Raw genomic sequence first — 60948 nt, forward strand, 5'->3', positions numbered from 1 at the left:
GCAGATTAATATTAAAAAGTAACCCAAAAGTAACTTGCCTTCCTTGTCATCGGAAATGGTAAAGGTAATGCGTTCCTTTTATTTTGATGTAACGTAGGTCTGTAACGCGTTCCTTTTATTTGCAAGTAACGAGTAATGAATTTCGTTACTTCATTTCGGTAACGCCTACAACACTGGCCACGTGGGGCCCATGTGGCACCTCTCCATGTGCCAGCTACGTTGTTTCTTATCGCGAGGCTTTGATTAGTTTCACCACAATGATTACCCCAAAGTTGGGCTTTGCTTCTCACAAAAGGCCACAAGAGGAAGACGGAAGCACCTTGGTTGGCCTTTTGTAAACTTTCTCCTTGAGTCAATGTTGCCTCGTTGCGATCGCCACATTGCTGACTACGCTTGCAAGTTTTTACTGCGATAGCAGCTAGTGGGACACTTCGCGGGTTTGCCACCGTCGACCGCGCTTCATATTTACGTGTGCCATTTTCGGCACTCCGCCAAAAGATTCTACATTGGCGTCACGCCGCGCGTCACGTCACCTCTTACCTAGTGTCAACTAACACCATGACGTGCTATTGTCATGTGAAGTCACGTTGCACAGTGAGGCCACACGACTTAATGGCGTCAGGTGACACCGTGAGTCACGCGATGTCATCACGTCACGTCACAATGTGACGTCACGTGACATTCAGACGCCACGTGACACCATAACAAAACGTAGAAGCATAAACATGATACTGCTGATAATGGAAACAGTAAAAACAAAGCGCTTTTGCTAATTACGCCAGAATGGTTCTCGGGTGATAAAACGAATAAAGTTATAAGTGGGTGTTAAGCCGGCAAAACCACGGGCGTGAAATTTAGTACAGCTACACGCTTGAAACTTGAGCGCGCGATTTTAGAAGTGTTCTTTTCTTTTTAAGTGTTCTTCAGTGACCACAAGGCGGTGATAGTTTGTGCCCAATAACATTGTATAAGACGTTCAGGCAGCCACATTAACGACAGGGAACGGTTCATGCATAGACATGCAATTGCATCGCTTCCCGTATTTCAAATTTAGGCGCCCGATTTTCGAAGTATTTTCAATTACCACAACAATTACCACAAAGCCGCTCTAGTTTCTGTCCAATAAAATAGTATGACAGGTTCACGAAGTACTCTCTACTTAATACACCATCATCGGTTCTAAAACGCTATGGAATTTTCGTCCGGTGTGTTTCTCAGTTTAATATGAAACACCTATGCGGGCTCTATGGTGCGCGCTCGCACCTTTACCGTTCATGTAGTCCATTTGTTCCGAAATGAGAGTTTGGCGGCTCCGACGTGACACCTTAGCTGTCGCATTGTTTCACCTTAAGGGTAACATCAGTGTTCATTAATTTTTAGTCCTAGGTGATGAGGGAACTGAGGCTCCCGATAAAAACAAACTGGGGAGAGTGTAAAACATAGTAACGTTACTCTTTAATATATTACTCTTATGACTATACTATGAACGTCGAAGAGCAACCAAACGTAGATGTTTGAGCGTGTTGGTTATTAATTCACGATAAGGAAAGAGGGACATTTAAGACGAACAGACAAGACAGGCTTTCGACTTTCAACAAAACGTTTACTGGCTCAACTTCGCCTCCTGAAGCTCGACGGGGGCGTCGGGGAGGTAGAGAGGGAGAATGGTGGGTGAGAGAAGCGTTATTTTTTCCTTATCGTGAAGTAACCAAACGATTACGAAACTACTCTAAGAAGTAATTAATTCGACATAATTTGAATCAGTCTCGTATAATCCGAAGACCACCGTGAACGCGAACTGGAAACTCATTTACGCATTAATCATCGACTTCCTCCAATCCTTCCGGGTCGGAATGTTCATCTAACCACCAACACACATCACCTCCCCTCTCGCCCCTCCCTCCCCAGCCAGAAGGCAGGTGTCTAATAAACGTATTATTACGATGCCTCTGTTAACACGCGGTGATGCCGTCGTTTCTCACTGCAGGCTGACAACATGCCTACCGCAGTAGTGATTACATGACAGCACGCCGGTACAATACTCATTTAAGCGCTCTAATCTGGACACTTGGTGAAAGAGTTGGCGAGAAATTGGGCGGCCGTGATTGGCCGGCGCCGCGCTGGACCTTGGCGCCGATCAATCATGGCAGTAAAATTCCTCGCCGACTTATTCGCCAAGTGTCCAGATTGGAGCCCCGGATCGGAAGGGCAAATGGTGTGGATTGAAACCGGGATCTCTGGGTTCTGCAGCACGGGCTTTCGTACCACGTGTGCCAAGCTGTAGTGCGCTAACAACAGTTCCATCCGCCCTGGAGATGCGGCGGCTCTCGTTTACGGTGTACATGATAAATTTAGTCAGTGCAGTACGACTGATAGCCTGATGTGTTTAACGTGCACCACCTAGCAGCTATACTACAGACGACAGCCACGGGAGCCGGTACGAGCGCACGGCAGCCGGTAAGATGCTCAACGTAATCGAAGGAGGTAGGCGTTGGGATTAAACTCAGGATCCTGGGATTCTTCAGCGGGAACTTGCGCTCCACGAGCTCCGAGCTGCCGTGCGCTAACACATTCGGCCACCGATCCCCCGAACTCATCACGGAAAACAATATCCCTGCGAAGACACGCAACTACGGAGTTGTGCGGGAGGAAATTCTTCGAAGGTACATTCACGTTAGAGTTCGCAGACACCAGCTGTCAGAGACGATACCAGTCGCTCCGGAGAGGGCTACGAACCTGGTTCAAGAACCAGAAGCTGTCATTAAGCGATACGTTGCTTACTTAATCCAGGCAGAAGAACAGACTGAGAGTGTAGCAATGCTCTGCGCTTAGCGAGACCATTAATCTATTGTAGCATATACTAATAACCGAGGGCAATTATCTGAACTCGCTAATCTATATTATCCAGGAACTAATGCTATACAGACAAAAAACCCAACTGAAGACAGCGCGGAGGGGAGGCGAAATAGAAATGTCGCGTCTTTTACTTCTCTGGATTTTGTTTTCGAAGACATCATAGGTCCGGCAAAAACTGACGCATTTTAGGTGAAACCGTTTTGTTACTATTTTAGGTATCAGTTCAATGTACTAACATTGAAACTGCTTAATTCGAGAAAAAAGCCGAATAGTTTCACGAGGCTACATTACACCCTCATAATTTGTCTGCAATAAATTAGATTACATAAAAAACTTTTATTTTCACTATCATTTAGCATAGAGCATAAATAAAACGTTTGATGCGGTGTTTTAGTAGACATGCAAAAAATTTATATTTTCTAATAGGTCCTTTAGGCACATTGTTGATGTGATATAAAGTCAAGAAACCTGTTTCTTGATAAAAAAAAAAGAGCATTTACCTGACCAGCGTAATATTTCGCGTCCTATGCCATGGCGCCATTCCGTGATCGCGCTCACTCGCTAGAATCCACGTAGAAGTTAAAGGGGCGGTGCCACAATAATCAGCGTGAATGTTTTTCACTTTACACGAGCTTACTGGCAGTAGTGAAACCTATAATTATACACCCACGCAACGCCTTTGACCAATAAACCTTTTTGTTTCGGCGCGATATCAAGAATAAAAGCGAGCGTTTTCTTTCAATCTCTCCTTCGTAAAACTCGATTACGTTAGCTTGGATGTCGCAGTGTCCACCAGTGATGATATTATAAAATGGCTTGTAGACTGGATCCGAGCATTTCGTGAGCACTCGATTTGGGCTCCTGATAATCAAAAGCTCGACAAGCGTTCGGGATGTGGCTCCCTAATCGTTTCAATGACGACAGCCGAACCCTAACAAAGTCTGGAGCTTAGCGCGTGTCCTGTGCTTTGCAAACGCCAGCGCGTGGTTGTGATAAAGATTGGCCGCATATAATCGACTCCAAATCACATGGCCGCTTGTTCTATAATAGGAAGTATTCACTGGCGGCCATAGCTGTGTGCACGACTGCTGTGCGCGTGCTGGTGGCTAGCTTCCACAGTTCTTTTGTAACGTGCATTTAGCACCCTCAAGGTTGCCGGTCTTAGCAGCCTATTAATGTGGGCTCGTTCTGAGCGTGCGCTCTAGACATCACCCACAAATATGGCGCCCAGTGAATACTCCTTATAGTTGCGAATTTAAAAAAACAAAAACAAAAAGAAAACACGTTGCTTAGTTTTTTCTTCTTTTTTACGATTATTGCAAAGGAGAAAAACTAACATGTGTTTCTACCGCGGCACGGGGATGTAAATTTCACCAGATTCACAAGAGGCGCTCGGAGAATTACATTGGACGGACACGTGCAACCCCATCGTCACAAATATTTAAACACTGGTGCGCCAGGCGAGGTCACATCAAGCCATTCGCGTACGTGGCTCCCAAGTCACAAAGGCATCCTGGTGAACAAGCGGGGAACGGCCGGGGCCACGAGGGCAGCGCTATAAGCAAAATTCTCCTCACAAGACCCGGTTCACTTGCCCGTTCAACGGAAGGTGCCCCAGGCCGACAATGACTTCGATCTCTCCGAGGTGAATCGAACGTAGAAAGCCACAAGCAAGGAGCGCACTGTCTACAGACCATAGGCCGGATTCACGAAACGCGACAAGAAAGTTCGTAAATATAACTTACGCAAACGTTACGAACTTTTTGGCATTCTCAAAGCAAAATAATTCCAGTTTTTGCGTTAGTTACGACAAACTCCTACGGCAGGGGTTCATTTCTTCTTACGAACGTTTTCGTATAGTGTGTTCAAAAGGACTGCCTCGTCGCCTTCGTACTCGGTCAGCAGCGCAATGCCGGAAGAAGTCAGCAGTCGCAGCGTGTCTTTCGAACTCGTCGGACATTGGAGACGATCGCGGATCACCACCTCGGGTACTTCTACCACTTGCCGAGGCCAGCCGTGCAGGGGCTCTGCGATGCGCTACCACCGACGCTTCGACGCCCGACAGCTCGTTCATGTTTGCGCCCCGTCGACGCTCAAGTGCTGCTTGCGCTCCGCTTCTATGCGAGCGGGAGCTTACAGTCGGTGGTGGGCGACGTAGCGAACATGAGCGAGTCGAACTCCTCACGAATCATCAACGGGGTGAGCAGTGCACTGACCGACTTCGCCAACAGTGGGATCAAATTTTCCCTGACATCGCGGGCAGCGTTGCTCACTGCACGCGTTAGGTGTTTTCCCAATGTCGTCACCGTCCATTTATTGCCATTAAAAGTTAGCCAGAGCTACGTTAGCACGTTTACTCAGACTGATCCTTGTTTTTGGATCTGCGGGCAAAAATTCTGCCATCGGCGTCCGCTTTCCGCGCGCGACGCTAATTTTTGCTACTGATTGCTATGGTATGAGGAACCTATCTCACACACAACACGAGTGCGTAGGCTGTTCTCTTCCGCAGATGCAAACTGAAAGATGGAGGATTTGTCAACATACAAAGTGGCAAATGGAAATCACTGGTCCCCCCCCCCCCCCTCCATTCCTGTTTAATTAATCGTGTTAAACGATTGTGATCTTACTTCTTTCGAAACATGCCTCATCTAGAAGTGTTCTCTCGGATAGGCAAAGTATCTGCATGACGTGTTTCAGCGCTATAAACAAAATGCGCCAAAACAGGATGTTTGCTGTTTAACCTCTAGGCTTCCTGCAGATCAACGGCTTCCCCAAGGTGTTGGGCTGCATTGAAGGGACGCACATAGCCCTGAAGATAGCAAAAAAAGGAGCAGGCCTTGCACCGCAACCGGAAAGGCTATGACTCGTTGAATGTGCAGGCCATCTGCAACGCCAGAAACGACATCACGCAGTTGACAGTAAAGTAGCCAGCAAGTACCCATGACAGCTTTCTGTGGAGAAATTGCGACCTGGCCGACAGGTTTGAGGCAGGCGATATGCCCGACGGCTGCATGGTTGCTTGGTATGCTTTGTTCTCAATTTATAGAAGTATTCAATATTTAGTAGTCAGAATGACAATGCCTTATCACATTTAGATTCAGACATGTATGTAATGTATTACTAGCAACCAGTTACTTCTACCTAGTTACTTTTTTTATTATGAGTAACATATTTAGTTACTTTCTAAGAAAAGGAACGAATAACGTACTTAGCTACTTTTAAAGCCAAGTAACGAGTAAGGGTATTTCGTTACTTTTGAGGAGTGAAGTGTACAACACTGTTTAAACTGCCTTGTTTAAATTTTAACCTGAGTATGTGTCTATTGCCAGAAAGGCAGATGAGCAACCCAAAAAACAACTAAACAGTATGACAGTATAGCAACATTTATCGCTGTACACGTCAGTAGAACTCTTTAGGTGGGAATGTCCTTCACCCAGCGATCACAATAAGGTTAGTTGGTTCTGTACCTTCCAGAATCATGTACAGACCGAATGTAAACCTGGGGGTTGCAAACACGGGAAGGTACAGAACCCATTGTCACATTCGAACTCTAGAAGCAGGAAGAAGAAAAGACAGGGGACTCCCAGTCTAGGGCGTACTCCAGTGGACGAATCGCAAGAACAAGACAACTGTTTGTTATATCTGGGATGAAACGTCTTTCCTCCCAATTACGCATCCATATTGAAGGCTGAAAAATACGGGTGTGGGACGTTCTCAACAGAATGAATCACAGTTCGTACGAACGTGTGCAATCTTGAAACAATAAACCGTAGAGCAAAAACGGTTGTGTATTTGGTAATTAAAGTAACAAGTTACTTTTGAGGTAAAGTAACGCGGTCTTGCTGACAATCGGTAACGGGTATCATATTTAGTTACTTTTTGAGCGAGTAATGAGTAACGGTATTTAGTTAATTATTTTGGTGACGTTTACATGCTTGCTTAGAATCGTATTACATAGCATCTTTCGGGGCTGACCGATCTCACCAACTACTCCGTGCATACGTGTCGCTGCCATGACCGCAGTTCACAGAGAGCAGGCAGCAGTGCGCGGGATAATAGTACTGTTTATGCTCTGCACGCACAGGCTCGCAAATCGGTTCTCACGCCTGCAGCAAAAGGACTGTAGCTCACAGAATGAATCGCAGCACAGCACAACCAAACTGTCTGGTGAAATGGGTTGATTGGATCTCAGCGAAACTGATCACGACGCAGTTTACGAGTTGTTTTAGTGTGCACCTCATTATAGCAATTTATGAAAGCACACCAGCACAATGCCGATTGACATAGAAAGTGATGGCGAATTCCACTGGTCGTTTTGGAGCGCGCCGGGATCGACTTTTCTGGAGCGAGCCGATTTCACTGGGCAATCGGGATCGAGACCGATGTGTTTCACTGGTCGTTTTGGATTAGCTCCCGCTCCAGATCTCGATCTGGATCCGAGAAAAGTCGCTCCGACGACTTCAGGGGATTCAACCGGAAGCCAGCCGGGCCAGCCCTCGGCGCACACACGTGACTTCCTTTCTCGTGGGGCATCTCGCCTGATCTCGCCCATCTCGCCCATCTCTTCTCAGAAGAAGAAGCACGTCGCGGGCTGGGCTCCTAGATTGTCTCGACATCAGAAGAATTCGTAATGGCCGCTTGCTTACCCCTTGGTTCGACAGCCAGTTCGTTTTCTAGGAAGGAGAACAGAAGATATTTGCCGCGCTACGGGCATTCCGGCAATCTTTGCTAGAAGCGCCTGAGCCATTCCTGCCGCTCATGCGTCGAACACCTGTTAGCGCCGCGATTGCGAAAACGTCTTCGAAACGACCGCGGCGGCCGCGGAAAGGGGATTCCCGGGCATTTGAATGACGGGAAGGCATCCGCCGATCCCGGAGCAGTGGTCATGTTCCACTGGGGATCCGTAGGCGGCGCGACCCCGTTCGGATCGTGTGCTCCAGTCCGGATCTGCTCAACTGATCCCGGCGCGCTCCAAAATGCCCAGTGGAATTCGCAATGAGAGAGAGTGGGAATCAAACCTGCGACCCTTTGCCTGTGCGAGCGTTGTTCGAGTGAATTGTTGAGTGTTGCCCCACATAAGCACGTTCGCAGCTGACATGGCTTTCAGAATGGGGAACGATGGAAAAAATAAATTTGCAACAGACGCGGGAATCTTAGCAGATCTCTGTTTTCGTACAGCGCGCTCAAATTATTATGGGCCTACACTCGCAGGATATGATAGCCAGCGACATTTGGATGAAATTTATATTTACAGATCCCAACAACCACATAAGTTGGAAGGGCAGCAGGGGTGAGTGCCGATACCAGGAAGCTTTAGTAAATCGTTTTTAGCTCTGAGATAACCATACTTCACAACAATATATAAGCTGTAGACTTACTGTGACCATTCTTTGTCGAGCACGGCTATCATAGCGGAAAACGCATTATTATACCAATATTGGGGAGTTTAGTGTGTCGTGTTATCGTTCAACGTTGCTTGCATTGGTGCTATAGTACGGTATGCCACTTCAAATAATTATTTCGAGTGTTAAAAATCCAGAGCAAAAGCAGCTCATTTTCTTTAAAATGACACACGATTGTAATTTGACATTTTAAAAGCATAGGTACACTGCGCCACGAAGTTAGCACGAACCAACTATCGGCGATTTTTCTCGTTCTTTTTGTTGTTAAAAGTGAATGATATTTAGAAAACAGTTAATGCAAGTATCCAACCTAAGTGTTAGATCTTAGAACTCAACAATACATAACTGGAAAAAAATAGCAAAAAGCGCCGATGTCGTGTTCGCGCTAACAGTGCCGCGTTATGTGCGCATACCTCTACGCGATCAGTGCAAGCGGAGTAAGTAAATAAATTTATTAAACGAACACAGTTTTTTTTTTTTTTTATAACTGAAAATTTGTGATTTCTATACAAGCTATTCGGCAAGGAGTGCTGCTATTGGGCACCAACTTATGTGGCATCAATTTGTTCTTGTACACTAAAATCTGCATGACCCTTAGGTTAAAATGACAATGTTGTGTTTGCTCGATTATACTGCTGGTTTAGAGTATTTTCTACTTCAAGCAATTTGATACTCTTTGCCAAAGAGCTTGTATAAAATAACTTACCAGCTATCAAAAAACATTTTTTGTAGAATAAACTAATTGATATACTTTTATTATGTAGAGGTATGAGTACATTACGCGATGTGGTGACGACACGAACACGACATCGGCACTTTTTGCTCTTTTTCCCCACCGATGTATTGCTTAGCACTAAGATCTACCACTTAAATTGGATACTCGCATATAACAGTTTTCTAAAGGTTTTTAACTTGTTAGAGAAAAAAAAACAGGTACGGGAAAAACCGGCGCTAGTTTGTTCGTGCTAACTGCGTGGCGGAGTGTACCTGTAATGCTTATGCAAGGTCAAATTACAGTCCCGTGACATATAAAAAAAGGGGCTACTTTTGCTTTACTTTTTCTAGTCCAATAAATACTTTGAAGTAGCAGCCCGTGCTATAATACCGATACAAGAAAGGTTGAACGATAACACGACACGCTGAACTCCCCAATATGAAACTTAATAGGTAGCCTTCATAGACCGTTTTTCCACTTCCGCTGCGTTCTCCGGAACAAAGTCGCCACTACTGAGCATGCGCGGCGCTAACCTTGCATGCCGAGCCCGGGATCTCGTAGTGAGTTGCAGAAAACGTTGCGGGACAGCGGAAACGATCTACGAAACCTTTCTCATATTGTGTTTTCAACACCGATATACGTGCTCGATAGAGAATGCTCACAGCGTGGCTAGCTTATATATCGTTGTGGTGTACGGTTATCGGAAAGCTGAAAACGATCCCCTAAAGCTTAGTAATAGTAAAACCCACACCTGCCACCCTTTGAACTCATGAGGTCGTTAGGATCTGTAGATGTAAGTCTGAACCATATTTCGTTGGCCATCATATCCTGCGAGCTGAGCATACAATAATTTGTGCGCGCTGTACGGAAACAGAAACCCGCTAGATGCCTGCACCTGGTACACATTTATCTTTTCCATCATTCCCCATTTCATGCAGATTTGAGCGTGATAGGCTGGATTTCTGAGGATGCTGAATATTTCGGAAACGTGTAAATCATGCTCATATATTAAAACCACCACATCTAGTGCATGCGTTTTGCATTCGTATGTGATAAACCAAGAATAAGTATGAAAAGTACGTTCAAGGGTGTGGGGATGTATCGCAGCTCTTCAGCAAGCGTTTACTTTGCCACAAGCTACAGCCAAAAAACTTCGACAGCTCAAATGGGTGACTACCAGGGCCCAGCTTTCCAGCTTCGAAAAATATTCACCCTGAGGGCTAGCCTTAGCGAGGAGCCAAAAAGCCTGCTGCTCATTATGGGCTTTTCTAGCCTTAAGCTCTCAGAAGAAGCGGCTACAAAAGAGTACCTCTCCCCATACTCGACATGCAGCTAGACAAGAAGGAAAGGGCAAAAGGGGAGGAGGACTTTCCGCTAGGCGGAAGCATATTTCTGCAGGTCCCCCTTTAAAGTTGTTCTAAAGGTCGTCCCAGAAGTCGTTCTAGACGTTGTTCTAGGCGTCATCTTTGAGTGACTTTCGTCTTCCTACATGTAAGCAGCGTTAAATGCCCTCAAGTATTTTTTTTTTTTGGGGGGGGGGGGGAGGGGGGGGGGAGGGGGGGGGGGGAGGGGTGGGGCGTCACAAGTCAAAACAAAAACAACTTTTTAATACAAAATTATTGCAGGATTATGGTGCCCAGGGTTGAATCGCAAAATCTAATCTCGCCAAACTTTGTTTTCGAGGACAACATTGCTCGAGCATTGACTGCCCGAGCTACGTTGTTCTCAAAAACAAAATACAAAAACGAGTAAAACACCTGACCATTTCTAGTTCCCCTCCCACTCTGCGCTGTTTTCAGCTGCGTTTTTAGTCGTTTTTGTATCAGCTCCCGATGAATGCATATTGGCGACTTCAGACAATTCACCTCGGAGATTCGTATACGTTGTTTCCAGATTAATGCTCTCGACAAGATCAGAGCGTTGCTATACCCTGTCAGTTTATTATTTTACCCGGGTTCACAAAGAAATGTACGGTTTAATGACTGCTGCTGGTTCTTGAACCAGGTTCGTAGTCCTCCCTCAGGCGACTGCTGTCATCTCCGATAGCTGGTTCGCTAAACTCGTCAAACACAAAGTTGGGGTCGTAGTTCGCAGAGCGTGCTGAGTGAACTCTCGCGTCGATGGCGTCACGCGGGACGAGATGTCATTCATCTAAACTCTCTCGCTGCTCAAATTCTAACGATATTGTGAAACACAATGTTGTAGCGAGCTTCACCGGAGAGCGCGTGAGCAACACCGTGGAGTCAGGCGATTGAACAGCTGCACTGATGACGTCGCGCCCACGTCTCCCTACATGGCCACGCTGCGTTAGACTCATTGCTCTCTAGATTGTCCCTAGGCAGGCTGTGAAGACTCTGAACCTTCTCGTCGCGAGATCGTCGTTTGTGGAAGTTATTGGTGACAGACAAAGTGACGTTTCACAACTTTGGGAAGGAGTTTTTCTGGGGCCAAAATCTTCGCTTTGGATTCGAGGCGAAGATTGAAATTTCTGAAATTGTGGAACCATACGCGGTGTACGCGGCTATAAAGCTAATATTCGGGCACTGTCAGCAAAGCTACCGGGGTCACCCAGAGGCGGTTTATGTAGTGGCGTCAGTAGAACACTGTATCAGTAGTGTGTGAGGGAAGGGGAATAAAAAGGGGTACGACCAACACACGCACACACACATATAGGGGTCAGGAGGTGCCGTAGAAAATGTTTGGCAAAAAAAGGGGTGTGCGGGATGGTTTCTGAAATGCATGGGAACTATATAGGAATGATCTGGTGCTGGTGCAATCGCCTGCCCTCCTTCCACGTTTATGCCTCTTGCCCCCTCTTTCAATGCCACTGGAGGGGGCGGGGGGGGGGGGGGGGGGGGGTTCCAGGTTTACGCCCCTCCTCAAAGGCGTTCGAACTGAGCGTCAACGAGGAACAGCACAGCGTGCCATTTTAGGAAATTAATGGTTCTAGAGGTTCTGGAATTCAAATGGTTCGCCTTCCATGAACTCACGGGCGGCCATGACAGATTTTTAAGAAAGAAGCTCGTGCTAGGGCTTGTACTGTGCAGGCCCGTTCGGTGGCGTCCTTTTAGAGTTTTTGTGCCCTCGACGTCAGGATCAGGACAAAATCAATGCTGCGTGTTTGAATCGACGGGGACAAGCTGATTGCGTACGATGGAAGCTTGTAGTCATCGCATTCTTAGGAAATCACCGTCAATATTGACAACCTGACATTACCCTTATTTTCGTTCATGAAAGCAGAATTAATCCTAGTATGGCTCATTTTGAAAAGCCGACCATATCGACGCTTTTGCTAGCCTACGCGGCCAATAGTCGTTGATAGACCGATCTCACCAGCCTGTTTGACTACACCACCGCTGCCGCAATGCGTCGAGGTAACTTCAGTCGCTGTGCACGTGCGAGAACCTCGTTAGAGCTCTGGGCGTGTAGAGCACGAGACAGCCAGAGCCCTCTCGTGCACTGCAGTCTGCCTTCTGTGAACTAAAGTTACGGCGGCGTTACGCATGCGCCGAACGTTCAGTGAGATCAGTCTATTAGGAAAAAGCAGTGAAAGTATTTTATCCCACCGATTGGGAGACCACTGCCCAGGGGCGAAATCAGCCCGAAAGTGGACAACGCTACTCGGCTGGTTCCGACCTAGCCACGTCGGGCTACACTTTGATCATATTCAAAAGGCCGAGGGAACTAAAACGAACGGCAGGGGCGTTTTTCAGAAAATTATGCTTTATCGGCGGAAATAAAAACGATATCAGCCTGTCAATTTGGACGGTGTTGATTTTAATATTCAATTATCCAACCCTCCGCCGTGGTTTTTAGAGACTATCAAACCTGTTAGTCGCAGCTGATAATCTTTCTCGTGGCTTTACACCTATGAACCACGGTCGTCTCCGCACGCTCTCTCGTACTGCGTCTAGGGAGTAGTAGGAATTTTTCTACCCTTCAATGAAAAACGTTAAGACGATAAACGGATCTGCGGGGTTTTTGAGAAAAGAAAACTTCGTGGAAATCTTTTGGCTCCACCCCCCACTATTTCATAACACAAGGAATCTTTGTGTTTGACGAGTTTAGCGACCCTGGTCTCTGTGAGCTCCAGCGACAATGTACCTTCAAAGGAGTGCCTCGCGCACAACTGCGTAGTTGCATGTCTTCGCAAGGCTGTTGCCCTTAAGAAAAACGAAAGGAGTTTCAAGTGAAAGTGTAAAGTATTCACCCAATACACCGCGTTAAACCTCAAATAAAACCGAACAGGTTTTTTTTTTTCTTTTGAGTCTTATTGAACTTTCACAGAGCCACTGCGTTTAATTGCATTTTAGCAATTACATTTTAATTAAATTTTTGGCAATAGTGTTTCAAATTGAATTTTTGCAAATCAGTTTTAGCCGAATATTTGCAACTATGTTTCAATCGAGTGTCGTGCAACTTTGTTTCAATAGAATTTTTTGCAACAGTGTTTAAAAAATCCTGCAACGTGTGGCGAATTTTCATCTTACACTCTTAAAAATACTTGCATGTCTACTTACCCGCAAAACACTCCAAGAGCCAATCAGTGCGATCTATGGAATCAGCTCAGCGAATGATGAGGCGGAACATCCGTTTAGACCTAAAAATGAAGTCTGCGCTGTGGCATTACGCAATGCAAAACGTCATGCTTGCATTGCGTAATGCCACAGCGCAGACCTTATTTTTAGGTTTAAACAGATGCTCCGCCTCATCACTCGCTGAGCTGATTCCGTAGATCGCACTGATTGGCTCTTGGAGTGTTTTGCGGGTAAGTAGATAAGCAGTCATTTTTAAGAGTGTATAATTCCTTAAAGCATGGAACATGGAAAAACCGAGGCACGTTAAGGAAACGAAAACAAACACCATAAAGCATTCACAACACACTAATCACACTCCCCTTGACTACTCCACCGCCTTATATACCCTACAGATGGAATGTATTCATGATGTCTGTGACCACCTCAGCATTTGTTAAGGTTCTCAGTGTACACTTTAAAAAAGCCCTGTGCGTCTACTTACCCGCAAAACACTCAAAGGGCCAATCTCTACGATCTACGAAATCAACTCAGCGAATGATGGGGCGGAACATACGTTTAGACCTAAAATGAAGTCTGCGCTGTGGAATTACGTATTGCAAAGCGTCATGCTGGCATTGCGTACTGTTCCACCTCATCATTGGCTGAGGTGATTTCGTAGATCGCAGGGATTGGCTTTTTGAGCGTTTTACGGGTAAGTAAACGCGCAGGCATTTTTTAGAGTGTGTGCTATCCCCTCCTCTGAAGTCTGATAAATAATAAGCAGTGTTTTGACGTCATTAGAACCTATTCCTTAGTGAAAAAAACAAAAAACATTGGTACAAGGAATGATCGTTTAGTGCAGTCACTAGAATAACACTCGTTTGCATATCTTCTGAGTAAATTCAAATGAACGTCTACTCGGTTCTAAATGAGCAAATGCAATCGCATTCCCTAAAGAATATATATTGAGTTCATAATGGAGCAAACTCAATCGCATTCTCGATGAGTAAATTTAAAAGAATATATATTGCATTCTTATGATCAAACTCAATTGCATTACTAATGAGTGCATTCAATAAAATCGATATTGGGTTTCTTATGACCGAACTAAATTGCATTCCTAAGGAGTAAATTCAAAATAATATGTATTGAGTTCTTAAGGAGCCTAATCAATTATATTCCTAATGAACAAATTCAATACAATCGATATTGAGTTACTTATGGCCAAACTCAATTGCATTCCTAATGAGTAAATTCAACAGAATCGATAGTAGGTTTCTTATTTCAAACTCCTTAAACGTTGAGTTTATATAGAGTTTCAATTGACTCTATAAGAATACCTCAGAAACTCAATCGAAACTCATTGATCATTTTTGTAAGGGTTTACTCCGTACCCCTGCCCGTTTCGATCTGGGTGGACATCATACCGACGTAAGGTCGGGCACAGTATCAGGACTACGTGATGCACGTTAGAGACCCCAAGCTAGCTGTCGTACTGCACTGGTTGAATTTCTCATCTACAGCGTAAGCCAGTGTCTCCGCGATGGAAGAACTGAGGCACGATAAAAACAAACTGGGTAGAGTGCAAAACACAATTAAGTTACTCGTAATTATATTATTCCTGCGATTACTATGCAAGTCAAAGAGTAATCAAACGATTACAAAATTACTCAAGTACGTATTTGATTAGACGTAATTTAAATCAGTTCCGAATAATCCGAACACTAACGTGAACGCGGAACATTAACTTATTTTCGCATCACTCAATGACTCCCTCCAATCCTCCGGCGTCTAAATGTTCATCTCATCATCAACACCCATCAGCTCCCCCTCCCTCCTGTTTTATCCCCTGAATCCCCCCAGCCAGGAGACAGGTGCGTGTCTAATTAACGTAATATTATGATACATCTAAATAACAGGCGGTGAGGCCGTCGTATATCATTGTAGGCTCACAACATGCAGACCGCAGTAGTGATTACATGAGAGCACGCGGGTACAATGCTTATTCAAGGACTCTAATCTGGACACTTGGTGAAAAAGTTGACGAGGAATTTGGCGGCCGCTAAGTGCCCTATGAGAACTCCCCATCAAAGACCCAAGGCAATAGGATTGGGCAAAGCGAGTACTCGATCAAGCAGAAGGCACTTGTCAAGAGAGCCATGGCAGCACTCAAGACAACTGGAGCCTCGTACTAGAGGCACCCATTCAACTCCTCTAATTATTTCTACCCTCATCCCCCCCCCCCCCCAATCCTATCCTTTTCCTTCAATAAAGATGTTTACAACAACAACCACCCCGGATAGAACGGGCAAGTGGAGCGGATTTAACCAGGATACCTGGGTTCTGCAGCACGACCCGTCACCCCACGTGCACGAAGCTGCAGTGTGCTAACACTCTCGGTCAACGTCCTCCAGACCGAACCAAATTTGAGGTTAGTGTTTATACAGCGTAGCAAACGCGGCGTGGTGCTGCGCGCACAGATGCTGATTGGTGTCAGATATCGAGTTGCTGCTCGCAGACCAATGAAAGGCGCACGTTCTGCGCTACCCGCGTTCGCTGCGCTCAATGTCGTAGTATAGAGCATTTAGGACCAAAAGTGAGTGATGTGGGACGGGACAACGTTGACTCAACAAGAAATTTTACAAGAACAACCAAGTTACTTTCATCTTCCTCTTGTTGCCTTTTGTCACAAGCAAAGCTCGACTTTAGTGGTTATCACTGTGGGGAAACTAATCAGAACCTCGCGAAAAGAAGACATGTAGCCGGTACCTGAAGGGGTGCCCTCGTGGGCTTCACGTGGTTAAAGTAGGCTGGGACAAGCCCCCGACCTCCAATAAGCCCTTGGTTTCCACTAAAGTAAGTTGGTACTTTTGAGCACTTTCTTTCAATCGTATTGGCCCAATGAAACCGCAGCAACTACGTGATCTTAGATGTACCGGAAATGTAAAGCTTACTTTTAAAAGCAAAGTCAATTTTATTACCGGGCCGAGTAATGAAGTCATAGGGTGTTTTCATGACAGTTCATACAATGATGGTTCAAGTCATATTTTTGTGCATGTGTAAGACATATACGTTAAAACCGTGTTCTTGGGAGGAGCATTCAGCTTTATGGGAATGCCGCAGCTAATTTGTTCCAAGAGGTATAAAGGAGAAACAAAATTGAGGCTTGCACGTTGCCGAGATTTCGGTACATCGCAAACCCGTCAATTAATTGTCTTTACCGGAGCCGTCACCGAAGTATGCCCGTGGTTATATTTTGTTTAAGTGGTTTTATGAAAAGTTTACAGCATGTGCAAAACATGTTCACAATTACAATAAAAAATTGTATAAAAAACCCAAGAATCACATTAAGCAAACACTTTTGTGAGACATATTCAGAAATTATTTACCAATGAACTCGATATCAGAGTTGGGCAGAAATACTCAAAAATGTATTTGGAAATACAAATACTGGGCTGGCCCAGGGAGCACCACAAAGATAAAAAAACATAAAATAAGCTAAGCTGCGCAGAACATGAATTCCTTCACTCCAATAGAGCCGCTCCGTTATACAGCCTTTGTCGGTTTAAGAAAACCTCTCTTTGCAGCTGACGTCACGCAACAAAGCTCCCAATGGAAGATAAGCTACTTCAAACAGAATGTTTGTTGATGATTTTTCATTTAGAAAGTAATTTGTTATAGTGGAATAAATCAAGCTCTCGCCCAAGCTTTCTATGATCACGCTTTTCGGCTTCTTCTTTATTTGCTGCCAACACAATTCAGTTTAGGTCACTGGAATCGGTCACAAATACTTTATAAAAAAACATCCACTGAATTTTATACATATTGACGTTTAATTCTGACGTATGCATAGAAACAAGTTGCATTTCTGCTTTAATACTTAATAACAAGACTACAACAACAATTAAGAATGTATTCTTAAATATTTATAAATTTTAATTAAAGTTGCGCATTTGAATATACTTTGCGACGTTTCATGTGAAGCAGTTCGTTCGTAAATAACGTGCGAATCTCTCTGAAACATGTCTAGCTGAAGTGTTTCGTTACTTTATTTTACTATAGAAATATTGTACTGTGATGTTTAAAGTTCCGTGCACATGTTCTGAACCTTTCATCAAATGAATAAAACGAATTATCCCTGCCTACTTGCCTCGGCGTAAAAGTGGGGGTTGTTAAAAGCACGATACTGAAACCTCGGCAGTGTCCATTTCTCGAGCGTCTCAATTTTATATATCTGAAAAAAAAAATAGCTAACAGCCTCGACATATATCTGAATGTTCTTCTCAATTAAGAACAGTCCTTTAACACGTATTTCTTGCACGAACATATAACAAAAAATTTATGATCCGGAGTATAATTGTTTGAACTGACGTAGAAACACTCTCCAATCGATTCCTTTTTGACAAGAGGTAATTGTATTTGTAATCTATTACTTTTTCAGTCGAGTGCATAAGAACTGGTAAACACATCCTGTAGACACGGCTGATAGGGGTGCGCCCTCGACGTCCAACAGCTGGAATCATACTATCGCCTGGCTAAGAAAACAACGTGCAGGCACTGCAACTGTATGAACCATATACTTTTCTTTTCTTTTTTTTTTTTTTTGTTTCAAAATGAATAGAACCATTTAAACGCATCACACAGCCTTGTGAATTTTTAAATAAAAAAAAGGAAAAAAACAATGTTTCGTATCAAGAAGTTCGTTGGTAAATATTGTTTGAATGCCTAAAACATGTTTACTTGACTTGTTTCGTAACTTTCTTTGCACAAAATGTTTTGCTGTAATTTTCAATATTGTATGTACATGTTGTAAATCTTGCATGAAATGAATGAAACAAATTATCAGCGCGCACGTTTTGACTCGCAATTTTGACATTACGGTTCTAATTGCTGCTCAAATTTGAAGAAACAGCATTGGCGACACTGCGATATTAGTAGAGGTGTGCAAGTAAAATTAACCCGCCATGAATAACAAAACCTCAAAAAGTTGCCCCGCCTTAATTTCTAAACGAGACCTCAATATAAAAGCAGTAAGATCAATGAAGGCGTACAGACACAAACTTGAAGCTTGCAAGCGTCGGTAAGTATACATACTTAGCAGTTTCGGCGCTTTGTCCAAGTGTTGTAATTTCAGTGACGCCCGGGGATTGAGAAACGTTTACTTCTTGAACAGCCATGCGTAAATCTTTTAACTTGCATGCAACCTTTCTGGCAGAATCTTTTCTTTTTAGCTTGTGGAAGACGCCTCAAGTATAATAACATTCGACGTGTCCAGGCAGACCATACGTCATCTGTTATAGGTTTCGGGATTGTTCCGAAAAGCTACGAAGATGACGAAATTTATTTATTCTTTTATTTATTTATTTATTTATATTGTTTATTTATTCATTTTTTGTTTATACAAATACCTGCTGCATCATTATGCATTTTGCAGGGGGATCCGTGGATTGCGTTCACACAATGAACATATTCATACTTCATCTAGAGAAACAAAAAAAATAACAATGAAAAGTACATTTCTATACTTCAATACAACCTTCTAGACATACGAATATATTACCACGATAGGTGTCGACACCGGCGCATGGGCGTGAACCGCGTGCACGCGCACGTGCGGCGGCGCGTGCGGACTGCAGCGACTTTCTGCTGCCCCAGAGCCGTGTAACAGAGACTTTGGTCAATGGGAGGCGCAGGCAGAACAAGGGCGTGCACCAGATGCAGAAAGAGAGCTTGACATGCTCCGAGCACGTAGTCATGGGGCCCGCCCCCCCCCCCCCCTCTTTTATTTCCTGGGACCGCCTCTCCCCACTCCCCCTCATACAGCATTTTGTCATGGGCTGCCCCCCCCCCCCCCCCCCCACCCCCCGAACCAAAATCCTGGCTACGTGCCTGGCATGCTCCCTTGGCCAACCACAAGTCAGTGTTGTACGGAACGGCTTTCCAAGGGACGGCGTCCCTGGAACGCGTTCCTTTTGGGAGGAACGAAGAAACATTGCCGTTCCATTTTGCATCGGTAGAACTGGAACGGGAACTCGTTAAATTTTTACTGGAACGGAAAAAGGAACAGCGTTCCTTTTTTTCTTTCAGTGAGGTAACTTTCATTTTTCTCCTTAGAGGGAAATTCTAAAAGTATGAAAATAATATCTTTACGAAGAGTAGGATCTCGTTAACTTTTTGGTAACTTATCTTGAGGTTTATTTTGTGTGGTATCCGCTTGGTAACAGTCGGGTACAGGAAAGCTAGTGGACATCGATTCTTTTTTCAGAACCCGGTGTATCTTTTAAGTGACCAATGTTCGGGATACAAGGGCGTGTTAGATGTCTGGTAACCTGTTCTTTTGTTGTAGCTGTAGGCCTCCTTGTGGAGATTCAGTGATGGCTGTAGTCGGCCTAAGATTTCCGGGTGTATGAGGATTCGTGGAAGCAGAAAAAAGTAGCTAAGTTGGAAACGTCCCTCTTTCTGCGTCTTTTTCTTCGACTAAAAGTTTTGCTTTTTGTACCACAGTCTCGGCCGAGACTGTGGTACAAAAAGCAAAACTTTTAGTCGAAGAAAAAGACGCAGAAAGAGGGACGTTTCCAACTTAGCTACTTTTTTCTGCTTCCACGAATCCTCATACACCCGGAAATCTTAGGCCGACTACAGCCATCACTGAATCTCCACAAGGAGGCCTACAGCTACAACAAAAGAACAGGTTACCAGACATCTAACACGCCCTTGTATCCCGAACATTGGTCACTTAAAAGATACACAAAAATTAACCTTTATTCATTCTCCCCTTGTCCCCTGCCTTCAAACTGAACAACGAATCCAACCTTCACAAAAAAGGACTTGTAGTTTTCAAAACTGACCTTCCAAAAGCCCTACCCTCTTCTTCACTTGCTCGTCTTGCGGATAGCAACATCAAGAAGCAACTGTTGTTGAGTTCGAACAAGGGACTTTGCTAGATTGAAATGTGTGAGGTTGTTGTAAAACGCTCGTGCGATGTGGGGTAACACCACATTTGGCTCGTCTGAATGGCCCACCACAAACTTGAGTATAGTTAAAAGCTAATTTTTTGAAGGTGAATACTTATATCAAAAAGTGAAACTCTCTTTTCGCTTGTTTTCTTCTCCTGGTGCCCTTCCATCACGGCATTCAAATTCGTATGTTGCCATTTAATGATATAAATAAAAAAAATCTTTTCTCAATATAACTGGATATGGGAATCGGCAAAATAAAAATGTAACGTATATGTAGTGATACGTTCCATGTTTTTCAACTGTAACGGGAACGAGTTCCTTTTTCACGTTTGGAACTTGTAACGGGAACGCGTTCCAAAAATCAGAAGGAACGAGGAACGATCTTTCGTTCCTTTTTTTAGGAACGTGTACAACACTGTTACCAACGAGTGGCATCAAAACTATGCTCTCGCGAAGGTATCAAAGAATTTTAACGTTGCCATCGACCGACATGACGCGATGGCGCTCATCGACACGTAAAAGAAGACTATTCCGTTCAGAGTGGGAAGTACCCTAGCCGCCTTCGAAAAGTGATAACGCCGTGGGATGGTCCACGAAGTTGAATCGCCGGAGGACAACTTATCACGCCAACTATAGGAGGTGCTCGGCTCGCGTCGAGATCTACGGTGAGACATGCCCGGTGAAATGTCCTGCCCTCAATGACTGTGCGAGGAACGTCATCTACGGAATTAACTCTCTGTCTGAACACAGAGCCGTTATCGACTTGGAAGCAAACAAGGTAACGCTCCGGAGACCTCTTTAAACGCCGTATGGTCCCGAAGCGACGTCAGCCGCTGTGCGGGTCCTTGCCGACCACATGAAACTGCCGCCGCGTTCAAACGTTTTCGTAGTTCAGATGACTCCGCTGTTTACTGTGAAGAGTCATTAGGTTTACCTTTGTGTTAATTTATTTAAGGTCGCATCAGGACGATGCACTTTTAAAGGGGAAAGCAATGCCGCGTGCAGGACGAAGAAGAAACTCTACTCCGGTCCTTACCGAGACCAGTCTCGCCCTAGATCACTTCCGAACATTATAGGTCGAATATTCGAGATGCCGAACGTAGGAAATAGGAGCCGAGCATGGGGCCTTGCCGACTTTTTCTCACTTTCGCAGTCTCGCTCCAGCCAGCTATCACGCAGACGCCGCGACGTTCACTACTGTTGTTTCGAAGTTCATTCTTTATTTCGTTTCTAGCACAAGTTCGCCGATTAATCCTTTGTTTTCGGTTTACGTTCGTCGAGCCTTTTTCATGTGCCAAAATATGTTGTGATAGGTTAAGAATGCAGTAGACGAGCCGCCTCAATTACACATTCGCTGTCTTCCACCGGGCTTTGCGTGTGCAGCAAGCGCTAAAGTGCTATCTAAGCCAGAAATCTAGCGCTAGAGGCGGAACATCCTTTGCGTTTTTAATCTGTCCCCGAATGTAAATGGTTCTGTATTGAAGAAGCTCGAACTGCAGTACCGGGAAATCCTGGGTTCAGTCCCCGCCCTTCCCGTTTCGATCTTGATGACCATCGTATCGGCGTGCGGTCGTGTATCACACCTGCGTGATGCACACTAAAGACCTCAGGCTAACGGTGCTGCTGGCTATATTTCTCATCTATAGCGAAAAGCAGTATTCCCGCACCTCGAAAGCAGACCGACCTTACGCTGTGCATACAGAAACCTCAAATTCTTGGCGTTGTTTCTAATTTTCTGCTACTAAGTATTACAGTTAAATTTCAAGCCAAGTTTTCTCGATTTGGGTTAAAGGTTCGACATATTAACCAGCTCATTGGTGTTGGCGCTGGGTGGAGGTGAAAACTATTGAATTCTAAAAAATATATAGACCGCTGGTCTTATCGTTGTCCAGTTGGGAAAGTAGGAAAGTAGAAGGAAGAAGAAACGAGTTAAGAACAGTGCCTTCATGTCGGCAGACCAAAACAAGGAAAATAAATATAGTTTTTAGAGTCGCCTGCAGGGCACAGCGTGCCCCGGGCACCGTATTACAGCGTTTCTTAAACTATCGGTGACCATAATCTTTGACATGGTGAGGGCCCTGTCAAGAAGCTCCAACCCACAGTGCAGTGTCAAAGAAAGCATCCATGCTGTCTTTGAGCTCCCGGATATGGCTCATAGAGAACCTGCTGAGTTTTAGGATGTTTCTTGAAAATGCTCCGGTATCCAAAGGTGGCGTGCAAAGTTACCGAGACATCGTAAAAGTGGGAATTCATAAAACCGACCCGTAGTGGGCCAAACTGGAACCTCCTTAAATGCAGCGTTCGCGCATGCAAGGTAACAATGTCATATATGTATCGCTAAAGAATACGTCAGTATAATTTAAGCATCGCAACAAGCGTCACATCCCGGATTTTCTTGTTTCTCTTCGTGATTCTTGAAGAGGTCGATACACGTCATTGTTTAGATTTCTTATTAGATACTGGTTTATTTAAGCTTTCATTTTACATTTATTCATCCTTCCAACCCAGTGAACCTCAGCCGTCTATACTATTGCAAATACTGAAAAGAAAACAGATTCTCACAGCAAGGTGTTCAAACTATTCAAAAGAGATCAGCCAAATGAGGGTTTCCCCATCTCGCACAGCTGTGGCTCTTCTTTTTAATATTTTAATCAGGGCATGCACTCTTGGTTTTGAGTTACTAATTTTTCTGTTTATTTAGTATGCAGCAATAGGGTCCAGTCATACGTTTGGAAAAGGCGTCGCGGCGACGGCTCTGGCCAGTTGAAGTCTATAGTCGCCGTAGAGCGTCTCCTGAAGTGTCTGCTTGACCTTAGCCTCAATGTGGTCCTTAAACTGCCTCTGGCGATCGGTGTTCAGGTGAAGTTCGCTGTTGTAGAGGGTGGTGAAGTGAAGATGGGGCACCTCGAAGGTTCGTAGCAGGCTCTCTCGTCGCTGATTGCCTGTCGCCTCAAACCGAGCGACGGAATCAACGGTGAGAACATTTACCCAGATCTCTTTCAGCGTTGACAATATATTGTCTCCTTTTGTCTGAAAAAGAAAAGAAAAACACATAATCTGAAAATAAGGTGGCGTGACAGGGCCGTCGTACATCTGAGAGTTTTATGTTACCTGCCAGGGTGGCCAGCGCGACGCACAGATTAAACACGAGTGCCGTGTCATGGTTAGGCAGGAACTCGTGTTCAATCGGCGAGTACAAGCCTAACGCTCACACAGCATTCGCGTCTGAAGTGTACTCTACGCCCTCCTCCGGTAAATGGCGCAGAATATCCAGCACGCACACAGAGTTTTGTGTTCTAGGAGCTGCTACATTACTACAATATGTCTGATATTGTATAGCCTCGTAGTATATAGGCTCACGACGGTAACCACAGAAAGGCCGATTGTCATATCGTCAGACGTCACTTTGAATGTCATGACGTGTCACTTGCGTTAAATTTGATTATTCCAAAATTATCCCGGGTTGACGATGCTATACACTGCTCCGCGCCGCCGTATAATCAGAGACTAGACGACTCTAACAGCTCATAGGACCCAGCAGCTACATAAACGCACCATAGCATCATTCGATATCGTTCTGTGCGTGTGTGGCTGAGCCGATGATGATCTACGCAAGACAACTTGATGACTAGATGTCTAGAAACACTTGATGTATCCAGAAGATATTTCAACCTGATGGCTAGGAAACACTACACCTATAGATGTCACAAGTAGGTGTTGAAAAGATGTCTCACCTACATGTCCGGAAGATATCTCACATAAAATACTTAAAGTTCAACGTAGATGACCATGCGGTAAGCCGCCCGCATCCTTATTTCATCAATTGGGCACCTCTCGAGGCCCTAAAAACGCTTTATTTACTTACGTATGCAAGGAATGTGGTGTTGATGTTATTGAGGTCCAGGGTGCATGATACCGTTGGGACGCCATCCTTGAGAGCTGGCGCTAGACACTCTCCCATGCGTTTTACTCCAACGTCAAGGTTTCGAATGGCCCCCTCCGTAATGTTAGCGTGAAGATTCCGGTTTGTCGGAGCATTTTTGGGAACCTGCATCCAACGAAAAAAATCTTGGTCAGTTGCGGGGCACCGCTCATTCTTCATCAAGGGTTCGAAATTCAGCCCCTTTCCGTGCCTGTTGGGGACTCCACATCAGCAGACGTATGGCAACTGTATAATTGTTTGTGTTAAGAGGACACACAACACATCACTTTAAGGAAGTATAACTTTCCGCTCTCTATGGCCACGTGCGCGATCAAAGGCGTCGCTGCGGTCGAAATTTGTGATTGGCGAAACCATAGCTTCAGGATACTGATAATGCTTGCCCAATCGCCGATTCAAGTGGCGATTGAATCCTCTCAATTTGAATGAAGTGTACTATGAATTTTTGAAAGTAAACATGTATGTGACTTGGTTGTTGTAATACCAGTTTCTTTTTTGTGGTGCATTTTTTTCTTTTTTTATTGTTCATGGAGCTTTGTCCGCAGAGCATAGTGACTTGCTTTTAGAACTTTCTGCGTGGAAGATAAGCGCGCTTGAATATTTTACGCTGTAGTTTTAATATAATATTAATTATTGCTTACATCGAACCGAAAAAATGGAATTCCGACAACTGGGAAGAGGAGGGGGGACGTTCTGACAAGTGGTGGTAGCCTCTCGTTCAAGACGGTGTCCATGAAGTGGTTTGCCTCTTGCACCGTAGCAGCATGGGCTGCACAAGAAAACAAAATAGAAAGGAAAAAAAAAATCGTTAGAGGCGTACTGCCACGAACATTATGACTGATTGTACCGTTTCCTTTATTAAATACAGTCACTTGAATTAGAAAACACAAAGCAAGAGAACTGGCTTTATTATATTTACCGGTTTATACAGACACTATGCTAAAGTCTGAGCTTTTATAGGTGCATGCGTATATACTCCGCTGTGATTGATGCATGTGCATCTTCAAATTTATGTTCCGTAGTATTCGATCATAAACATAAACATGATATAACCTAGGCGTGACACTAAAGGGCATGTTGATTGTACGCATTGTCAAAATGGGTGTGAATGTAATACTTGACGGTGAGTGTTAAAATTAGTTTTAAAGGAGCAGGTAACTGTATATCGTAAAACAAATATTTATATCTAGCTCTAATCTACTTCTATTTCACTGGGCTAGAGGGTCCACCATGCATCATTAACTTGTTAACTGCCTGTAAAGTGGGGCCTCTGGGATAAATTGTTAAGATGTCCACCATAATTATCTTAAAGTGCAACATTACAAAAATAATGTGGATTATAAGCTTAACAGTATAAAAAGCGATGCTCAAAAAAAATTTCTCACCATATGCCACCAGAACGATTGCGAAAACTCCGTACCACAACATCTCTGGACTCCGTAACCTGAGGACAAGAAGACCAGTATGAACATCTATGTCGTGAACGACGGCTGCTATACATCAATGTTATCACCTAAATTTAATTTCCTTAATAAATGGCTATAGCAGTAACGTGTATTTCTAGCTAGCATTCCACATACACATTGCTTATTGCAAATATCTTACACTAACATTGCCGTAAATTACGCAAATAAGAAAAGGATCAGATATAGTCCCGAAATGCGATCAGTTACTTGCATTCAGAAAATTATTCAAACAGGAAAAATAACATTACTGTCTAACCTTTCTATATGGTTGTATACGGTTTTAAACAGATAGAGTTAATATCCGAACCGTCGAAATAAGCCCGTCCGTTGTTGTTTCACCGAAGGTTCTATAGCAAACAGTGTTCTTTTTTTCTTTTTTAAGCTCAACAAATTTGTTTAAAAATTGCCGTGTAAGTTACACTTACGCTGCTTGTGAAGGTGAGTTATACGGCCAGGGGGACATTATGTGGGTGGCTAATGTTTGCAATAAGTCGGCTAATTAATTAAAATTTGTTAATTAACTTTTTAATTTGTGAAAATAGACATACGATTCTAATTAGAAACTTGCTGAGTGTCATCGAAACCCACTAAATTAGTAATTTTCAGAAATACTTTGAGCGCGTGAGAAGCGTAGTAATGCAGTAAAGTTACCACTCGTGGAGCATGTACAAGGCTAGAGGTTGCAGATCGCGGGTGATTGGATTATTATCGCGTTACGCAAACACTAGCCTTGAACCTGCTTCACGAGTGGTAACGTTCGTGGACTACTACGCTTCTCACGCGTTCAAAGTCTTTCTGAAAATTACTAATTCAGTGGTTTTAGATGACACTCAGCAAGTTTCTGATTAGAACCATATGTCTATGTTCATTATTTAAAAAGTTACTTAACGGAGTTTAATTAATTAGGCAACTGATCGTTACGATTTGCTCCCCATGGCCGTATAACTCACCTGCACAAACCACATAAGTGTAACTTTCACGTCCTTTTTTAAACAAATCTGTTAAGCTTTTAAAAAAACACCCTGTATATATACGAATACATCGATCTTTCTGTTTCTATATTCCGTTCTCCAAAAGTTTCAATAACGTTTATTTTAAGCTAGATCCCTGCTGTTTTCTTTATCTTCCTCTCGACCGTCTATAATTGCTCAAAGTTTGTATCTATAGGTTTACAAAGAAATTCTACATCGCCATTTTTTTTAACAAATATACTTTTGAATGCTTCTGTTTTAATATATATATATATTTTTTTTTAGTATGCGTCATCTACACTTAGAAACGCTAACTGGTCTAGTGCTAGAGATAACCCGACACCGATCAACACCCGGTTCGTGTGTCCCGTCTTCGTAAATCTCTTGAATCTCAACCTTGACCAAGCGCGCTATCTTTTTTGAGAAGTCGTCGAAAGGGTGTATAAAAAAGTGTGTCGACTGCATCTTTTTTCTAATGGCGGTGTCTAGCGCTTTAAAGTCTCCGGCGCAGTGGGCTCCCATTTCAATCAGTGACCATCGCAGATATCTCAGGATGAGTGACGCCATCGTGTTCTTTGCCACGAGCCCGGCAAGTGTCCGATACGCTGGCCGAGTTTCCAAAATTGCGATATTTTTCGTCTATCCCTCTTTATTCTTAGGCGTTTTGAATAAGCCACGCTTGTACAGCAACACTGATGCCGATTATTTTTGTCTACTGTAATTAAAACTTGAGGGCTTTCCCCAAAAAGTCACATCTTCACTAGAGTCACAGATAAGACGCGGGGCAATGAGCATGTTGTCGCACCGCAGTCAATTAGTTCGCGTTCTTAGTAGAAAAGAAGGCAGATGAACGTACCACGAAGCAAGAACTGTTATCATACTGAGCCACCGCACTGTGTTTTCTAAGATGTCAGTGATCGTATTGCTTAACAAAAATGCAGTCAGTGCTCAGCCAAGCTGGTGGAAGCCTACTATGATGACTTTAACCCGAGACTTGGGCAGAAGGAGAAAGAAAGTAGCTCGCCAGCCCCATCACATATCACGCCAGTTAGTATCAACCGAGGACTCATCACCATATACTGAAGAACCGTATTCCATACACGTTACAAAGTTGGGATTTTAATTTTAAATTGCGATGATCCCTTCGTTGATATATGTGGCGTGGTTTCTGATAGGACCGACAATAATCTTTTTTTTTTCTTAGTTCAAATTAAAATTTTAACTTTGTAACGTGAATGAAATTATGTATACTATACTTCGTCTCACCCTACGATGGACTAAAGGCATAAGCTACGTACCACCAGATCCAATCATGAGTCACTTAGTCGCGCTGTATTTCGCTTCGATGCACATATCGTTGCCCGCGTCCCGTATCACTGATGGATATGGGCGGACAGTGGTTCGAATCAAATAGCACTGAGTGACTCATCAGTTTTACGATGCGAAAAAAGCCACGATATACAGGCTCCTTAATGTGTCGAAGCTATAGAAATGATGCAGCGTTCTTTGATTCGGAGCATTATTCGTTCAACCCTAATCAATGTTAGGCATGTTATAAATTAGCGTGGAACGGGATTGGACCTGGTGGCCCCTGGCTTTGGCCTTTAGTCCATCGTAGGATGAGACGAAGCATAATAGTATACATTATTCTATTCACCTTACAAAGGTTTTTTTTTTATTGTTATTTTAAGTTTATTCATTTTCAGATATTGTGCTTACTATTGGGCAGGAAATCGAACAGCCACGCCCCAAGCAAAACAAACAACAAACAGAATGTTCAAGTTAGCTTATGATCAGAGAAATCGAAGACGACGATTCGAAGGCCGCTTCTCGTGCGACCAAAGCACTGGTAAGAGTGAAGCGTTCGTGCAAGACCGAGCTCGGCGAGCTTCAATTTCGTTGTTATGCTGTGTTGGTAAACATCGGGCTGTAGGAACAACAAGTAACAACAAGCTCGATAAAGCGCCCCCTATAGCTCAATCTCCTGCTCATACAACAATACGTGTTTTTTTGTTTTGTTTTTTTTTGTTTTGAGTGCCATGCCTCCGGCATGTGCTCGTCGCTTTCGTTTGTGCTTATCTCACAAATGCCTGGAGTAGAGACAAAGTCTCTACTCCAGCGCGTGAGCCCATCTCCGCAGAATGCTTTTGTTTGTACGAGAACTCGTGCACATGAGGCACGCTCCAAAGCCACGCACTCGTGCACGTGCCTTTGTAAGCACTGCAGACGTTTGTGAGATGGGGTATGGATGCGCGTGCACACTCGGATCTCACGAGATACCGAGGCGTTATTGAAGGTATAGGAAGTATTCACTGGTGGCCATAGTTGTCTGCACGACTGCTGAGCGCGTGCTCATGGCGAGCTTCCACGGTTCTTTTGCAACGCGCATTCCACACCATCAAGAGTGCCGGTCTTAGGAACCTATTAATGTGGACTCGTTCTGAGCATGCGCTCTAGACAGCACCCACAAATATGGCGCCCAGTGAATACCCCTTATATAGACCCATGCAAAAATCGCCTTCTGCTCGCTGCCATCTTTGTCTGCTGGGCTGCCAAACGACTTCTGAGCATCTCTGTTGCTCTGCTGTGCGGTATATCAGTCGCTGCGCATGCGCCCGAAGCTCAGTGACTCAGCAGTTTTCGCCCAGGTAATAAGTGTTGCAATGTCTAGACTCTAAAGGAAGCTCGCGCTGGAGGAGGGGCAACTGGAAGACCACCGTGTAATTCTTATCCTGTCAGAGACTCCGATTTAGCGGTACGTGTCTTTAAACTCTGCGGGCGCTTCTCGTGTCCACAATCACCTAAATATCATATCTGCCACTGAGAGTTTAATAAGCGTAGGGCGTGGCTTACGTTCCCGCTCTTTGCTCCTTGATTGGCCCTTCTGCGCTCGTACTGGCGAATGCCGCACTCTCATTGGCTGCGTAGCGATCATAAGAAGCTCGGGATTGGACAAGACCCGCATTTCTTTAGAAGCTGTCAGTACTAACCTATATTGTGGGGCATCTGTAAAACGAGCACGTACTACTCCGCGCTGCTGATTCTAGTTCAAATAGAAAACGCGAGGGTCCTTAGATGTTAAATCCATGCCAAGAGGAAAACTTTCTCAAGTTTTTGTCGCCAAGGGTGTCGGAATTATTTTCAGCTCCACAATTAACTGAAGATTCTAAGGGCAACTAATTACTCTCTTTCTGTCTCTCGAGACTGGTAATTTGATTATTTAGAAGCGTCGAGATTAAATCCTTAGAAGCAATCCTTTTAACCGTTATTATGATTCAAAGTGTAGCGCAAAAAGATTGAGGCGAAAATATTTTGCAGTAATTTGCATGCGCGTTTAGTCGCAGGAAATACCTTGTCCTAGTAAGGCAACGTACAACGAACAACTATACGTATACACTCCAAATGCACATTGCAACTTTTGTACGGTTACAGCCCTCACCAACTCGCAGCAAAAAAAAAAAAAAAAAAAAAAAAAGTATTTGTGAACAAGCAGTTTTTCTAATACCTTTGCGCAACAAACAAACGATTTTTATTTGTTGCGCAAATCTTGGTAAATATTTAGCGATGGTAAACCTGGGTGACGAACAAGTTTTGTTATAATAAAATAAGAAGTATTTTTACATTTCTTTTTTAAAACTCCATTTAAACTAGAAGTTATCTTTCCGATTACATCTGGGACAGAAAACAAGGCAATAAACAATGTGCGTACTAGGCTTATGGTACTATGAAAGGGAAGAAAAAAAAGCTTGGAATTCTTACAGCTTTGGGTTAGCCTGACTTGTGCTGGGGCTAAATAGAAGTCCAAGAACACATAGGACCCTAGCCGACGGCGAGTTTTAAATACCCTTCTCTCGCTCTTCTCTATCCACCTAAGGCCATCGAGAAGATAACCCTCTAAGCTTCGCGGCTCTGAGTCCAACCCGGTTCTGTACCGACACCTTATCGTTCTCTTGGTAGAGGGCTGAAGGAGGGGAGAGGGAATGGGAGGGGGGGGGGGGGGGGGGGGGGGGAGGCGGCGCAACCCGAAATATGACACTGGTGTGTACTCGAAGCTCTTTCAAAAGTTGACACGTGAGAGGCTTCTGTTTTGCTGGCTGATGCCTCCAGATACCCTAAGAAATGTGCAAGTCTGTAGATGCTCGCGATCACTTTAAACTCTCTCTTTCCACCCCCAAAGGTTGTACTCGGGCAGTACATCAATATTGGCATCACAGTGGGGCTATATTGATTTATCATGTCACCAATATAGGCCTACATTGCCGGTGCAACTAGGCACCGGCAATATACTTTTATACTACCCGCATTTCGTCCTTTAAAACTCGATATCGTTTGACATTGGCGCCCACGGCGGAAGAAGAAATAGGTCTGCCCAAATGTACCCCTAGCAAACCGCAAGCTCTACATTTGGGGAGACTTTCGATGGGAAAATGAGGTTCCTTCCCTGTAGTTTCCGCAACTTACCCGTATTTATTCGGGGTCTTCGTCAGCCACTATTTTTCCATTGAATTTTTAGAAAATCACTTAAAACTTTAGAGTAAGAAAACGGTTCTTTCTGAAGCTTTGGAATTTGGTTCGTACAGCTAGCGCTGCATTTGAACTTATTCTAAATGCTTGTCATTGCGAAAATTATTTTTGCAATTAAATAAAAAAATGTAAAGAAATTTCGGGGACACCTTATACTCATTTTTAAAGAAGCGGACCTGTGGGTCTTTAACGTTGCAAGCAATGGCGATGGGTTTTAATGGAAATGTACACACATTAAACCATTTCCACATACCGACGGCACCAGGCGGGAGCTGCACCAACTAAAAATCCAGGAAGTTTACTGCCTGCGTTTCCAATCAATAACGGGAGCTACGCTACCAGTTTGTTCGCTTTCTGAGCTGCGGCGCGTGCCCAACGCGACTTTAAAGAGGGGCATCCGTGGCGTCCACCCAAACGTCGTGTTTTTCTTTCCGTCCACTTTCTTTTTTGTGTGTAACACAATTATACATATGCTGCAATTTTGTGCTCGACTCGCTGATCCACAGCCTCCTTCCGAATTTCCTCGATTTTTCGTGCCGACTTCCGCCGCTTGGCATCGGGCGCTCGCGCGTGCGCAGAACGCTTCTAGGAAAAGGTTCATTTGCTACAAAAACATCTTTCTTTCATACGATCGCTTCATCCACGGTCAAATCCAGAACAATAATACCGTTGCTTGTGACTTGAGACGTATCTGGTTCTCCTTGATAGCCAAACCTGTGCTCCTGAACTGGCACATGCCTTCCTTGCGCAAGATTAAATATCCGACTGTCTGGGGATGCCCGACCCCTGTGCACCAAGCTCCAGCACTTTTCAACCTTGTCTTTCTGCTGTATCTGACTTTGAAACGCACATAAATATAAGCTGAGCCAGTTTTAGTACCTGCAAACCGGAAAAGAGCCTTAATTTAAACAGATGCGAACAACTGCGTGTTACCTCCAAGATGCTGCACTGGAGTCAGAGGTTCAGTGCTTCGATCTTAAGCATAGTTTGGGGTTACAACACTTAACGGAGTTACACGTTGTGATTTTCTAAAAACTCAAAATTATCAGCTGATAGAAACTAGAACTTAAGTTTGGCAAAAAGGTTTCATAAATGTTTTGCTAGATACAAGATAAAATATGATTTCTGTCGTCACATTTTATGGCTACAACACTCAACTCACTTACGGATTTAAATATAGTGCAAACCATGGTTTCGATAGACACAGTTAGCTTATGCGAACTTAACAAATTAAACACTCTGTTTTCCCGTGATATTGAAATACACTCTGTTAGTCATCGTTCCATTCAAGAAGCTTTATAATAAGTAAGCACCATTTTTTTGCATACTGTTGATTGCGAAGTTGAATTTTTGAGGTTTTTCTTGTGTTTATCCTTTGTATAGGTGTATTCCCATGTATGTGTGCGCATATTCGTTCTTTTTTGTCTTTGTGTGCATGTGTCGCTCTTACCTTGTACTGGGGCGCTCGGACTCGTCAAGCTGCAGGCTTGCAGCTTTTTTTTCCAGTACTGTTTGTACTGGAAAAATGTACTGTTTGTGGCAAAATAAACAAATTTTTACTGTTTGTGGCAATGTAAAGTTTAAATTTGAATTTGAAAAAAAAAAAAAAAAAACAGACTCCAGGACCGGTTTGTTCAATGCGGGTATTTCTCCCGGCAGTTAAATCACCCACAAGAGGGATGTTGAGGCCACGTGGCCGACTCCAGGGGAACAAGAAACTAAAGGTACCTACCGTTCAAGCCAAACGGCTGCCGTAAATTCGTCCGCGCTTCGAACATTAAAGTCCGATTTTGCGCGCAGAAAAAGGGTGAAGAGGCTTGAAATGTAAGTGAAATGAATTGCATTTGTGTACTTATGGAGCGACATGTAAAGTTATTTCACCCGAAGATCGCGATCTTCGAAAGTTAAAGAAAACAAGGAAGGCTTACTTCGGCTGAGCGGAATCGGCTGAAATCTCTCTTGCGGGAGTGTTAACAGCCGGGAGAGTTAACCGCCGGGAGAGATACCCGAATTGATCAGCAAACCGGCCCAGGAAATGCAGGTACACGCCATCCTAGATAAGAAATTCTTAGCTCTGAATTTTCCTGCGTCACTAAAAGAAGCCACCGTAAAGCACACATTGGACAGGAATGCTGCGTCGGCGTTCGGCCTGAACTCGTGTTCAATTATTAAGAACACGAGCTCCAGCCGTTCGACAACACCGCAGCCGTTCCCAATCTGGCTCATGCGGTGGCATCTTCTAGTGACGCAAGAAAATTCAGCACTTTGGCTTTCTTATCCGGGAGGTGATTTTCAAGCCCATTACTCCTTGGTGGATCTACAATCGCACGAACCACTCGGCCAACAGGCGCGGTCGAGGTAGAGGTACGGTACCTGGGACAACTGTTCACGGTCAGGCCGCTCGGTCACCGTCTACGGCAAAGGAACCTACACCGCTGCCCTAGACCAATATGCCAGAAAGTCAAGGCAAGCTTTCTGCCGGTTAGGAAAAGAAAAAAAAATCATCCCCTCTATTCCTCTTTTCGATTGGAGAGAGCCGGAAAGCTTTTTAATGGCAGTAACAGGGCTAAGAAACAGATATGGACAAGGGAAGAGACACACAGAACAAACATGAATTACAAACTCGCCCAAGCTTCCATCTTAATTACAGTGTCTTCCTTTTTGCAAGGAGTCTCTCAGACACTTTCTTTCTTCTTTTTTTTTAGGAGAGGAGGAGAGAAGAGCCAGAGAATGAATGGAGCGAAGGAGTCTGGGATAACGTATTCCGCCTGGCGGCAGACCATTATGTATAGATGGGCGTTTAAAGAGCGAAGCATCTCTCGAGTTCCAACAAGCTCGAGGCGGTCTCACTTGGCGCTGTTCCATAAGGAGTACACGCCCGGCGACAGTGGCAAAGTTAAGACTGCCACAACATAGAGAGTCACATGAGCCTTGAAGGACGCTGAGGGAGCTGTTAGCTGGTTGGGTCATTTATCACCCGACACCACTAGCTGAGTGAGAAAGGCCACAGGGCTCTCCTTTCTAAGCGATTACGGCGACATAAAATGGACGCATTCTTTCCTTTAGGCTTTGAATCAGACGATGACTTGCGCCATCTGGCCTGAATTTAACAAGAGCTATTTTCTGCGCTTCCATTGGTTTCAGCCACCTCTCCACTAACATGTTCTTACCTTATGAAAATCCTTTACACCATCCTCCACGCAGGATTCCTATGGCACTGAAAAAGTCAGTCCCTGCACTCGCATGCAATTAGGTTGCCCCTTCCACTTTATCCCAATAAGGACATTTTCTGGAGTTTCGATTCGATTCCCGCATGTTGTCCATTTAGCCTATTCAAACCGAGACATGAATCACCACTTTCAATGATTCTCGCGAGGTCCAGTTCATCAGGAGCTTGGCACTAAAATGAGTTGTCACTTGCCATATAAATCACCGTTCCTGCACAGTCCTTTATATTTGAACTTCTTGAGAAAAGTGTTGTTAGTCGTCGTTGACCCGAAGAACTCGCGGTAGGGAATAATCAAAACACCATGTTTATTTACAACTCTTCGTTTACTCAAAAAGCATCCGCCGAGCTCTCAGAGGGATTCACGACGAACATAACACACGACCACAACACGGTTGGGGAAGTAGTACTATTCAAATGTTTCGTTTTTCTGGATTATATTAAGTGTTGTGGATGTTGGGGTGTTTTTGAAAGTTATACTTATAGGTTAGTCTGACGTGCGTTGAGAGTCTTTATTTCTGTGTTTTTTTTCTTTGTTTGTTTTTTTCAGTTAGGCAGCGGATCATTTAATAATTTATCGCGGCCTTTCCTTCTAGTCCTGTAAAATGTGCTGTCTATTTTCAATAAGGCCGTCCCACGGATTGGCCTCCTCTTTGCTAAACTCACCTTGTTTCAAGGTAAGTACAGCATTGTCCTGTCGTGTTTGTTCTTCGCAGTCTGCGTTTTCTGATCTGTTTTCCCCATCATGTATCACTTTGTTTCATCACATCGGTTAGAACTTATGTGCCGCACCATACGCAGTGAATCGTTTGCAAAAACGAGAGGGACCGCATGGGCCGGCTAGGGGATCATCATCTATGTCGACGGCATCATTTTGACTTCATACTTGATACACGTTTATTCGTTGTTTTTTTTTTTTTTTTTTTTTCTTTCTTTACGTTAACTCTTTCTTCTAATCTACTAAAACATTAGCCATCCGCTGACAGGAGAGGCTGAGAGAAACCAATTCACACGCTGAGATCGTGTTCAACGATCACGCAAAGAGGACCAGGCACATGACAGTTTTCACACCCCGCACAGAGGTGGCGCTTATATTTGGTGCCTTGGTCAGGCCTACGGTGTCTGAGACACGTCCTCGAATGGTGTGTTTAGAGAACGTTCTGCCCATATATCAAAGCTGGTTTTGAAGTGGCAACAAATGACGTTACAAAAATAGCCGTGTCATGCGGTCGGTTGTCGCGATCCTGGCGGTTGCGGCTGCTAGACGTCCCGGCAGAAAGTACGAGCGAACACGAGTGTCGCTGTCGTCGCGGCGTCCCGACTCCCTGCTGCGGAAGCTTAAAGGCCGACAACAAGACTCGATATTCTGCAAGGTAGAAGATCCCCCTCCCCATGGGGGAGGGAAAAAAACAGTCAACGGTGGACAGGGTGCAATGGGGCAGAGGACGAAGCGGGAGAAATGTGGAAAGCGCGAACTGGTCGTCGGTCTTTAAGTCCGTGGACCTTCCAACTGGAGAGCGACTTGCAGCAGAAGAGTCATCTGCCACGTCCACCACTTCTGCCGCGACGCCACCAGGATCGCGGCCGGTGACGGCATGACACTTCTACGACGTCATCAGGCGGACATCGTGGGAGCGCTTTATAATACGTTGTAAACACATCAATCGGAGACGCGTTCCAGGTACCTAAAGCAGGGCCTGCGCATGCTGTTCGAGTGACCTATTACTTCACTCATTTAGGGAACAGCAATGGAGTCGGCTTATACATTAGGGAAAGGCGTTGCGGCAACGGCTCTGGTCAGTTGAAGCTTGTAGTCGGCGTAGAGGGCTTCTTGAAGCGTCTGCTTGACTTTCGCCTCGATGTGAGCCTTGAATTGCCTCTGGCGGTCGGTGTTGAGGTGAAGGTCGCTGTTGTAGAGGGTGGTGAAGTGAAGATGGGGCACCTCGAAGGTTCGTAGCAGGCTCTCTCGTCGCTGATTGCCTGTCGCCTCAAACCGAGCGACGGAATCAACAGTGAGAACGTTGACCCAGATTTCCTTCAGGGATGAGAGCAGATTGTCTCCTCTTGTCTGCGGAAAACAAAAAGGCAAAATTTGTTCAAGAACGTGAATTCGCTACCTACGGCCGCCGTCTCCTGAAGAAGGCTGCTTCTCCCCCAGTGCTGAGAGTCAATACTTTAAGACGGTTGCGATACTCTTCGCCACAAGCAGATCACATACAGGTAATTTAGTAAGAAGTAAAGTGCGAAACCGCCGACAGATGGGGCCAGTTCTTGACGTTAAACTGAAATAGCCTAACGAATAATATTTCATGCTGGTCTTTTGCACATCCAGTGTGTTTTACTAGAAAATAAAATAGCAAAATCATGCACTACACCGAAAAAGCCGGTGCCAAATCGGGATCAAAATAATCATCTGCTTATCTGAGACCAGTGTTCACGTCTTCGCTCTGATATGCTTTCATCTGCCGGGTGTTGCGCCACTCAGACATCTTTTTTGAGCAGACAGGCCACCGTTAATTTTTTGCTCTTGTAAGCTTGTTCTTTGAAATTTTGATAGACAAACTGTACCCCTTTCAGCCACATATGTACGAGCTCCTGGCTTGTTACGCTAATACACCAATTTGTGTGGTCCCTTCAAAACGCCAACGATCCTCTTGACTCGAGCCGTAGAATTGGACTTTATGAGCAATGCTATAGACGAATAGATGACTAGATGTCAAGAAGATATTTCACCCAGATATTTAGGCATCTAGAAGACGACTCCCCTATGTATTTTAAAAATATCCACCTAGATATCTTGAACAGGTCTCACGAGACGTCTTAAAATTTAATGTAATATGAGACGTCTTTCTTCGGAGATTCTTCGGAGAATCGCCTTCAGAGATATCCATGCGATTAAGTCGCTGAGGTCTGACTTCGAAAATTAGGCACGGCAGAAAGTGTGAATCAGCTCAGCTATACTTACGTATGCAGTGAATGTGGTGTTGATGCCATTGAGGTCCAGGGTGCAAGCTATCGTTGGGATGCCCTCCTTGACAGCTGGAACTTGACATTCTCCCATTCGCCTCACGCCGATGTCGAGGTTTCGAATCGCTCCCTCCGTAAGGTTAGCGTGGAGGTTGCGGTTCGTGGGAGCATTTTTGGCAACCTGCATTCAGACATGAACCACAAAATTCTATGTCAGGGTAGGCGGATCATTCCTTATCAACGAATAGCGCTTTAAGCCAGCTTGACGTCCCTTAGAAACTCCAGATTGGCAATTGTTCTGCACCAGATCGATATTAAAATATTCGGGACGCACCACTCACTCTGTTCCTTAATATGTCCGAAACTATCCCTTTGGACGGGGGTTAGTTCATTAGTTCAGGTGATCAAGCAACGATTGATAACTAGTGTTTCAACTGAAATGCGCTGAGGTGTACATTGGGACACATATACATATATATGTCAAACTTTGCAGTTTTCATGTTTGATACTTTATCAATAAAAAAATAAATAAATGCTTCTTGTGCTTCCCCCCCCCCCCCCCCCCCCCCCAAGCTGACAGGCTTTAAAAGGGGTGCGCCCCCATGAGGCAAAAGACAAAAACAAATTACTAGCAAGTAATAATCGGCAGCATTCTCGTCTTGAACTTCTCAACATTACCAGCAAAAAAGACCGCGTCAGAACAATCCAACCTTTCATACACAAGCTACATGCGTGTCAATGGAGGGAGAGATTCCATGTCAAAATGGTAAAAAAAAAAAAAAAAGGTTTGCGATCTATTTTGTTGTCGGGGGTCTTAGTGAAGGCGATTGTTTGGTATCAGGGGTGGGCAGCATTTCAAATACAAGTATTTGAAATACGTATTTCAAATACTTTGTATATTTTGTATTTGTATGTAATTACAAATTCGGTAATCTGTTTGAAGTGTGTATTTAAATACTAAAATGTGGGTATTCCAAATACAATTGTAATTAAATACAATTTTTTGGGCGAAAATACATCCCTCAAATTTATTTTCACTGTCCAGAGCAGGAAGAAAACTACGTTCTGCACCGAATGCAGTGTCTCTCAATCAAGCACAAGCGTTTAGTGACTTTGTGATTACGGTGCTAGTCCAGGGCAAGAATAGTGACGAAATCGACGTTCACAGGTAGACTGGCTAAATAAGTGCCTGTGATGCTTTCCAGCCTGATTTCCATCCATATTTCTGCCTGGAACAATCTAAATGTGCGGGTCGTCCAGATTTTCGTAACTGGTGCGAGTTCCAACAACAACAAAATTCTCTAGCTACTGCTGCGTGTCTTGGCCGTCTCGGTTCTTTGTTGGTCTATACCAGGGGTGGCCAAACCGCGGCTCGCGAGCCGCATGGGGCTCTTTGTTGGTCCAAGTGCGGCTTGCGGATTCCTCGTAAGGGGACACCCTCCCTCCCCATCCCCTCCCCTTCGCCCCTTTCGCGTTTCCCCTGGAAAAAAAAAAAGGATTTCAGAATAAAGCACACTGCAGCTCGCAGTTTGACAGCCTTTTACTCCCATATGTACAGTCGTACAGCCTTGTGACCCCATACGTACAGTCAGACTCTGAACGAAAGATGTTTGCCCCCCCCCCCCCCCCCCCCCCTTGCGGCTCTTAGGCCAGGCCAGCCTGGCCACCCCTGGTCTATACCAAAATGTAATCGAAAAAAAAAAAACTGCTTGAAGCTCTGTACTTTTTTCACCTATTACTTCCAAGCTGATTACATTTTTTCTGATTATATTTCTATTACGTTACTATCGCACACTAACTCCCGAGTGTGCGATGCAAAATTAAAATAAAATATTCAGAAACCCGTTCGAGGTGCCCTGAAGTCGCTGACGCAAATTTCGAGGAATGTATTTGGAAAAGTATTTGGAGGGAGACCAAATACATTTGGTTGTATTCTTATTTTTTACTTAAATGCTTTTTTAGAAATGTAATTAGATTTGTAATTAAATACATTTTTGACGAAGTATTTTGTATTTGTATTTCGATGCATATTTGCATGTATTTTGCCCATCCCTCTTCGGTATCATCGTTCACCGACCAACATTCATCAATAAATGCAATTACCGATTGGTGCAAACTGTGGGAAATGAATATTAATTTTAAAAAAACTGTCCACATCCCATTTACGAGACGGCGTGTTCCGTCCCTCAGTACTTATACCAATAATGACGAGCCACTCACTGTTGCCTACGAATACAAATATCTTGGTGTATTCCTAACCTCGACCCTAAGTTGGAATAAGCACATTGACTATCTCTAAAGCCTCGAGAATGCTTGGCTTTCTCGCTCGTAATTTTAAGCCTGTACCACGTTCCTTGAAAGAAAGACTTTATTTTTCGCATGTCCGCTCAATTTTAGAATATGCCTGCACTATATGGGATCCTCACACTGCTGTCCAGATAATCGAACTTGAAAAAATACAAAACAGGGCTGCCCGTTTTGTTTTAAACAATTACGACAGGCGACTTAGTATGACTCGTGCTAGACAGAGCCTAGGATGGAAGGAGTTAAGCTTTAGAAGGAAGAACCTTCGACTGAAATTTTTTAATAACATATTTCACTGTAGGACTGGGATAGATAGAAATGCCTACCTTCACCCGCCAGATTACATATCGCAACGAAAGGATCATGTGTATAAGGTCAAGGAATTCCGCTGTAAAGGTGACGTCTATATGAACTCTTTTTTTCCTAAAACAATACGGGATTGGAACGGTTTGCCAGCCTCGGTGGTCAACATTGTTCCTAACGATATGTTTTATTCAACACTAACCTCGTAGTGTCTAGTTAGTAGTTGAGTAACGTTCGTAGTATTTAGTAGACCGCATTTTTATTTTTTATGTAGCCTGCACTTTGTTGTGATACTGAAAGATTTATGGCTTGTGGATATTGCTCTTTTAACTTTTGTATAACTATTCGTGTTCTTCATTTCCAGCTTCCCCCCCCCCCCCCCCCCTTTACTGTAATGCCCCATGGCGCTGTAGGTATCTGAATAAAAAAAAATAAAAAAATAGAGAACGGCGATTTGCTCTCCCAGTGGCCTGTGAGAAAGATAAACACACGGGTATATAAGTTTTTTAAAGTGCAATTCCAGAATAATGGTTCTCTTACGTCGAAATTAAAAAACGGGATTCGGACGACTGGGAAGAGGTTGAGGGACGACCTGACGAGCGGCGGCAACTTCTCGGTCAGGACGGTGTCCACGAAGTTGTTTGCATCGTGCACCGTGGCAGAGTGGGCTGTACAAAAAACAGAGAAACAAAAGATGCACGAAAACACGACTTTTTTTATATTGTGAATGGTATTAAGGTTTGTATTGTTGTCGCAATGTACATTCTAAGAATCCTGGAGTGTCTAAGTCTTCGCAAAGCACACAAGACAGTCAATCGCTGTGCACTGCACTCCGAGGTCCCAGAAACGAGGGAGCTTGCGGAAGTAACTTTTCCAGGAGCTCTTTTAAGGGAAAGGGTGAAGGGGGGAAGCTTGGCATGTTCCCAGCCCCCGAGCCCCACTCTTCCCCAGTAAGCAAAGGACATTCATAAGTACTGAGACGACCATAACCTAACTTACTGGCGAGAAGAACGAACTATAGACGGCGCTACGTCCAGCTTGTTGTCCTCTGAGTTCGGTGTTTACCAGCACAAGGCAGGTGCACTGGATTTTTTACTTCATCGTTCTCAATTAACCGTAGAGCAAAAATTAAACAGTTTTCTTTTTTTGCGTTTAAATTTTGTTTTATTGATTGACCGCGAGCCCCAGTCGAACATTGACGCAACGTTCGGCTAGGTTCGGCAACATTCGACAATTAATCGGTGTTGTTGTTGTCCCGATCGGTGTAGTTTTCACTTTAGTTACTAGGGGCGCAACGGGTGGATCTCCTTCCCAATACTCTCTCGGGAGTTGTGTGCAGCAAAGGCAAAAGCATAGACGAGTGCACATGACTTTCAGGTTCGCTTTCCTTTCGCGAGCGCTCGTGAAAGGAAAGCAAATATGAAAGCCACGCGCTCGTGCCTTTGCTTCGGCCTCTGCTGCACGCTACTCATAAGATGGAGTATGCACATTTCCTTTGTTTAGAAAAATCACGCTCCACACATGCTAAATCGCAGTCCAGCCAGCGCTCCAATTGGGCAGGAAATTGAACTATAGGGGGCGCTTTATCGAGCTTGTTGTCCACACAGTGCGGTGTTTACTAACAGAGCAAAACAAAGACATTGAACTTCGACTAGCATGGTCTGGGCACGAGCGCTTCGCTTTGACCAGCGCTTTGGACGCACGAGGAACGGCCTTCGGATCGTCATCTTCAATTTCTCTGATCAACAACAAACGATAAAATTAGGTTTGTTGTCCACACAGCTGCAGCATGCCGCTAGTGGCGTGTCTGTTCGATCTCCCCCCCCCCCCCCCCCCCCCCCAAAGCCAGAAAGTGCGCGTGCATAACACACAAACACAGTAATGAACGCACCCTCGTACGCTTTTATGGAGAAGGGTATTGGTGACGTGATCGATAGGTATAGCGCCGTTGCGATCGGCATGCTACGATTGGCCGAATGCTGACTATGACGTCAGCAAAGGATTTCTCGTTGACGGAAAGAAGACTAATATAAAAACTTCAATTTTGACGGTGTTTGCTGCCTTACTTTCAGAGTGCACTGATTTCAAGCTCCCACCATGCCAATTACAAACACCATCGAACTTTTTGTTCGCAAGGTAATGACGTCAGGAGAGGTAAACTTAGGAGGGCGCCACCAAAACATCTCGCCGCCAACAGGTAAAACACTACATGGCCTGCGATTTGTGCTCATCGTAAAAGAGGTGGAAATGTTATACTTGCAAGGAACTGATTGCGAGCCTTAAAATTCAGTTCGAAGCAGGCAAATATTGTGAAAAGAAAAGCAACCTGTATTTTATTTATTTATATTTTTATACCATAAGACCCAGAGGGCTTTGAGGGAAAGTAAGGCTCTTCTTTATGTACATTACTATTCTCATTTTATTTGTATGGGCTTGAATTAGCACCACCCATCGTTAACTATAATACTCAATATACGGCCTCAAAATAAATAATCGTGGTCATCATAACTATTTCCGTGTGCATAATTAAGTAACAAGCGCGTTTTATGAACCACGGTGTATAAAAAACGAGACTTGAAAAATATAAAAAATACTCACCACACGCCACCAGAGCGATAGCTAATACTCCGTACCGCAACATGTATGGACTTAAGAACCTACTGAAAAAAAAAAAACAGTGTAAACACTTGTCTCGAGAATATCGACTTACACCTTATCATCTGAATTATATTCCCATAAATAAGGGAGTTTAGTCATACCTGTACGTTCTATTTTCGGTTATCATTCAATGAACACTTTAGCGTACTTTCCTGGCTACTGTCCGCGGACTATACATATGCAAAAGCATAAATGTTAGCTTAAATGCGGACTATTCAAGGATTGTTTTTCTAGATCGTTCACTGTGACAAGAAGTGAAGGATTTTATGTATAACGGAGTATGTTAATGTTGATTTAGGTATGATGCAAGCTTCTCTGTGAGCTAATACAGCGGGCATTCGTCAAGGTGTGCTGTGCATGATAATTGTTAAGTTCGAACTAGGCACTAAGTGCGGACTATGCACGCTGTGTTGACTATGCACCGGGTGTGGACAGTCTAAGCAAAACATTTTATTTTTTACACCCAAACACGCCCCTGCGGACTATTCACCGGGTGCGGACCCGGAAAATGCAGTACTTATAAAGAGGTTTAATGCTACCTAACATCGCCGAAAATGCCAAAAAATTAGAAGAAATAAATATTAAATTTAGTTCGGCAATATCAATCATTATAGGGCAAGCCAACATCCTATCTGCTTAGAAAGAATAGAGAAAAAAGTGCGCGTTATTTACCAAATATCTTCCACCAAAACTTAATTTGTTCTCATTTTGGTTTACAAGTGCGAACGTATATATATACCATCTTGAAAATGTCGGTTTCATAATTGTGCTTGTGATTGTGAGATAAACGTGAACATATTAAGCCACACACTTCGTTTCTTAAGCTGTTATTAATTAAAACAAGATTTTTTTTTAATTTTTGGTGCTGTAAATTAACATTTCACTCCGCGACCATTGCAGGCATCCCCCCAAGATGCGTGTCGCTGCCGTGTCACTTTCTGCAAGTCCGTAAGATGTGCGATAAGCTGACCGAGTTTCAGAACTTGCGAAACTTTTCATATGTATTTTTTTTACTTCAAATTTGTTTTAAACCAGTTTCCTCTGCTTTTTCTGCGATGTTGCGAAAACACGTCCTTTTAAGCCGACCTCGTTTGCCTACAGCACTTTTTTTTTAAGCCCCTCACAAACATTTTGTTTAACAGAGCTCTGCTTGTCACAACTCAATCTTTCAGAAGAGTATCACATATCGTGCATACTAGCGGAATCGAGTCCCGAATTGGCGATGAAGGTTTTTTTTTCAGCTATGAGAATATATCCTGTGTCGACAATATTCTAAAAATCATACAGCTAATCTTTATCCTCGGGCATTTGTAAAACAAACAGAGCTCTGTGATATGGCTCATATACATTGCTCGAAAAGCAGTAACTGTTCTTTTTTTCCAGCACAACTTGATGTGGCCGCTATTAGAAGCAATTGGAAGGATATCGATATTCACAAAATAATTCGATATGATTTTTTCACAAACTGTTATAACGCAATTTTGTTTCGCACGGCGAACAGTTGAGGGCTACAACGGAACGAACTCAAAACAGTCATTATTCTGTTATTTGCCAAAAAAAAAAAAAAAAAAAACTTTAAAGTTTTGCAAATACTCACAAGCCATACTCTTAGCCTCGGTCAAAAACTTAGTGTGTAGCGCAGAAAGGTGACATTCGTTTAACTTTTTTTATGTTTTTCAGTGTGGACGTTGGAACAAATACCCCGTTTCACCAAAGCAACATTGACCAAACACTTCAACAGATTTAAAGTATGCCTTGCAACTATTCATGGCCTTCGACCTCATTGGCTGGCCACTAAAGGGCACGAACATGAACGAGCGGTGCTTAGATTTCCAAAAGGACGATTTCGTATCCTCGGGGAAAAAAAGTGAAAGCCGTTTACAACTTCCTGTAACGCCGAATTGGAGCGCAGCTCTTGAGGAGGAGGAGTGGAGGGTATATTCCTCCTCCTCCCTCGTGATCATGCCTGCTAGTCCTCCTCCCCTCCTGCTCCCCCTCCCTCTCCTTTACCACCTCCTCGTCCTTCAAGCTCCTCCCCTCCCCTCGCCTCCGCCTCCTCGTCTCTCCTCCCCCCCTCCTCCACCTTCGTACTGCTTTCCTCCTTGCCGCTCAAGCCGGACAATGAGGGGAGGAGGAGGAGAAGGAGGGGGAGGAGGAGGAGGGGGAGGAGGAAGGGGAGAGGAGGAGGGGAGGAGGAGGGGAGGAGGAGGGGGAGAAGGAGAGGGAGGAGGAGGAGAGGGAGGGGCGCGGTTACGCCGACGCCGACGCCGACGCCGACGGCGACGGCGACGCCGACGGCGACGCCGACGCCAACGGCGACGCCGCTCAGGCTGGAAACGGGCCCCTAAGAGCTGCGCTCTAAAAAATAATAGTCGCAAAAGACGACCTTGACCATTAACCAATATTTACATTGACGACCATCAAGCACCTACAATAAAACAATACATCTTTGTTCTCGATGTTATAATTTGAAGCCCTAATAAAACTGAGGTGTTTATTTTTCGGAAACGTGCGTAACCTTAAAAAAAAAAAAAAGTGTAATCGCCGGTATTCGGATGAGAGCGTTAACGTAAAATAGAGAAGATTCAGAATGCTTACCGCAGGGATGGACTAGCTTCGACTTCTTCTGTTCGACTGAAGCACAGGAAGACAGAAAATACGAGACAAGAGCGAGATTTTTTTTTTTCTCTCTTTTTTTCCGGGGGCATTTGAAGATAACTCTGCTAGCTTGGTGGCTCTATGCCCAATCCGGTTCTGTTCCTGTACCTTATCACTCTCTTGGCAGAGGAGTTAAGGGGCAAAACCCGAAATATGAGCTTGGTGTGCGTTCGGAACTATTTCAAAACTCGAAACGTGAGGCGTTTTTTTTGTTGTTTTTTTATGTGTGTGTTGTTTTTAGATATTCTTGGAAAAATTCGTTACTCCGTGCACGCCTTTCGCCGTTTGTTGCATGCCCACTGACGGAACTTAGCCCTGGGAAGTATAGAGGTCTTCAAAAGGCTTCTTACCTGAAGACTTAGGAATCTGTGTGAACAATTTCGTAGTGTCAAGTGTCATCCCCAAAAAATTAAGACACCTGTTAGAAACGGGCATAAGGTTTATTGATTATGCAGCGTTCTATGCACACTTATGTAACGGCTATAAAGAAAAAAAAAACAGCGAACAACATTTGTGACTTATGTAAAGACAAATGACAAGAGAATTTCATTGGAAAGGCGTAGCGTGCATTCAATATTCTATATAAATTTTTGAGGCCCTTTTTTCTGGCGCAACCTTAATTTATTCGTCCTGTGCATAATATAAAACCCCATATTTTAACCACGCACGTTTTTTTTTTTTTTTGTCTATAATAAAAGCACGATCAGACACACCGACATGCCCTTTATCAGTGGCATTCAGAAAAAGAACTTGAAGCGATGTTTTGTCGCATTTTTTAAAGTAGAAAAAAGACACGCGTGGTTGTAATGTTGGGTTTTCTGTGATGCTTAGAATCTGTATATTGAGTTTGCGTCATAAAAAAAAAAAAAAGAAAAAGACGATCTCGAAATCCATTGATTGCCCCTTTAAGGTGCTTTTTTTTATCATTGCGATTTGTTCTTCTTGTGTTCTTATTCGCTAATCTTGCAATATCATTGGTTGCGAAGCTCTTATAGAATTCTCAAAAGAGATTACGTCCTGCGTTTCCAAAGGTTTTAGTAACCATACCAGACGTCTTCGGTCCTCATGATTCCTTGTTCCGGCGTTAAAACCGGAGTGATGGCATCGTTCCTTGGTGCTAACCGTGTACCTTCTGACTCGCATACTCCGTGACATCGGAACCTGCAGTCTGAAGCGGGTCTCGTACCTCGATACGGATAAATACCAGACCTCCGCCAGTTATTTTTTTATAGACCTCATAGACTCATAGAGCAACGAGCGGCTCTGACGTAACGCCGCTGTGGTGGCGCTGCCGTCGTCATGGCGCATGTCATGACGACAACCAGACTCTGACGATGCGTTTTTCACACACACTGAGCAGACTAACTTTTGAAGCGTGGCTGCTTGCACACGTGTATAGTAAAATTGTGAGGTGAGGCAGTTTGGGAAGGAGGACCCTAAGTAGAGGTATTATATTGTACTCTTCTTTGTTCTATTGGTGCAGTGGATAGCGCTGCGTGAGAAACGTTTTTTCTGAGGTCTTGTTGAGTACAACACACAAACACGGAACACAGTCAACAAGATATCGTTTCTCCGCATGGTCCCAAGTCTCTCGGTTTAATTTCTTAAGTTTATATATTCATTAGTTCCTTCGTGCTCTCATATATTTTTTTAATAACTCCCGGAAGCCTCGAAGTGGCAGCCGACGTTTCCTAGAGAGACTTAGCTTGTGAAGCTTCTTTCTTTTTTAAATTCTGACCGCAGCCCACACTACGCTCCGACAGGTTGTCCTTAGGGAAGCTTCAACTGACACCTACCAGACTAAGTTCTTTCTCAAATTCTTGTAACCCACTCCGATCACCTTCCTGCTCTATTCGAACTTGTACATCTTTCTATCGTTCGCTTATTAGCCCTTAATAGATTCCTTGACCGAATCGTGCGACGCGTGGGGAAACGGCACAGAAGACACCGCCCTGGCCAGCACACGACGGTAGTTGTCGTAGAAGAAGTCCAGGAGGCGGATCCTCACGATCTCCTCGAAGTACCGCGTGAATTCCCGCTGACGTCGCTGGTTCAACTTGAGGTTGTCGTCGTTGGTGACCTGGAGCTTGAGGTTGTCGATCTGGAAGGTCTGGAGGCTACCGTTGCGTCCGGGCTCGGCGACGGCCTCGAACTGTCCCGTGGTGTCGACCACGACGGCGCGGACCCAGATGGTCTTCTGCGTGGCGAGGAGGTTGTCTCCCTTCGTCTGGGAAGAGTCAGAAGCACCGATTATAGAAAGCTAGCTCCCACTCTGCTTCACGTCAATTCCGACCGCAGCCCACACTACGCTCTGACAGAACCAATCAGCAGCATGAAAAGTGCATCGTCATGAAGCTCGTCGCCTTCGTGCGTTCGCGAGCGCAAGTTCGTCTGCTTCTTCTGCAGGGTGACGTCAGAACGCCAAGCTCTGATTGGCTCTGTATGGAAGGATAGTGGGTAGACCTTAATGCTAGTTGCCTTGACGTCTACACACTATCCTTCAATCAGAGTCAATCATAGCTCGGCGTTCTGACGTCACCACGACCCCTGCAATAGAAGCAGACGAACTTGCGCTCCGCATAACAAACTAAACCGATCACGCACGACGTGACTCTGAGCTTTTCTTTCTGCGCGTGATTTGTTTAGTCGGTGGTAGCAGACCCCACAAAGACAACGAGCGCCATGACGATGCACTTTTGGCACTGTTTGGTTGGCTCCATCGGATTGTCCAGCACTGTGTTGCGGTCGCACTTAATGTGATATTGAAAAAAAACTGTGAACTTTAATGAATGTCAGGACAGGACCGAACGTATGAGGACCAAGCGGAATGTGTGGACGAAAGACGGATTGCTCTCGGTGCAGTTTAGAATTTTTTGTATTTTTTTTTTTTAGAAAGCGTTTTTTTGTATGATGCTGAAAAGCGCGAGTTCGTATACACATTTCCAGCGCTTATCACCCCGGACGAAAAATGCTGAGTCACTAAGCTGAGGTCGCATGCGCGGTGCCTGATACGACACACAACAGAGCGACAGCGCGCGCTCAGAATGTTTCGCAGCCCAGCAGACAAAGATGACAGAGCACAAAAGGCGATTGTTGGGATGACCTCTAGCAGTGGTCTCAAACGCGTGTCGTCGATTTCTTAATTTCCTCCAAGTGTTGTTTCGTTTTCAGTTATCTTACCACCAGTATCTTATGTTAATCACCCGTACGACGATCTTACTAGGCTATACGAGCTCGGGTCTCTTGCTCGGATGTATAAACTTTTTCTGTAGCGGGAGTTAGTGTCAAAGCTTATTAGTTTGAGCTTCTAACCTTCGCTACTGCATGTCGTAAGTTAAAATGACGAATAGGCGGCCAGAAAATAAGGCTCAAATGCGAGCCTTAAATTATTTTTCTCCTATAAAAATCACCAGAATAACAAAAACTTTCCCTTAGAGAGTATTTTTTTTTTATGAGGTTGAGCATAACTAATTTTCAAGTTAGTCGAACAGCATGGCATGTCCTCTTGTTAAAAAAAAAAAAAAAAAAAAACGAACACGTTCTCGCAGTGACGCCCTTTTACTTTTTCTTGCTCCATCAGGTATTTATCCAAAGTATAGTCACGTAAACTATTCAAAGCTACTAAAGATGTCTCTGGCAAAATGGCTAGTTTAACAGAAGCATAAAGTACGAAGTCAATATTTTAGGATTTCTGGTAAACAAATCTGCTCCAGAACTACCCCCCCCCCCCCCCCCCCCCTCGCCCCTTGCGTTGGAGCTTAATCTTTCGGGAGTCTGAAATTTTGGCCTTAAGTAAAACTCGGAACTCTAATCTGGACATTTGGCGAAGAAGTCGGCGAGGAATTCGGCGGCCGTGATTGGCCGGCGTCGCACTTGACCTTGACACCGGCCAATCACAGGGATCGAATTCCTCGCCACCTTTTTCGCCAAGTGTCCACACTACAGCCCCAGCACCCTACATATAAGGACAAGGCGAAGGATGTGGATGAAACTAGTGCTAGTTCTAAATAGTACTGCTTCATAAAGTTTTTAGAATGTGTTCAGTTTACACTCTAATCAATCTGGGGCGTCTACTTTACCCGTAAAGTACTTGGCTGAACCAATCGCTGCAATCTACGAATGAAGCTCGGCGAGTGACAAGGCCGGCCGAAATTACATGTCTTGACCAGTGCTGGGCAGTATCGCGATACAAATATATCGCGAGAGTATCTTAGCAATAGTTTTTAACATCCGTATCTCTATATCGAGATACACGTGAAAAAATAAATGTCCTTGTATCTCAGCAGTGAAATACATGTACCATGTATCAATAGTGTTGCAATACTCTGCCAAGTTGAGGTATCTCGGTACATTTGCTGCAGAAAAAAATATTGGCTTTCTACGGTAAACTGAACGCCTCCTTTTGGCGATAATATTTTTAGCGGCATTCTGGGTGGTAGTTGTGAATAGATGAAGAGTCTGAGTTAAGGGGAAGTGCATGAACTGACACTCAGAGAGGAACACAAGCCCTGTCGATTGCACTTGCCACGAACTGCACCCTTTCCACCCTCCACCATTCGGAGAACATTTATTTCGGTATGTATTTGTTTCTGTATACCGGAATACTGTTTAGCCGTTTTCGCGGAAATATATCAGTATAATAAAAAAAATATATGTCTCTGTTATTTACCCAAAAAATGCATGTGTCGCAGCATTTGCATTCCTGAATACGTTTTGGGGTATCTCTGACCAGCCCTGGTTTCGACCTAAAAAAATTTAAAAAAAAAGTCTGCATTGTGGCAGACAATTCTTTCCCTGTAGTAAATTAAACCTTTTTTAAAAGACAACACGTCAACATTAAAGAAAATTTAGGAACTTGATAATATTTTGCCTGAATTTCCTGGCACTAGAGGCACAACAAGAACACAAAACACTCGCAATTGCATAGTCGGGCGTTGAGTTTATCAACGTTGTAAGCTGGACGAGTCGGTGATCGCGAAAACTATTAAAAACAGCGCACAAAAAGACTCGTCTTATTGTCCTATTGTGCGCCATTTTTCATTACTTTGGACGATAGAACTATACTCCGCAATAAAGCGTTCCACTCCTCACCATGGTTGTGTAGTTGGCGGTCATTCCGGCGAAATCTAGGGTGCACTTGATGCTCGTCTTTCCGTCCCTGAGCACCGGAGCCTGACAATCGCCGAGACGCTTCACCGAGTCGTGGAAGCCTCTGTATTCGCCGTGGGACACGTCCACTTGAAGGGCCCGGTTGGTGAGGATGTTGGTGCTGGGTATCTGTTGTCCATGTAGAATGAAGACAAAGAATAGACCCTCTTCTAAAGTCCATCAGGCAACACTGATGATCGCCATTCTAGGTGGCGGAAGCTACCGCCCGTTACAAAGGGCATAGCCAATATCATCCATCCATTGGGCACAAAGCACGTGATTAGATCAGAGTACTCGCCGAACGCCGACACAGCCCGCGTGTACAATATATGCTCGGAGATAGGTCGATCAAGCAATTGCGGAAAGGCTATGGCGCGTACTTTTGAAACGGGTATATTATCTCTTGATTTTATTTATTCTAATTTGTTTAAAAAGAAATCCGTGAAAGTTACACTGATTCGGTATGTGCAAGTGAGTTACATGGCCAGGGGAACATAACGTAGCGGGGCTCATTGCCACCATCAGTCGGATAATTAACTGAAATCTGATGGTTCACTTTTTCCTTGGTTAATAAACGTACAGTTGAAATTGGAAACTTGCTCAGCGTCACCGAAAAAAAGAAAACCACTAAATAGGTACGTTCTGGAAAGATTTGGGGCGCGTGGGATGCGCGGGGTGAAGTTGCCACTCGTGCGCGCTCACAGGCTCACAGGCGGACGGTCCGAAATCGGGAATGAAAAGCACGTGGTAGTGTCGTCATTCGCGTTTTCGAAAAGTCAGTCGTGCGCCTGTCGCACCTTAGCCCAGGTGGTTTCTTATGACGTTCGGCGAGTCTCTAATTAAAACTCTACGTTTATTTTCACTAATTCAAGATTCTTAACATATTTTAGTTAATTATTTAACTTATCGTGACGATTATACCATATATATTTTGTTCCCCTGGCCCAATACCTAAGTTGCGCAAAGCGCATACTGTAGCTTTCACATTGTTGTTGTTGTTGATGATTTTTTTTACACAATGTACGTTAAGAATAGTTCCCTATCTGTGCAAGACCCTAGAGCCTATAAATAAGTCACACTTCAGAATAACGCTAGTTCAGCTATCTGTGTACTTCAAATCCTGGTCGCCGTGTCATCAGAAAGTTTATTTCAAACTGCAGAAAACGGTCTTCCGTCGTCCAGAAATGATAATAGCGACCCATGCATGCATTTTATACGCAAATAATAAAGCGTTGGGTAGAGCTACGGGAAGGAACACCAAATACCCCCTGAAAGGTTTTTGCCGTTTTAGGTTGGCAAGTTCGACGTACCTCGAAATAGGACGGGAGCGTGGTCGCGAATGGGTACAGGCTTTGGTAGTCTTCGATCAAGGCCGGCACTTTCTCCCCGAGCACGGTGTCCAGGAAGTGGTTGGCATCGCTGACACTGGAGGCCGACACTGAACATGAAGGGAAACAAGGCTCAGAGTGTATGTCTGCAGCCTTGGTACTTGAGAAACGTGCAGTTTTCGTTTGGGCGCCCATTGGTCTACTTACTAAGCCAGAGGAGTGTGACAGCACGATAGCATAAAGAAGCGTGGTTAACTTAATTAAAGAACGCGAGAAAACTTCGTGAAATAACAAGCTGTTCTGGTTATAAAATTGGGAAATCTGGGAGCGCAGAGATACTAAAGACTGAACTTCTAATATCAAGTCCTTTTCCCGATTCGCTTCCTGGTGAATTGGGGAAATAATTAATTAATTAATTAATTAAATGTAAAAAAAAATTACACAAATACGGGAAGATGCCCTAGAAGCACACTGAAATACGTCAAATATCAAATCTTCTCAAGAATCCCGCGCCATGCTATACTTTAGTGATATTTGATTTCAACACTTCCTGACTTGCGTTTTTGAAGGATTTGTTTGAAATGAGGCAACTTTCTACGCAGATTTTTTTTTCCGACTGTTTCTATAAGGTTACACAGTAAAAGAAACAAAGTATTCCTGAGTTCACATTCCAGCATGGCACACAAATTTTATTTTTACGTAACCCCCCCCCCCCTCCCCTTTCCCGGCCCCCATTTTATTTTTAATATTTTTTGCCAGGCGATTTATTATAGCCGTCCGAAGACTATTCAATGAATATTTTGCTACAGCGTCACGTACATCTTTAATAAGCCAACATACGCAACTGCTCAAAACCGGAACCTAAACTGGACTGCGGAGGAAGAAGAAATATAAGGAGAAATTTACCAAAAATCAAATGGCTATGCTACCTTTTTTTTTTTTTTTTTTTTAATTAACGTATTTGCAGCTTTCTAGAAGTCACGAAAAATGGGTATAATATTTTTGTGTATTTTTAGTAGTGAATGTGTGCCTTCGATGACCCACGACTTTGATTATCTTTGGTGGTTGTGTCTAAACCATAGAAAATGGCACGTGACCACAGAGAAGAGAGTGAGCGCGACTCATACCGGCCAGTTCTCGATCGGCGATTTTCGGGAGGAAAGAAAACGAATTTTGAGCTGCGAATTGTGTTCTCGGTAGTCAGGCTCTCATATGTCATTTACAAATAAAATCCTTGGCCATTATATATACCTAAAGCCCGTTTTATGTTGTAAAAGTAGCGCAAGGTGCGTCGGTGCAAGAGTAAAGATTAAAACAGCGCAAGGACACGGACAAGAACAAGAAGGTAGACAAACAAGGCGCTGTTTGTCTACCTTCTTGTTCTTGTCCGTGTCCTTGCGCTGTTTTAATCTTTAATCATGAAATACCAACTAGCCCAAACTTCTACTTTAATCAACTTCGGTGCAAGAGGCACGTGCAACGTGCACCCCTTGGGAACATTATGGCGGCACAGCGCAGCACTGAGCTAGATTTCAGACCCATTGTTCTTCCCAGAGCATTTCCAATAGCCATGAATGGGAGCCCCTTTTCCCAGGATTGGGGAGCTTTATGTATACCCTGTCAGTGTCCTTTAAAGCATATTTTCGGTCTCGTCATAGGAGCTTCCCCCGTAGGTCATAATGATTGGTACTTTAAGTGCTCTGACGGAACGTAGAAGCACGGGCATTCTTAGAGCGTATTGCACTATGTAAATGAACAAAACAAAAATAAAAACACGGACAAGAGAAAGGTAGTTGTGAACAGCACACGATTTAAGGATTTTCGCGACCGATAAATTCAGGTAACTAGTTCCTGTTATTTCTTGACAACCCTAACCGTTTTTCGTTTATCTATTGCACTTCGTAATTTTTTTTTTCCAATGACGTCTGAATATTAAAGAAAAGCAATTGTAAAACTTTACCGTAGGCGACAACTGCCAGGAAGAAGCAGCTTGTGTGCAGCATCGTTGTGGATAGATTTCTGGAACAGAAACGACATTAAAATTTTCACTACTAATAATAATCATGACTTCCTGAGCATATATAATTAACCCTTATTTGCATTTGTATAAAAAAAATAATCCGAAAGATGAATATTACCTTCAACAAATCACCAGGCACATGCATGTTCTCCTTTCGCTCTTTCTGATTACCGAATCATGGTTGACCCTCCCGATGCCGAACGTTACAGTCATGATGAGGGAACTACGGCAGTTCAATGACATGAAAGTTATTACGCTTTACTAGCCATCATTTATCATGCCATTCACGTTACGTCACAACCTTTAGTCGTAATAATTATTTACAAGGCTTAAAATTGAATCAAAAAGCTGATGAACAAATGCTGAAGTTCATCTTCAAACAAATGTCAAATGTTACACATTGCTACCGATGTTTTTCTGCAAAATAATCACAGTATGAGCGAAGGCGGCAGCCTGTAAACAACGTCCAACATTTACTTAACTTTTTAAGGCAGTTTTGTTTGTTGTCGGAAATACGCAATGCTTATACTTTTTCGAAAAACAAAATCTAAAAGACTTCTTACCCTCCGGCAAGTTTGATCGAACTCAACTGAAGCTAGCTTCATAGTGCATATAAAATAAGATTCAGGGAACCTCAAAAAAAAAAAAAGGAAATCACCTTTGCCTTCTGAATTATGTAAAAAATGGTTCACGGATTTGCGACTGCTTACTACACTTTCAGAAATGGGGGGCGTAGTACTTACACCCCTTGTCTCATATGTAACACCCCAAAATCTACAATTTGACGTTCAGTCCATTCAGGTTGAACTGCCGACACCAACTTTACGAGCGGCTTGATAGCTATGTGATATTACTTACTAAACAGAATGTACGTATCGAAAATCTACAAAAAGAAAAAAAGAAGAAAAAACACGGAGGTTCTGCAGCAGGGCCAAGAAAGCCTTGAGCGTTTGCCTGTCTTAAATGTGTACCTCGGCTATTTTAGTATGTTGTTACTCGACTATCAAGCCGCTCGTGAAAGTTGGTATCGTCGTTTCGACGTCAGTGGACTAAACATTGAATTGTAGTTTTGGGGGTGTTATATATGGGGCCAAGGGGTGTAAGTACTACACCCCCTATTTCTGAGAGTGTACCATGTGGCACGAGATAACACACTGTTGCCATCAATCGGGTAGTCATAAAACACTTCAGATTTTTATATATATTCGCTTTATTTGGCTTAAAAACACTGTTATAAAGGGGCATGTACCATAGATGGTACGTACATCAGTCAGTGAGTTATCTCGTCGTAAGAGGTTTTAAGGCACACGGTCGTAAGCAAACGAAAATTTCAATCAATCAATCAAAGTTTATTCAGACAACCGTCGAGGAATGCAGTTTCTGGGGGGGCCGCCACAAAAGGCATCGGCATGCCTGACAAGCCGACAGCCTTCCCCCCCCCCCCCCCCCCCCCCCCCCCCCCCCGACCCTTCAGACCATCCAACATGCAAAACATAAATGAAAGTCTCAAAGGACGAAAGCTACTTGATCATGAAAGATCAAACATAAAATCTCATAAGCAATAAAAAACACTGTACACAAAGACAAAACCAAGGAACCAAAACCAGATTGTCCCCCACGTTGGACAAACAACGACGCACATCAATTGTTAGTGCCTGCACAAACACGGCAAACAAAGCGGACACACAACAACGAATAGCCAGCCAGCCATCTCTACGAAGAGATTTCTTTAAGTCTGTAGAGGCTCTGAGTTTCTATCCCGATGTATGGATTGACGGATGCGCACGGCTAACCAACGGTTGGTTACCGGCGTTTCTAAACAGAAAAGGGGGGGGGGGGGGGGGGGGGGGGGGGTCAGCGTATTAGATGTTCGAGAACCCCCCCCCCCCCTTTTTTTTTTCCCCCGCCCTAAAATTTGCGACAGGAGGAACTCCAGAGAAAGGGGGGGGGGGGGGGGGGAGAGGATTTTTAGACACCCCCCCCCCCCCCCCCCCCCGATCCACCTAAATGTTTCAACGGCCGGTGAGGTAGCCACCTTGTGGATGATAGAAACTCGTCTCCTGTACGCGCTTCAAGGAGCGTACTTGCAAAATCAAGGACATAAATGCGAGCCTGAAGCGCAATTCTGCGTTTTCCACCCGAGTACATTCTATCCATTCCACAGGCATCCTCATACTAGTCTGGTTTCCGATCTTGAAATGAGGAAGCAGAAACTGTACTTTCCGTGATGAGTGATTACAACAAAAAAAAAATGAGAGAACTGAACTCTAGATAATGCCCTTTCAAAATGCTTACAGATCCCGTCACTCTTGAATGACCTTAAATCACATCATATATGTACTCATTTTTTCACTCTCTCGTGTAGCCAGAAGCCTTTTCACCAATGAAATATCTCATCGATTCTGATTATCAAAAGACAGATTAAATTATTTTATTTCTGCCAGTCTAGATACAGCCTCCCCAATGGACAACGAACCACTTTTGAAGAGAAGCTATGAAATCTATATGCGGAGCTGTAAACATAGATCCATCCAACCAGTCGAGTTTCCCTTAACGCAATCATGAATACCCTTAAGCCGGGGTCACACTGCTCCTACCATCATGCAAAAGACAGTCTCCAAACACGGGTCACCGCAATATCCCTGATTTGAATGCCCCGTGCCCAAATTTTCCCCTTGAACTCATTGCCATGCGGCATTCAAAGCACGGATGACTCGCGTTCGAATCCATATGCAGCCTGCCTTTTGTATGATGTACAAGCAGTGTAACCCCGGCTTCACATAGTTGAATGATACCGAGTGTAGAAGCCCATAAACACGCTGTAAGTCAAAACCGACGTAGGGGAGCAAAGTTCGCGTAGCCCCGAAAACACCATTTGAGTGAGTCATCGACCTCTTGATGGCGTGCGCGACCCAGTGTGTCGCTCTGGTCGGCTCTTTACGATTGGCCAAGCGGTCGCAAGGACGTCTTTCGTAGGATTAATTACGCTCTCGTCGACAGAATTATGAGTAATGTCATGTCCCCAACCATGCCTCCACGTGCTTTTTCCCCGCAGTACTGAACTTTTGGCTCGCTACTGTCGATAACCACCCGGGGTCATCGCTCGTGACATCGATGCGAGGTAACATCCTGGTCGCAACGTCACAGACAACAGCCAAAAAAAAAAAAAATTAAAGACGTTTACATTTCTCTGTAATGCGAAACTAAAGCACAGCTCTCGAGGAGGAAGACAGGGTATGCCCCTCCTCCTTCTCTCTTCCTGCCGCTGAATTTGTTCATGGGTAAAGTGACACGAAGTTGTCACGCCATTTTAACCGCTAAATTTAGCGGAAACTAAATCGGGGTTGAGGTCACGTGACGTCAATTTCCCCGTTGAACTTAGCGGGGAAACTTAACCCGTCACGTGACGTCAAATTTTTCGCTAAATTTAGCGAGAATATTTCTCCGCTCACTTTAGCGGGGAAATGTCCCATAATGCAACGCGCGCAGTTACGCCGACGCTAACACCACTCAACCCGGAAGCGGGCGCCTAAGAGCTGCTCTCTAAAAAGGAACGCCACCGAACAATATCATCGCAATTTCTATGTCTATTGCTTGCCACAGAGTAGCGCTCCTATACAGCGTGAACATGGCATGAGGGTGGGAAGACTCGTGGCATACAAACCAACCGAAAATGGGGAGAGCGAAATAACTTCGGTGCAACTTAATCTGTCACAACGGACTTCTGTAGTTAACGACAGCATGAGAACGGCAGGGCGTTTCGTTCGGACGTCCGGCCCTACAGCACGCATCTGTTGCCTTCCGTGGTGCTTCGGCTTAGCGTGCACGCTCCAGGCTTACGAGACGCCGAAGCGCTATCGAAGGTGGGAAGCTCGCGCTGGAGGCGCGACAACTGAACCTCTTCCCTGTCGTTCTGATTTTGTCAGTGACTATAGCGGGTGCCGTGGCTGTGAAACGTGGCTGTGATTTCATGAGCAGTGGAACGATGTAGACGAATTCGGTTCCTAACTGGCACTCCTGAAATGAAGCTATAGCGGGGTACAAGTCTTTAACCCGTCCTTTACCAGAATAGGCTGACGCCTTATGGGATCCTCATTCACAGTCGTGCGTAAACCAGTTGGAGGGAGTTCAAAAAAAAAAAAAAAAAATCTTTTAGGATCATTTATTAATCATGTGGCAAATGATCGTATGTTTCACCGTTGTATGCATGGGTCGGGACTGCCTGAGCTGTCAAGTAAATTAAAATTCTTACACTGCACAATACACAACAAAACTTGTTTAGAGTTTGATACTTATCTTCGTGACACCGGATAGAAGCACGAGAAACTGATTCCCGAGTTTCGTTGTAAACAAAGTTTTGAAATATTCTTTTTTTGTTTCCTGCGTATCGTTTGCGTGTGGAATGAGGCGCCCCGCGGCGTGAAGGGTATTTTCTCTTGCTACATTTTCAAGTACAATAATTGATCAACTATTCTTTCTTCAGAACGAACTCCAAAGACAAAACTTCTTACTCGTTTTGCTGAATGGCTATGTCTATTTATTTGCTTCGCTGACTTTTCCTTGTTGTTCTGCGTACGCCATACCTTGACCTTCAAAGGCTGGCCGTAGAATCTCCCAACAAATAAACATTAAAAAAAAATTTGTCGCTCGAGTTGAAAAAAAGCAAGCGTGACGAAGCACACTCACCGTTTGATCTTCTTCCCGGGGGACGCCGAGTTTAACTGGAGCTGCGAAATAAACTCGTACAGAGGCGCGGCCAAAGAAGTCCTTCTCTCTCTGGGAGATGCGAAATCAACTAAGTGTACTTTACTTGCGGCGCGTGGCCAAGAAACCCGTTTTTGAACGGCATCGGCTGTTCTCGAGACTGACGGCGTTACGCGACCTTGGACGGCGACGATTGCAGTCGTTGCACGCGCAATGGGACGCACAAACAGGCAAGCACGCATTCATAGATGCTTACTCGCACGAGCAGGCGCGAACACACACACACACTCGCTAACAGACGCGTGCGCTCACACGCACGCACACACGAGCATTGGGTGTCAAGTCATGCTCGGGCAAAGCTGGTTTCGGCAGTCGCCGACCTTGATTTGCCAAGGATCATGCGACGCAAGAGATACCGACGGCATTGAATATTTGTCTCGTGGGTCATTTTTCCTCCTCTCAGTCCTCCTCAAGCCCCGAAAGAGATTGACCAATCAACCACCTCCTTCTCATCACTTGACCCTTCGCTCTGAGTCTGGGTATCAACAAGATAGAGGTGCTTAGAGCGATAAACTGGCAGCTGAAAGTGACCTTCCACCGGACGCCGCCTTGTTGCACATTTTTTACCACTAGACAAGTGACCTTATAGTTTTGCGTTTAGACTCTAACAAAATACCGCGCAGAAATAATTGCTTATTGATCGCTATTAAAACTACTGACGAGATAAGTTATATGTTTCGTTTGTTTTAAGTCTGAAATGTGCTTTTTACGACGAAATCTGAACCGCCTGAACTCGGGCAGCTTCGCAATGGCTCCGCTAGATGCCCTCAACCGCGGTGCTGTGTTTCGGGTTTTTATCCGGGATAGACACTGATCTATGCGGCTATGTGGTATTGAAGAATAATTTATCATGCTTTTTTACAGTGATCGCAATACAAATCTCAGCTCATTTTTGCGTGAATGCCTCGGGATTTGGTGGAGTCACGTGTCTGGATGCAACCTGAGAACAATCTTTTAGCTCCACCCACAAGCGCATTGCGCCCATCTGAAGTGCCTCCGCCGTCGAGAAAGTAGTTCGCTAGCAACGTTGCTTTTTCTTCCTCCAGGAAACGTGTCTTAAACTACTACAATATTTATTTAATTCATTCAGGACATTTAAATAAGTTAGAATACGTTTTTGTCAACGAAATAGCTGTTTAGTAAAGAAAGAAAGTCATGTCCAATGTACCGTCTTCCCAATTCATTTTCTGTCCAAGATACTGTCTAACATACCGTCTAACATACCTCTCAGCAGTGCTAAGCCTCGCGCCCGCTTCGAAATTTTCGTTGGCGATAGCGTCGCTGGATTCTCACGTTGTCGCGCAAAAACTGCTGCAAACGCAAGCCGATACCATTAAGATTTCGTGGCGTAACCTCGGGCACGTAAAACACGGTGCAAAAAAGCAGAATAATTGTCATGAGAAACTAGCGTCGCGTTGCTAAGGCCAGCAGCCATGTTGAGCTTTTTTTTTTTCTTTTTTCAAAAGGATCGCGATTGGTCCACGGATACGTGACGTCATGAAAACGATTGGCTGGCGTTTCTCGGCGTAGGATTACATTTTCCTCTGAGAGGCATTTCCGGTTTTTTCTTAGCTTGCAACCGACTATAGTCAAAATTGTACAACATGGCGGCAGCCAAGTGTGGGTCGTTTTTGCCTGGTGAACGAGATACCAGCTTAGAGATCGTTTTATCGTGGGTATCGCCATTTTTAGAGCAAGAGAGAAAAGGAAAGAGCGGTACCGGCGCTTTCCCCCTTGCTGGGGCGTTAGAAAGAGTGAAAGTCCCGAATGAGAGGCTTCGCCGGTGTTGGGTGTCTGCATTGCCCGAACTTCGTTCGCACGTTCTTTGTTTTAAACTCCCAAACAAATTAGAGCCACTGGCTTCGATTATAGGGTGCACGAATAACGACAGAAAGCGTCGAATACTGCCTGAGGACCTATGTAGCTTGCACGTAATCCTTGAGTGCGGCTGTTTCCACATAACCCCGTTTTCTGCTTCAACCGACGATTATGAAGTGTTGTGTGCCGAGACAAGGGATATAATTTTTGCGGTGTGCTATCGGCCACCAGATGGTGCTTTGAATGTTTTTCTTTCATTCCTAGAAAATATGTTGGCCTGTGCAAGTTACCGCAGACAAAACGTCATAATAGGTGGTGATTTTAATATCGATATGAATTCTGATAGCGCGAGGAAAAAAGATTTTGAGAGGGTGTTCCTTTCGAATGGGTGTACGAATGCTATT

General features: G+C 44.3%; 3 protein-coding genes across 3 annotated transcripts; all 3 read right to left on the minus strand.

Annotated features, from left to right (window-relative positions):
• Positions 1–23049: 23049 nt before the first annotated feature.
• LOC120851145 lies at positions 23050–30754 on the minus strand. Its single transcript, XM_040223724.3, has 5 exons — positions 30586–30754; positions 25775–25833; positions 25031–25158; positions 24315–24497; positions 23050–23479 (listed from the first exon to the last, which is right to left on the minus strand). The coding sequence occupies exons 2-5, from the start codon at positions 25815–25817 to the stop codon at positions 23171–23173; spliced, it is 663 nt and encodes a 220-aa protein (XP_040079658.2). The 5' UTR covers positions 25818–25833; positions 30586–30754; the 3' UTR covers positions 23050–23170.
• Positions 30755–36191: 5437 nt separating this feature from the next.
• LOC8024338 lies at positions 36192–42791 on the minus strand. Its single transcript, XM_040223717.3, has 4 exons — positions 42749–42791; positions 40691–40818; positions 37542–37724; positions 36192–36644 (listed from the first exon to the last, which is right to left on the minus strand). Exons 1-4 carry the CDS (start codon positions 42789–42791, stop codon positions 36336–36338), a joined length of 663 nt encoding a protein of 220 aa, XP_040079651.3. The 3' UTR covers positions 36192–36335.
• A 4492-nt stretch (positions 42792–47283) lies between these two features.
• Positions 47284–53989, minus strand: LOC120851134. The gene is made up of 4 exons (XM_040223708.3): positions 53903–53989; positions 51925–52052; positions 50558–50743; positions 47284–47693 (listed from the first exon to the last, which is right to left on the minus strand). Exons 1-4 carry the CDS (start codon positions 53943–53945, stop codon positions 47352–47354), a joined length of 699 nt encoding a protein of 232 aa, XP_040079642.3. The 5' UTR covers positions 53946–53989; the 3' UTR covers positions 47284–47351.
• Positions 53990–60948: the final 6959 nt, after the last annotated feature.

The sequence above is a fragment of the Ixodes scapularis genome, unplaced genomic scaffold, assembly GCF_016920785.2.
Source record: "Ixodes scapularis isolate PalLabHiFi unplaced genomic scaffold, ASM1692078v2 PGA_scaffold8__174_contigs__length_109621045, whole genome shotgun sequence".
NCBI classification, from domain to species: Eukaryota; Metazoa; Arthropoda; class Arachnida; order Ixodida; family Ixodidae; genus Ixodes; species Ixodes scapularis.

Excerpts from the sequence above, each read along its gene's own strand:
- LOC8024338 (XM_040223717.3), bottom strand. The coding sequence starts at position 42,791 with ATGTTGCGGTACGGAGTATTAGCTATCGCTCTGGTGGCGTGTG. Across the intron at positions 37,725-40,690 it reads TCCCGTTTTTTAATTTCGAC|GTTGCCAAAAATGCTCCCAC; the intron begins GTAAGAGAACCA and ends GTCTGAATGCAG. Across the intron at positions 36,645-37,541 it reads ACACCACATTCACTGCATAC|ACAAGAGGAGACAATCTGCT; the intron begins GTAAGTATAGCT and ends TGTTTTCCGCAG.
- LOC120851145 (XM_040223724.3), bottom strand. The coding sequence starts at position 25,817 with ATGTTGTGGTACGGAGTTTTCGCAATCGTTCTGGTGGCATATG. Across the intron at positions 25,159-25,774 it reads AATCGTTCTGGTGGCATATG|CCCATGCTGCTACGGTGCAA; the intron begins GTGAGAAATTTT and ends TTTCTTGTGCAG. Across the intron at positions 24,498-25,030 it reads TTCCATTTTTTCGGTTCGAT|GTTCCCAAAAATGCTCCGAC; the intron begins GTAAGCAATAAT and ends CGTTGGATGCAG.
- LOC120851134 (XM_040223708.3), bottom strand. The coding sequence starts at position 53,945 with ATGCTGCACACAAGCTGCTTCTTCCTGGCAGTTGTCGCCTACG. Across the intron at positions 52,053-53,902 it reads CCTGGCAGTTGTCGCCTACG|TGTCGGCCTCCAGTGTCAGC; the intron begins GTAAAGTTTTAC and ends CTTCATGTTCAG. Across the intron at positions 47,694-50,557 it reads CCGCCAACTACACAACCATG|ACGAAGGGAGACAACCTCCT; the intron begins GTGAGGAGTGGA and ends GACTCTTCCCAG.